The 58,800-nt window shown below is 37.8% G+C and overlaps 7 protein-coding genes and 1 long non-coding RNA gene across 11 annotated transcripts; 3 read left to right on the top strand and 5 right to left on the bottom strand.

The window, feature by feature from the left end:
* The first annotated feature begins 3,783 nt into the window (after window positions 1–3,783).
* On the top strand, window positions 3,784–14,986 carry LOC122652066 (thiosulfate/3-mercaptopyruvate sulfurtransferase 1, mitochondrial-like). Of its 2 annotated transcripts, none has more exons than XM_043845723.1 (12): window positions 3,784–3,820; window positions 5,454–5,642; window positions 6,763–6,822; window positions 7,006–7,068; window positions 8,083–8,207; window positions 8,343–8,505; window positions 9,300–9,359; window positions 11,322–11,380; window positions 11,914–11,995; window positions 13,149–13,212; window positions 14,563–14,630; window positions 14,711–14,986. In XM_043845723.1, exons 2-12 carry the CDS (start codon window positions 5,454–5,456, stop codon window positions 14,804–14,806), a joined length of 1,029 nt encoding a protein of 342 aa, XP_043701658.1. In that variant the 5' UTR covers window positions 3,784–3,820; the 3' UTR covers window positions 14,807–14,986. The 2 variants fall into 2 exon arrangements, with proteins under 2 accessions (XP_043701658.1, XP_043701657.1); XM_043845722.1 differs by lacking the exon at window positions 3,784–3,820 and adding an exon at window positions 3,888–3,992.
* A 1,620-nt stretch (window positions 14,987–16,606) lies between these two features.
* On the bottom strand, window positions 16,607–19,787 carry LOC122649520 (pentatricopeptide repeat-containing protein At4g20770). Its single transcript, XM_043842705.1, has one exon. It carries the CDS (start codon window positions 19,746–19,748, stop codon window positions 17,352–17,354), a length of 2,397 nt encoding a protein of 798 aa, XP_043698640.1. The 5' UTR covers window positions 19,749–19,787; the 3' UTR covers window positions 16,607–17,351.
* Window positions 19,788–19,895: 108 nt separating this feature from the next.
* LOC122649454 (alpha N-terminal protein methyltransferase 1) lies at window positions 19,896–27,765 on the top strand. Its single transcript, XM_043842623.1, has 8 exons — window positions 19,896–20,084; window positions 20,248–20,392; window positions 21,844–21,902; window positions 24,099–24,218; window positions 24,397–24,498; window positions 25,446–25,500; window positions 26,798–26,895; window positions 27,422–27,765. Exons 1-8 carry the CDS (start codon window positions 19,953–19,955, stop codon window positions 27,542–27,544), a joined length of 834 nt encoding a protein of 277 aa, XP_043698558.1. The 5' UTR covers window positions 19,896–19,952; the 3' UTR covers window positions 27,545–27,765.
* Window positions 27,766–30,114: 2,349 nt separating this feature from the next.
* On the bottom strand, window positions 30,115–31,992 carry LOC122650019 (putative leucine-rich repeat receptor-like serine/threonine-protein kinase At2g24130). Its single transcript, XM_043843314.1, has 2 exons — window positions 30,715–31,992; window positions 30,115–30,484 (listed from the first exon to the last, which is right to left on the bottom strand). Exons 1-2 carry the CDS (start codon window positions 31,946–31,948, stop codon window positions 30,147–30,149), a joined length of 1,572 nt encoding a protein of 523 aa, XP_043699249.1. The 5' UTR covers window positions 31,949–31,992; the 3' UTR covers window positions 30,115–30,146.
* Window positions 31,993–33,833: 1,841 nt separating this feature from the next.
* LOC122650022 (transcription factor bHLH53-like) lies at window positions 33,834–34,881 on the bottom strand. Its single transcript, XM_043843318.1, has 2 exons — window positions 34,200–34,881; window positions 33,834–34,112 (listed from the first exon to the last, which is right to left on the bottom strand). The coding sequence occupies exons 1-2, from the start codon at window positions 34,860–34,862 to the stop codon at window positions 33,918–33,920; spliced, it is 858 nt and encodes a 285-aa protein (XP_043699253.1). The 5' UTR covers window positions 34,863–34,881; the 3' UTR covers window positions 33,834–33,917.
* Window positions 34,882–39,301: 4,420 nt separating this feature from the next.
* Window positions 39,302–40,838, bottom strand: LOC122650020 (pentatricopeptide repeat-containing protein At1g55890, mitochondrial-like). Its single transcript, XM_043843315.1, has 2 exons — window positions 39,605–40,838; window positions 39,302–39,420 (listed from the first exon to the last, which is right to left on the bottom strand). Exon 1 carries the CDS (start codon window positions 40,804–40,806, stop codon window positions 39,634–39,636), a length of 1,173 nt encoding a protein of 390 aa, XP_043699250.1. The 5' UTR covers window positions 40,807–40,838; the 3' UTR covers window positions 39,302–39,420; window positions 39,605–39,633.
* A 5,289-nt stretch (window positions 40,839–46,127) lies between these two features.
* On the bottom strand, window positions 46,128–58,186 carry LOC122650024. The gene is made up of 3 exons (XR_006331363.1): window positions 58,107–58,186; window positions 53,158–53,166; window positions 46,128–46,138 (listed from the first exon to the last, which is right to left on the bottom strand). It is a non-coding gene; the product is annotated as an uncharacterized LOC122650024 (long non-coding RNA).
* Window positions 46,214–50,695, top strand: LOC122650023. 3 transcript variants are annotated; one of them, XM_043843319.1, is made up of 7 exons: window positions 46,214–46,229; window positions 46,940–47,006; window positions 47,092–47,153; window positions 47,254–47,346; window positions 47,482–47,621; window positions 49,616–49,673; window positions 50,118–50,695. In XM_043843319.1, the coding sequence occupies exons 2-7, from the start codon at window positions 46,940–46,942 to the stop codon at window positions 50,304–50,306; spliced, it is 609 nt and encodes a 202-aa protein (XP_043699254.1). In that variant the 5' UTR covers window positions 46,214–46,229; the 3' UTR covers window positions 50,307–50,695. The 3 variants fall into 3 exon arrangements, with proteins under 3 accessions (XP_043699254.1, XP_043699256.1, XP_043699255.1); XM_043843321.1 differs by lacking the exon at window positions 46,214–46,229 and having other exon boundaries at window positions 46,845–47,006; window positions 49,616–49,668; window positions 50,116–50,695; XM_043843320.1 differs by lacking the exon at window positions 46,214–46,229 and having other exon boundaries at window positions 46,847–47,006; window positions 50,121–50,695.
* Window positions 58,187–58,800: the final 614 nt, after the last annotated feature.

Genomic DNA, 58,800 nt, shown 5'->3' with positions numbered 1-58,800 from the left:
CTCTAGAATTAATTATCTAACTCTCTTGAACAACCTTACCATTAATCCATGTCCAACAACTGTAAGGACTCCTTTGGCCATGGTCCTGACTCCAAGCTGGTTTTTTTTTTTTTTTAATGATTTATGTATATTTATTAAGGTAATTTATTATTATTATAAACCTAGACGTTTAACTATACTGCCATGTGGACAGATAATATGTCCATTCCAACCATTAGATAGAGAAGCCATGGATTAGATTAGCCACATGTCAAATTTCATAGTTTGATTTCCTCAAATACCCCTTTTTTGTATTAACACGCATCTTGTGTATGTCCGTGCATGTGTACTAGTATTCTAAACATTACCATGCACTCTCTCAATTCTGAGTGGGAAGATAGTTTAGATTAAAAGAATCGTAAAAATAAATGGCTTAGATTTATGTTTAGTAGAAAATTGTGACTCACCCTAAATAGATATGACTCATCTTAATCACCAAATTTTTTAAGGGAAAGTTGAGTAAAAAAACCTAGTTTTCTAATAATGGTTTGGGCCAGCGGTTCCTGCTTGGTGGTGTAGACCCTCGACCATCGAGGGGACCAATGAGAGAATATGCAAGGGCATCAACATGGATAGGATTTTTTATTTTGATAGGGGTTGAGCGGTAATTTCATGTGCTCCTGTGTTTGGACACGAGCCATGCGACCAAACAACATTCTTTTTTCCTAATGGTTTCTATAAAAAATTGAGTAATCTAACCCAAAAAAATGAGAGGCCGACCGGCTGATTCGACCAGGATGGTGGCCTACCCAATCCAAGGAGATAAGCGTAATTGTAGAACTTCAATTTAGTAAAAATAAAAAAGTTTGTTCTCTATATATTATAAGGGAAAAGTCAAGACACATCGTCAGGGTGCCCAACATGTGTCTTCCTCTCTCCTCTCCTTTTGGAAAAAACTCATTTGCCCTCCTATGTCTAGCCCTGTGATTGATGTATACCACTCATGGTTTTAGTGCACAGTATTAGATCAGATATCAGTCACCTTAAAAACCAATATGATAATGATATAGTATCGGAATGGATCTGCCATATCAAACAAATTTACCTCTAGTTTTCCTCTAAAAAGCAGGTTATTTGAGATTTTTATACCTTGTCCATATTGTTTCATCAATATGATATCGGTCATATATCAATATCGATCACTTTCAAAACCATGTTGGACGATCTGATACCAATACCTCAAACCATGATACCGCTATCTTACCGAAAGCTGATGACATCCCCAACCCTCTCCCATAATATAAAGAAAATAAATAAATAATATATATTTAAAACCTAACCCTCCCCCATGATATAGAGAAGGGAAAATTTCACGGATAACCCCTGTAAGTATACAATATATCATAGACACTCTTTACTGTTTTATTTTATTTCAGCTTAATCCACTCCGTTAGGTCTGTGCATGTAAGTGGTTGTTAACTCTTTTATAATGATGAAATTACCCTTATCACATGGTGAACTTCCCGTTATAACCCCTTAAGGGTTAAATCCCCAAAATCCCAAACACAAACCAGATTTTCTTCATCGTTTTCGCTGGGCTGAAGGTGGAAGAAGGAAGAACAGAGTACTCCTCCACCTGCAATCGATGTCATTATTGACCGATTTCCATGCTCTGAAGGCATAAGAAGGAAGAACATCCACACCGTAAAAAAAAAATTTGTTCTAAATGTTTCCCAATCCCCGAAGTCTTCCTACTTGAAAGCTTCCCATGCCGGAGCCTGGGACGAAGATGGTGCGGCGGCGCCATCGAGTGAGGAGACAGAGAAATTCTTAAGTGCGAAACACACCGAACAAAATTCAGAAGCAAAAACAGATTGATTACTTGGGACCCCAGCAGATTAAAGTGCAGGAGAGTCTCGGTCTTCTCTTTTTCTCGTCGCTGCTATTATTAGATATTTCTTGTTGGCTCACGCCGCCAGAGAAGCGCCTAATTTGGTTGGACTTGTCGGACGCTGCCAAATTGCTTCTCTGCATTGCTTTGAAGGCTGACTCGAATTTGCAAAACCGTGAATTGCTGCCACTCATCTTTCGTTTTTATCAATTATCAGAGATTTCTTTGAAACGGGAGATTAGGGTGAAGAAGTGTGCCGAATGAATCTTTAATGGAAGGAAAGCTTACTGATAATCCAGTGTCAAGTTAGTGTTAAAGGCAAGTGATAGGGCTTAAATAGGGGGTTAAATTGTTAAAATCGATAAATTGACGATTTTATTTTTTCATTTATTAAGGAAGTTTCATGAAGAAGAGCAAGGAATAAAAAATAAAAACCATGGTAACCTGCCACAAGTTCGGAACTTGGGATTGGGTTTTCCCAATCCAAGTTTTGGCGAAACCATCAACTCCTCCAGTAATACCGCCTTTGGCTTTCTTTTCCTCGAAATCGGTTTTTTATGCAAAACCGTAAAATTCTCACAAAGTGTCATACCGCCTTCAGAATTCTTTGCCCTTTGTGCTGTGAAGCATTTAAAACAAAATTTTTTTTTCCTTGCGTAAGAATAGGGAAGAAGATGAAATGAGAGTTTTTTATTTAAATAATTAATGGGATTACAATGGACATTTCAACTTTGAGTCCTAATTATTTTGCTTAACGTCAGAGAAAGGTTGATATTTTGATAAGATTTGGGGTGTTCGTGATATATCATATACTTCAAAAGGGTGTTCATGAAATTTTTCCTATAAAAAGAAAGGATTGTCACTAAGTTAGTTTGTAGTCTTGTAGATTCATGCACATATCATCTCATATCTCACGTTTGGATCTACACACTCTCTTTTTTAAAGCCTTCTATTGAAGAAGTCAATTTTCAAAGTCGATTTTGGTTCACTAACCAGAATGCCAGCAAGCCATCAAACCATCTAGATCGAATCCAAAGGAGTGGATTCCATTTGGATGGCTTGCAGGCATATGAGAATGTGTCTCGTACCAGAACCTGAGTCAAGTTTTCAATTTTCTACCTCTTCAGTGGAGCGAAATTAAGGATTGAGCTCCTCTCTAGGGTGCCCAGTGCCCAGGGAGTGCCCAGGAGGGGCATCCTACTGTTGGGCTGTGCTGCACACATCCTGATGGCTGACACGGTGGGATATGTGTAGCATAACCCTGCTCTTGGATGCTCCCCTGGACACTGGGCTCATTGGAGAGGAGTCGGATGTGGGAAACTAAACTCTGATGTCATAGCAAACCATCATCCATAATATAATATTGAGAAAATGTTCTCTGTGGGCGAGGAGGGGTGGTGCAAGCCACACTCATACATAGTGGGGGGCAAAATAACCACCCCCACCTCCATGAAAAATGAAAATATCACCCTAAAGATGCCAACATGCACTCTCAAGTCCCACATTCACGGCCCTTGCACTCCCCCCTCGGAGAACGCTCTCCCTATAATATTATAATGGAAAAGGGTTCTCTAAGTGGTAGTTTGGAAAGCAGGTTAAGGAAGATTTACAATGTACCAGTTCAGGTAGTGCCCAAAAAATACAGACAGGTTAGTTGAGTCAAGTTTCCGGTTCATATGTAAGTTTCAACCCAACCGGAATTTTCGTGACCAACTATAGACAGGTTAGTTGTGTATGTAAAAAAATATGAGGATCCAATCCAATGGGCAGAAAACCATTATTATATCACAAATCCAAGTGGCAAATATTCAGGTTTCGCTGTTACTGTTGGCAAATATCCAAGTGCCCGCGAAAGGAACCTTTTCCCGTACTATACGTATGGCTATAGCTTCTGCTGTTACTGTTGGCTCTGATCAGCAGCCATGCTTGAATTCTTGCCTTAAAGTCTCTGTTCTTATCAGAAGAAAGAAAAAAAAAACGTTAAAAAATCTGTCAGAGGGACTCAGACGAGTCTTAAAATATGGCATCTACCCTTTTAAGGAGGACATTCGTAGGACTTCGGTTGATTCGGCCATCGATTGCTAATACGCAGAAATCCCAAATTTACAGTTCTTTCATCAATGTAAGTTAGAACTCTGGTCTTCAATCTCCCAACTGTTCTTTTTCCTAGTCTTGTTTATGGGTATGCATATGATCTGTTTCTGTTGTGGGTGTTTATTGATTGAATTTTTCTACTAAGTTCAGTGACTTTAGGTATTGTTAGTTTTTCATTGGTGGCTTAAACCTGAAAAGTGTTGATTTTTATGTGCAACACCCGCTTTCTGTGGTCAGTGCATCTGAATTTTCTGTTTTCTTCTGTGGATTGTCAATTACATGATCATGGTATCCTTATATTATTGGGCTATGGGTATCTGCCTATTATTATTGTTTTCTATATAAATCATTTGTTCTTGTGGGTTCATCGTCTCTTTGATTCTGCACAAAATTCTTTGTTTACCCTTCCTTATATTTTTAGAGAAGCAAGATTGTCTTATTACAAGAGAAAAAGGAGTAGAATACAGTGCCGGGGGTGGTGGTTGAGATAACCCAGGACAAGAATGAAGGGTAAAAACTGAAGATGATCAGTCTGTACAGGAGAAACAAGAAACCTAATTTAAGTCTAACCCACAGTGTTTTGGTTACTGTTTCAGCATGGTTACTTCTTCCTTTGGAAATTGGAGTCACCTTCAAGCTATCACATAAGGATACTACAATCATTACTGTTTTTTCTATATTGGTTTCAAAGTTTTTGATAAAGTAGATGCAATGTGCCAATTATCACCTTAATTGGCAATGAAAACTAATGTCTGCTCATCCCCCTCCCCCCCCCCCCCCCCCCCCCCCCAAACCAACAAAAAAAAAAAAGTCCCCTCCAGTGGGAGGGAATGATATGGTGCAATTTGAAAAAGTTAAGAGGAACAATAGGAAGGATTTTGATTTTTAAAAAGTTAGAAGGATAATCTGCTGTTGTTAACAGAAGACGTGGCTTTGGATGAAGTGGAAAGGAATAAGTAGATTCATTTACCCAAAATCAACTGATTGAGATTTTTTTTTTTAATTATTATTATTTTTTAAAGGGGTCTTTTGATTTTCTATTTTCTCTACTTCTCCTGCTTATTAATTCCTTAATGAATTTAGCTATTAGTTCTTATACAACTTAGCTTGTGTTTGTTAACTGTCTCATTATGCTTTCCTGGTAAACTGCCTCATGTGACAGTTTTTGAGTTTTTATTGTGATCTATCCGCCTGTTCAGATCAAGAAACCCATCAAATAGGAGGTTTAAAAAAGCCTAAAACGATCTCAATGGCCACTTTAGGCTAAGCAAAACAGGATTTTGAGGGGTTGATTAATTGAAGAATGGATATTTTAAGACCATTGCTTTTTTTTTTTAATGTTCAGTAACTTCCTCAGCATATTTGATAAAGAAATTAGATTGAGAAATTTCTGGTTCTCTGCTTTCAGGAAAATTTGTTTTCTTAAAAGTAATATTTCCCTCTCTTTCCTTGGATTAGTTCTTATGTTGCTTTATTTTCCTGTTTCCAGATGAAAGCATTTTACAGAAGGGTTGATCCTTCTTCCCTGGTATCTACAACTTGTAGCTTGGTGTGGTTTGCTGTGGCTTTTTCAACAGTTGGAGCAAAAGCAACTTTTGTCACAGAATCTGTGTCCACTAGTGATCCTGTTGTTTCTGTTGATTGGCTTCATGCTAATCTTAAGGACCCTGACATGAAGGTGCTTGATTGTTAATATCGCATTCTTTTACTTTAATTGACATGTGACTGGTATACTATTAGAAGGTTTTACTGCTTAGAAGTTCCCAAATACTGTTTGTGACTTTATGCGCTTTGGTAAGTTTATAGGTTTTCCATTCCTCTTTTAACAATTTTCAGAGCCTGTCTAGTTTCCTTTGAAAACCCTACTGAACGAACCATCCACTGTACCCACTATGTGTATCATTCCATACCTGGATTTAGAGAGAGAGAATATATCAACTGATATGTCACAAACTGACAGAGTTTCAATCAAGGGGAATGGCAGTACAAATTTTAACTTTGAGTGGACACTAGTGTGTGAAGAAAAAATCAATAAATTTTGGCTTTTACAAATGTGAGTGAATGGTGGAGTGGTTCATAAGAGAAGACATCAAGGATCTTGAAACTTGAAGTGCTATATCTTTTCTCAGAAAGATAATGGACAATCTCTATACCAGTGGAGGGACTGCTGGGGCACTATTTAAGAGTATCTTACTTTCGAACAATCATAGTTGTCGTGGTGACCCAAGGTGCTAGCCAGGTGGCTAGGCAACACCTAAGTGACCTAGGCACGCATAATATATACAGCTTTTAGGGCCCTAAGCTCCTAAGCTTCTGGTAAAAGAATATTATGAGCATTAACTTGACCTTCAACTTCCAAAAATTGCTCCACAGAAAGATTAAAGGATCTACAGAAAAGTAACGCAAGCTTGATGGTATGGCATCGAAAAGATTAGTAAAAACTGTCCTAATCGATGGTTAATGGTAAAGGGACTTGCAGGACTAAGAATTACAGGATAGGGCTTATGAGCACACAACAGTAACGGTGTAGTTCAGATCCACCTCATGACCTAGGGAATCCACCCATTCGGCCAAAGAGATTCCACTCCTTACACTATGAATCCACACAAATTGGATGACCATATCTGGAGTTTGAATAAGTTGTGGCATGATTAGATGGAGATAACTGTCTGTATATGTTTAATGGTCTTGGTTTTGTTGGAATATTTGTATGGTCTGAAGTAATTTTATTGTTTTAGTCGTCTCTTGATGCATTTGTGTAAATTCTTCAGCTTATGACTATTGAATTGTTTCTTCAGGTCTTGGATGCCTCCTGGTACATGCCAGATGAGCAAAGGAATCCAATTCAAGAGTATCAGGTGTAGACTATGTTTCTATTTGAACTTTTCTTGATATAACCAATAGTTTACCATTGCATTGAAACTCTTCCATATCACCTGTATGTTTGCCCCGCATATCCTAGGTTACAATTTCAGCTGCAATCCCGTTACAACTTGTAGAGATGCTGATGTCTGAATCTTATTTCATTTTTTCTTATACAGGTTGCACACATTCCTGGTGCCCTTTTCTTTGATGTGGATGGGATATCAGATCAATCAACAAAAGTGAGATGCATTCTGTGACATCCTAAAACCTTCTTTCTTTGTTGGGGAAAAATTAAGCTACCAGGTCAAGTAGGCAACATGAGCCCTTGGCCATCTAGGAAGTTGATATAGTCATTCCACCATCAGATCGATAGGGGATCCTCTAGATTGGCCACTTAAGTTTCTTGGTCTACTGTACCTCAATGATCAATTGTATGGTACATTGTATAATGGGCATGTTCCCTTAAATCATCAGCTGCTAAACCGTTTTTTCACATTGTTTGCATCTCAACCATTTTCTAAAGCTTTGTCATGTCATTGTCATCTCTCTTGCTTCTAAAACTTACAACTTGTGTCAGTAGGGGGATGTGAGCTGAAACTTCTCCACGGTTTGTGCATGCCTCTTTCTTTATCTTGCTCATTTAGTTTGCAATAGTAGATAAAATTATCTAGTCTCCTAGTGATCCTTTTCTCGCCATCCATTAGTGGAAAATCTCTCTCTTATTGACACCTGTGTGCATTATTTAAAGGCATCTTGAGGACATTGAGAGCTGATCCAGTGCTTGTTGTAACAATCTGATTTATGCTGCAATTGGCATAAATCAATTTGCTTGGTTCTGTGTACTGCATTTTTTGTTATGAGGTTTTTATTTTAAATGTTGGGACAGATTGATTAGTATTAGTAGAGAAAACAGAAGATGATACTTTTACATGCTAATTAAACCAGATGGCAAGAAGTTTATTTGGATGTTTGCCACGCCTTTTATGACCAACAAAAATGATATGATTAACTAGTAGTCTGCAACCATCTAGAGGGGCTGTCTATTGGGTTGAGACATCTTGTAGTGGGCGATCGTGCACCCCTTTCCGCACTGTCCTCTATCCTCTATCAGTATGCCTCAGGCTAAGCAGTTTCGGTCAATCTGGCTTGGGGGGGGGTCTTGTGTTTCTTTGTTGTTGTTTTTGTTCTTATTAGGAGAAATCATCATCATCTGATGGATGCTCTATTCCCTTAATTTTTATAATTTGGATCAGTTGCCACACATGTTGCCATCGGAGGAAGCTTTTAGTGCTGCCGTTTCTGCTCTTGGCATCGAGAACAAAGATGGAGTGGTTATTTATGATGGAAAGGGAATATTTAGTGCAGCTCGTGTTTGGTGGTGAGTTGCATGATTGATACTTAAAATCCAATGTCATTGAATAGCATGCAATCATATACCACCTTCCTTGCTTAAGTAGCTATGCCTAATTTATTTTTTTCTTTCCTTTTTCATTTTCTTTTTCTGAATGGAAAGGATGTTCAGAGTATTTGGGCATGACAGAGTATGTGTGTTGGACGGAGGCTTGCCACAATGGCGTGCTTCGGGTTTTGATGTTGAATCCAGTGCTTCTGGAGATGCAATTTTGAAAGTTAAGGCCGCCAGTGAAGCGATAGAGAAAATTTATCAGGGACAGGCAGTAAGTTATTCACCCGTCTAGACATAATATTGTATTCTTGCATTGTGTGTGATATATTTTATCCCATGCAATTTTATTATTTGCTTTTGCATCCCCTACACTATTTTATCATTCCTTGGTCTCTTGCGGTGTACTTATCACTTATCAGTCGATAGGGAATGCTTTATTTGTTCCAGGTGACAAATTATATATCTCAATTATTAAAAGCATTTGAATCAAGAAGTCCTTTTTGAGTTGCTTCCCCACCCCCTCCCGAAATTTCCTTCTCTCTTTTTTTGTTGCTCTCTCTTTGGGGGGGGGGGGGGGAGAAGTAGGTAATAAGATGACATAAAGTGATAAGGAGCTAAAATTGGCTTTTCTTGCAGGAAGATTTCATATCAAGATGTGTCCATTTTTGTGCTTATATTGGAACATTTGATTGTTTATGTGATGTCGAATATGTTCAATAGATTTAGTTAGTCTCCATGCTCACATGGAATTATTGAAAGACTAAAATGTGCATTTTTAGGAACTGCCTTCTACTGTTGTTGAACTTGACCGTGGTCAACTGGGAAACAAAAAAAAGGTTGCTGGTTACTGGTTCAACCACTTGGTTGACCCAACCCAACTTAGTTTTTATTTCTAGTAATATTTTATCTCGAACTGACTTCAATTCTTGGAATTCAAACACTTGGTTTTTTAGCTTACTAATTTCATAACTGCAAGATATAAATTCTTTTGACAACTTAGAACTTCTCTGTTTTTCCTATCTGCTTTTGGCTTATTGTTGACTTATAGCACTCTCGTTTCTACAGGTTGCCCCAATTACATTTCAGACAAAGTTTCAGCCACATCTTGTCTGGACACTTGAACAGGTTTGATTCTTCATTAGCCTCTCTCTCTCTCTCTCTCTAACTAAACCTATTGTTTCCCCAATCATAAGCAGTTAGTCTAAAATATAAATATATAAACTGCAGTTACAGTGGAGAGATTGATTAAGATTCAGAATCATATGCATCATTTATTCTTTTAAAGCCTTTGATTCTTCTTGATGTCTAATTTGTAATCCTGAAGTGGTTGATCCTCTTGAGATATCTGTTTAACTTCATTTTCTATTTAGAAGATGCATGTAAAATCTGGACACTGATGCATTGGTGATTCACCAGGGTACTCATTGATGACCTGTGTTACTAGGAGTTGCTTTTTCGAACCTTTGGAATATTCTACATCTCATATCCTAGGCATGATTACCCAATGGAAAGGGAACTTAATTCAAATGCATCTGTATTCCTTGCAGATTCTCCTTGATGGTCATATCTTGGCACATTTGGGAGGGGAGAAATAAAAGAATTCTCTGATAAGAAGTCCCCTTGCACTTTGGGTATTGCTGATAAAATGGAGATGATGGCCTACCACTGACTAAGTTTAGGCATTGATGATAGTCTAGGGTTTGGCAAAGGGGTGTTTAAGGTGCAAATTTTGAGCAATATTTTGAGAGAGCAGGGAAATTTGACTTGGATTTCCCCCCAAAATTCATTATAGACCTCAAAGGAGGTGAAATCTTTCAATGGTTGTTCACATGTCAACTGGAGTCTTTGTGACGAAGGGGTGAGAGTTGCTCGTCTCTCTCATGTCATTGGAGAGTGTGACAAACCGAAGTTTTGGCTCTCCTTTAAGGCCTAAACATATTTGAGGATATTGATTATTTACTTAATTTTTTTAAAATCTTTTTGGGTGGGTGGGGGTTGCAAGGATGGGAGTTTTCAGCATCTCGTTTTAGTGGGAGATTCTTGCAGCATTATCAAGTGGTGTCTGGGGAGAAGAACAGTGAATCCATTACTTTGACAGTGTCTCATTTGTCATTATCTCAGATTGACTAATGTTTTGGCAGATCCCTTGGCCAGGGATGGTGTGGCAAGTGCCTATTTCATTGTGGAGTTGAGTCATGAATGGAGTTTCCAGGGTGTTCTTTGATCTTCTTCCTTTGCTCTTATATCCTCTTTGGAGTATGTTTAATGATTTTATGTGGTTCAGAGTGCTTTTTAGGTCATTCTTTTGAAGCACGCTTTGTGTCATTTGATTTTGGTTCTTGTAGGCTGTAGCATTATTTAAATTTAAATTTTATTTTGGTTCTTGTATCATTATTTAAATTCAATATGGTTCTGTATTTTTTCTAGATAAAAATTCCAAATTACAAGTCTTGCTGCATTCCTTTTTTTCCTTTTTGTGGTGGTAAGCCTTTTCGTTTCCCTCCCTTTTGTCCAGACTTCCCACATGGTATTAGCCAGGGCTTTTTGTTTATGGTAGTAAGCTTCCTGTGGAAAAAGAGGTAGAATTATTTGGTTCATTCTCCTATTCACTTCTTGCTAAGCATCTGAAGTAGTGAATTCTTTTATGGGGTGGAGTTGGGGATTGAGGTCTCACGGAAATACTTCTGCACCCTACTGAAAGTTTATACAAATATTTTCTGCCTGATGACTGAATGGTCTTGTTTCTGAAATTACTGGAAGGAATCAAGCAGGAGGATGAAAGAATAGATATGAATCCTTCATGTAGATTCAGAGTGATCACACCTTTGATGCTTTGATTTTGGGATTTCTTCCTATACCTCCTACTTTATACTTTTATTTCAATTCTATTGCTTGTAGCAAAGGTAGGATGGAGATTTTCTTTTGTTCAAACACAGAATCAGGATGATAATTTTATTTCAACTAAATCTTAAAACATTGAGTTACATAAAACTTGTTGAGGTCCAATCGTACAAAGGGAGAAGCATGACTGAATATTATTTGGCGCACTGTTTGCATGTCATTTATTCCTCATTCCATTTGTTTCAGGTCAGAAAAAATATTGAGGACAAAGAATACCAGCATATAGATGCTCGATCAAACGCCAGGTATTCAATATTCTTTTTATATCCTTGCCAAACTCGGTTTTTATTTTTTTGTTCAAGTTTCTCCCTTGGCTAGTGTTGGTTGTGTCACTTTATGTCATTGTTTGGCTTCTTTTCATTATTTAGCATGAAATAGAACAGTTACAATCAATTGAGACTGGACTATCAACGACAAGAGATCTGACCAGGGGAGGATTGGGTGTCTGACTCTGTGAAATTTTATGCTCTATGTTGCAAATTCTGTAGTAATATTCATTGCTTCACTTGATCCTAAAAATTTGTTGTCCTAGTATTGTTAATTGTTAAAATAAATGTCCACTTTACGCATGGATTCCTCTTCCATTTGCCAATGTATATTCATGTCTAGACTTTTGCTTATTCTTAAGAGAACACTACCTGGGTGCTGGGTGTGTGCAGTGTAGAGAAATTGACGGTTAGTGCAGTTCTGCCCAGTGCATATAACTGTCCGTGTGTAGGTCAGCACATATGGAATCTGGTACTTGGATTTGACGGAGATGTTGTTGATCTTTTTGCAGGTTTGATGGAGTTGCACCAGAGCCTCGAAAGGGAATAAAAAGTGGTCATGTACCAGGAAGCAAATGTATTCCTTTTGTTCAGGTGAAAAGCTTACCCTTGGTATCCTTTCATCATTTGGGATCTGTTACAACCTCTTAACCCAAAAGCTCAAGCTGTTAAGGGTTACAACAACATTTATTAATGCTCCCCCCTCCACACATGCAGCCCCCCCCCCCCCCCCACACACATGGTTTTGCACGTGACTCCATCACGTAACACCAAGGGTACAAGGTGTAGGGGCACAACACACAACACAAATCCCTTGTGCATACTAGGAATCGAACACCTGACCTCCTGGCTCTGATACCATGTTTCGACCTATTTTCTCAAAAGCTATTAAGGGCCACAACAATGCATATCAACAAGATCTACATTATTCTAGAAAATGTTAGTGTCCATATTTTCCAAGTTCTTGATCCTCCTGTTTTTTGAGTTGAATCCAAAGTTCTAATCTAACCTGTTTGTTAGGTCTTCTGTTATCGTATTCTGCTGTTTTATCGGAAAATTCCCTTTTTGGCCCATCTTCTTTGCTTCTTCATGCATCTCCCAGACTCCCACTTGACCTCAATGCAATGATGGGTTCCATCCAGATTTTCTTTCTACAATCATTGGGATTCATCCTTTTGAGGAGATTTTGCAAATTTTAATGTCAATTGCGCCTTAAGTGGGTGAAGGATAGAAAGGGGATAGAATTGTAAATGATATGAAATCTTTTTGTATTCTTTTTTTTTGGTAAAAAAATCTTTTATTATTCAATTCAACCAGGCCTTAGCTTAACCAAATGGAATTGGTTACATGAATTCTATTTGACCATTCAACTCAATTCAGTTATTTCATTTTTTAGTATAACCAAAAGTTAACCATGATTGAAAGGGTAGATCGAGATATGATTTTACTGAGGAAAGATTTTAAAATTTTGAGAAAGGGCTAGATGGTTTCCTCATGTTGTGCCTCTCAGAGTGTTGACCTCTCTCCATTGTTAAGCAAATATCAGGACTGCGGAAATTAATCTACCAGGAATATTTCACTGACTTGTATTATTTTACTTGCTTGAGGTGTAATATCCATCTTGGATGCTTTCCTTAAATTTCTTGACAAACATATCTCTGTCACGGGAAATCTTAATTTGTTCATCCGTCAAGTTTTTACCTAATCCATGAACTTGTTCTGTAACTTGTGTGCTGGTCCCTTGCAGATGTTGGATGGTTCACAGACCCTCTTACCTCCGGATGAGCTTAAGAAACGATTTGAACAAGAAGGTCTGACTCTGATCCAAATGAGTTTTATTTTTTTCCTTTTTGACAAGTTATGAAATCTTCCAACCAATAAGGAAAAAGGCGTAGACTATACAAATGAGATTTCTGCTATAAAAAAAGAGTCAGTTTCCTCTAAAATCAGGGAGGTGCTAATGCAATGCCAAACTCGACTCAGGGTAAATCCAGTGGGAGATTAGCTTACAACAAGATCACAGTTATTGGGAAAGAACCAGGTTTGAGAGAAAACCAAATAACTCAATTTGAACAATTTTGATCGGCCTGAAATTCCAGTTGAATGAACTATACAAGCAGTAGATTGATGTAAAATATGATCTGAATCTGATAGATTTTCGGTGATGAGACGATCCTTATAAAACCTGAGAATTTGATAGCAGAAATTTTTGACCTCTTAGACAAGAACTGAAGCTTATATACAATTTGGGGGGGGGGGGGATATAAAGGAAAAAATAGAAAAGCTATTATGATCAAGAATTGCCACCTGATCTACAGGATAGAGGTTGACCACAGCCTTCAAGAACTTCAAATTGAGAAATTTCAGTGAACTTGCCTTGGCTGTTTATATTCTCTGCTATTTTTCTTAAGGTTCCCCCCTCCCCCCCTTAACATTTTATTGTTATTAATATATTTTAGTACATGTATATTGTATTTCCCGCGTATCTTCACAATCACATTCCAGCCTACTTAGGCATGCATTTTTTTGGAAATTAAGGGTGGATGGCCAAGAATAATGAGATCTCATGCCAATTGGATGATACACACACACAACACAGAGACACACATATATAGAACGGGCCTCAGCACAACAGTAAGGTTGCTCCACTGCGACCTGGTCGTCATGGGTGCATATCGGGAAACAGCCTCTCCATGAAGTGGGGGTAAGGCTGTTTCCCGATTTGCACCCTTGACGACCAGGTCGCAATGGAGCAACCTTACTGTTGTGCTGAGGCCGGCCCTATATATGTGTGTATTTGTGTTGTGTGTGTATCGGCCAATTGGGGTGAAGTGGGGGTAAGGCTGCAGACATCTGCCCCTCAGAGAGAGAGAGAGAGAGAGAATATCATTCAACAGGTGTTTTGGTTGATGTGACGCTTACAGTTGACTCAATCCAGTATGGATTCATTCTTCTATGTAGTTGGGATATTATAAAGTATTATTTATCCTTTTGTATATTGTGAACTTGCTATACATATTTTATATGCTTAGCAATGTAGTCCCAGAGTTCTACATTTATATGGTCATAATTATGTTGCAATATTTTTTTTTCCTGATGACATTTCAGTATATGTTAGGTCCCTGTTCCACTTTTATTCTTTTCACCATATTTTGTTGCAGACATCTCTCTGGATAAACCTGTGGTTGCATCTTGCGGCACTGGTGTGACAGCTTGCATTCTTGCGCTGGTGAGATTTTCTTTGTTAAAGCATATTCTGTAATCTGGATTATGGCATTTGGTTAAAGAGTTCTTACACTTGCATTCTAGGGTCTCCATCGACTTGGGAAACCTGATGTTGCTGTTTATGATGGATCTTGGACTGAATGGGGAGCACAAGCTGACACACCTGTCTCCACTTCATAAGTCATGTAGTACTACAAAGGGTTATTCATTTAAGTATGCCCTATTATGCAGATTTTCTTCAAACCCGAAGATTCATGATGAAGCTGATTGTACTTAAAATGGATCAAATACATCTGAGTTGCTTTTATTTCGAATGTGTTATTAGAACATGAATATTTTTGTATTGTCAAATTTTAGAACAAAATTAACTGACAAGTCAGATGTACTTAAAAGAATGTAATTGATTGAAGTATTGGATTCAACTCTAACTTTGTTAGTATTTCACCCAAAAAAAAACTTGAACTTTGGTAGTAGAGTGATTTTGAGATTGAAGGAAACCTGAGTCTGAGTTGTCAGTTACCATATTTTACTCAAATCTTTCAATAGTTGCTGGTATGTGTTCTACCACACAATGGATCTATGTGGGTAACCTAGTAAAGAGATCCCAGCAGGGCCAGTAAGTTTACACATAGCAACTCCGAAGTACTCATTTGTGGACCAGATATACTCACTGTCAAATTTCAATGCAATGGTATTTTAAGGGCAGCAGAAGAAAACCATTTTTTACTATGTTATCGCTGGAGTTAAAGCCGGATATGATTAAGTGATACTAACAGAGAAATCACAAAGCTTGTCTAAGAGAGCTTCCCCATCAAGTCAAATGGTGTCATTTAGTCACATCATTCACTTGATTATAACTAAATGGAGCCTAAAGGACTTTCAACACAAGAAGTAGGCATAGGACTTGAATGTCTAATTTTTCATGTTAAATTTATATTAGAACATATAAAGACAGTTTCTAAAATATCTACTTAGAAATTTTATTTGTAAGAACAACTAAAAGACAGACCTCTCCCCATGTGTTGAAATACATTGTTTGATACTTTGGTGGGCTTTACAATGCGACTCCCCTTCGCATGCATGGATGTTTAGAACTAGAGAAGTAATTAATTGTAATAAGATAAGATCCAAGAAAGTTCCTAACGCAGGCATGGTGTGGCCACAGCAGACCACTTGAGCTTGAGATCCCTTAAGATCTCTCCCTTTGCATTTGATCGGGACAGTTGAACCGAAAAAAAAGAAGAAAAAAAAGGGAGAGAGATTTAGGATAACCACAAGCAGAATCACTAAAACATTTTGTAAATTTCATCCAGTTTGATGGTTGCTGGAATAATTTATTTCACAACGCAAAAAATTGGAGCAAGTTTTTCTTACAAGTCATTAGCTCACTGAAGTAATCAAGAGTAAAGTTTCCAACATCCTAGGTAGTTTGTTTCTTTGTAATCAATTTCATTATTAAAAGAATAAAGAGAACATCTGCGTTAACAATGTTCAGAGTCCAAGATATTGCAACTGATTATTTCATATTTTCATTAGTTTCTTGCTATTTCAAGCACCTTAGAACTTAACAAGGATGAGAGCTGCATGAGAAAAAACCATTGTTTTAAAGGCTTAGGTTGGGGCAACTCCAATAGAATGCTGTAGCTGCGGCAGAAGAAGCAGCTCAACAGGCTTAAAAAAAGGGCATACACAGTGCACAAGGCTCCCCCTACTGCAGGGTCTGGGGAGGGGCATACGTATGCAGCCTTAACCCCACTTTTTGTGGAGAGGCTGTTACCTTGTTCGAACCCACGACCACCAGGTTGCAATAGAGCAACCTTACTGTATCTTTAAACTGTTTCAAATCCTAACAGCTTTAGGTGTTCTCTTTCCTGCATCTGAGCCTTAGCAGCAAGAATGGTTGTTGTTCGCCCAAATGTCTGTTCCTGGTAAACAATCTGCTCCACGTGAAAAGTAATTTTAAGCAGATACAGCTCCAGCTTCCAGTCTTCTGGTTTATTTTGACTGGGCATTCAGAGGTAGTCAACCCACTTTCAATTTCTCCAAAATGGAATGTTGCAGGATAATCATTTGTCTAGCAGGTCTGCACCATTCCTTCAGGCCCATTTAATACAAGAGAGCCAATTCCTAATCATAACAACTGGGTTCCTTATAATAGAGCTCTAATTTGTAATTTCCACCTCACTTGAAACCTCATAACCAAGAGGGCTTCAACTCCTTTCTCATCTATAGATTTTCCATTCTTATACCACCAACAATGAGTTTTGTAGTAGACCCATCCTGTTCATCCAATCTCTTGTAAAGCTTCCAGTCTCCCTCAGGCTCAATGTCTCATATTTATCTTTATATCAAAGTTGATGGTGCCAAAATGAATTCATTACTTTCAAAAACCTTCCTCGGGAAACTAAACCCAATATTCTCAATTGTTTGCAGGGTCCTCTTTATGAATCTCCAATTTGACTCACCAAGGAAGCCTCCACAGTACAAATTCTGCAAATTTTCAAACTTGCTCGTATCCAAACGTCGTGTTCTGGTGACAAAGATCACTGGTTTGACCAAGTTGGATCTCACAGACTCTGCCATGATTGCTGATGAATGCCTCCTTGACAGACAAAGTATTCTTCCTTGGATGGTGAGAGAAAAGACAAGCCATCATGTAGGCATCAAACCCAGCTCAAGACAGGTTAGATCAGGTGTCCAGACTGCTGTTCCACACTAAATAATATCATGTAGAACAAGTTCCACCTCTTGAGGCAGTTTGTATCATCCCTACAGAAAGGGGGTTCCCATCATCGACCTTACTGAGATCATCATCAACCATAAAAGCTTGCACCTCATTCTTAAATTCAATCCAGCTATAACCTGGATATTTTACAACGTATCTGTCACCCATCAGCGCCCTAACAGCTGATGCATCATCCCATCTTCCTAAAGCAGCATAGATGTTGGAAAGAAGCACATAAGGAGCTGGATTTTGTGGGTCCAACCGGAAAAGTTGCTCTGCTGCCTGTTTCCCTAAGTTGACATTAGCATGAACTCTGCAAGAGCTCAGCAAAACCTCCCATATAATTGGATCATCTTTATATGGCATCTTATTTACAATCACTTCAGCTTCACCAAATCGAGCAGCGCGACCTAAAGAGTCAATGATGCATGTGTAATGTTCTGCCAATGGCTCCACCCCATGATCTTGTTCCATGGATTTGAAAATTTTGATCCCTTCGTCAACCAACCCAGAATGGCTACAGGCAGTAAGAACAGCAATGAAAGTTATACTATCAGGTTTCTCACCTGATCGAATCATGTCTTTGAAGAGGTCAACAGCTTTCTCCCCACACCCATTCTGTGCATACCCATGTATCATCTCATTCCAAGAAACAGTATTCTTATTGGTCATCTCATTGAAAAACTGGCGAGCACCATCCACATCACCACATCGTGAATACATATCAATCAGAGCACTCCCCACGAAAACATCATTTACATGCCCATCTTTTGCTATCTGAGCATGTATTTGTCTCCCTTGGGACAGAGAAGCCAGTCTAGCACATGAACTGAGTACACTAGAATAAGAGAACTGAGAAGGTCTCATGCCTTTCTCTTGCAACTGCTGAAACAAAGTAAAAGCTTCCCTGTGTAAAGAATGGAGAGCAAAACCCGAAATCATTGAATTCCAACAGACAATATCCCTTTCAGGCATTCTGTCAAAAAAGCACCTTGCCAGCTCAATGCTTTCACACTTGGAATACATGTCAATAAGTCCACTGGCAACAAAAATGTCAGTTTGAAAAGATGCCTTAGTCAAGACTGCATGCACCTGCTTTCCACCCTTCAGAAATCCCATTCCCGCACATGAGCTAAGAACAAGAGCCAAAGTAGTGTGATCAGGTTGTACACTCAGAAACTGCATCTTCCGGAAGAACTCCAAGGCTTCCTTATGATTTCCTTTCTGAGAGTACCCAGAGAGTAGAGCATTCCATGAACTTACCCTTGGGATTGACATCCTCTCAAACATCTGACGGCCAGTCTCCATATCCCCAGACTTGACGCAAGCACCAAGCATACAGATATATGTGACCTCATCTGGTTCAAAACCATGTCTTTGCATCCTTCCCAACAACTCTATGGCTTTATCACTTCTCCCCATCTGACCATATCCAGCAATCAAAATGTTCCAAGAAACATTGTTAACCTCCGGCAAACTTGCAAATAGCATCTCTGCGCTCTCCATGTTCTCATTCTTAGCATACATGTCAATCAACGAGTTACCCACATGAAGATCCAATTCCAACCCAAGCTTGATAGTGAGACAGTGTACTTGCAGTCCATGGACATAACATGGGACCCCATGCTCACTTTCTCCTCTGGCACAAACACTCAGTATGCCAGATAAGGACACAGGGTCAATTTTAATCCCAATCTTATGCATCTTAGTAAACATTCTCAAAGCATCCTCAACATGATCAGTTTGCGCTAACCCACCCATCATAGCCGTGAACGAAACCTCATTTGGTTCATACATTTCATCAAATATTCGAATTGCACCATCAATAATCCCACATTTAGCATACATACCCACCAAGGCATTTTCCACATACTTGTTATGATCCAGGCCAACTTTGATAATAGTAGTATGGCATCTCCTACCATGACGTACATCAATCAGACTACCACAGGCCCTCAGAACACTAGCAAAAGTGAAATGGGTAGGCACAACTCCTTCCCTATGCATCATACAATAGTAATCCAAGGCCTCACTTTCCAACCCATTTTGAACGAGCGAACTAATCATAGTATTCCATGAGACAGTATTCCTCTCTGGCATTGCCATAAACAATTGAATTGCATCCTGCAAGTTACCAGCTTTACAGAAAGCAGTGACAATGGCATTCCATGTATAAACATTTCTTCCAGGCATTGTATCAAACACATGACGAGCAGAAAAAATATTGCCACATTTATAGTAAAACTCAATGAGCCTGTTGGACAGAAAGATATCTGAGAACAGTCCATTAACGAAGATCTGAGCATGAAGGCGCTTACCAATAAGGTGGGCTTTCTTGTCTATGCAAGTCTGCAAGAGATTTGCGAAGTGGGTCACCTTACTTTCCATTTTGAACATTACCCACCATCCAAATTTCTAAATTTTAGGTCTTTGTGCTATATATCTTCACTAAACGTTGAGGGCAATCTTGTCAATAAAGAGGTCATCTTGGGCATTTCAAACGACGTAGAACCCTATACACAAAAATTTCCCCCCCAATCTCTCTGTCTTTGGCATTTCCTCCTATTGGGTCTCACAGTGCCTGCAACTCAGGTGGCTGTGATGGAGGTCGCAGGGTCAGATTCCGATGGGAGAGAATTCAGGAACGCAGAGGAGATGTGGAGAGAAGAAATCGGAGAAGGAGATCAACAGAAGAAGACTGAGTGGTATCAGAAAGGCGTCGGGTACTGGGAAGTAAGATTTCTTCTCTAAAACCCTAAACCCCAAACCCAATACCTTAAAAAGAAGTTTTTTTTTTTTTTTTCTATTTTCTGCTTTTGGGTTTTTTCTAGTTAGAAGTTAGGAGCTGTTTTTGGTTGGTTCTGAAGCTCTATATTCCTTGTCTGTTTTTATATAGGGTGTTGAGGCATCTGTAGATGGAGTATTGGGGGGATATGGACATGTTAATGATTCAGATATTAAGGGTAGTGAAGCCTTTCTCAAGACTCTATTGTTTGATTTCTTTGGTGCTGATCTAAGGAATCGTCATCTCGTCGCTCTTGGTACTCTCTCTCTCTCTCTCTCTCAAACACACTCATTTGGTAAGGTGTAGGGCTCAGAGAGTTGGATGCAGTATTTGATCGGTTATGTAGATAGTAACTTCACGTATTATACCCTGTATGGATGAATTTTCTTTGAAAAACTTGAGTTTTCTGTCTTCCTTCTTGAACTCAAAGATGCGAGAACATGAGGGATTCTAGTCTTCTGGACGTGTATTTATATATTCATTTATTTGGTATTATCAATGTATGTTTTGGATGCCAAGAAAAGAAAACTAAAAATTCTAAAAAAAAGTTTGAGTTGAGGAGAGAGAGATACATAAATCAATGATTGTGTCATCATGATTTTTGTGAAGGCCACCCAAATAAGAACCAAAAGAGAAAACAGAAAAAAGTGCTGCTATCCTACTACAAGCTAAAACTTATAATCAATTATAAAGGGCATGAAAATAGCCAAATCATATGAAATGTGCAGTTCACTTGAGAAGCCAAGAACTTTATTTGTCTAATGCTATTGGAAGATCATCAATATCTACCTTCAGAGGATGTGACCTAAGCAGTGACTGTTGCTGAAGGAAAGGGAATGCAGCCAGCCAATCCTGAACCTAGATTAGGAATCGGCGAATCTATTGGCTTCAACACAGGCCTAGGTCTAGGCTATTTTCCTGACCAACCAGAGGCTGAGAAGCTTGCTGGTTTGTATGTTCCAGAAGCTTCTGATGGAGAAAAGAAGGGGCTGCTGCCTAAGGGTGGAAAAGCAAATTGATAGCATGGAGAACAGATGTGCCATCTGCAGAGAAGAGGGAGAGTGAACAGTATTGTGACGCGTGAGCGGTAACTGAATAAAGAAGGGGGATAGGGGGAAGAGACAGAGAAGAGGGAAATCAGATATTTTTGGCAAAGGAACAGCAGATAAAAAACGACAGTTTCCCCATTCTCCTTAAACATAAGACGTTTGAAGGGAGAAAAGAGACATCCCAACCTCTTCTTGTGTCCTTTCATTCTTCAGTTGTACACTTTAGCCTATAGCTCCTGTTGGGCATAATACCTGCAGGTTCTTTAATCTGCCTGCTTCACTTTGTATTTGTTTATTTCATGTCAACCAAAAGAGAAGAAGGTGACTTCCATATCACACTGTGGTTTGAAACACTTCCTCTTTCATAATCAGTGGTGTTTTGTAGGTCTAGCAGCAGATTATGCATCTCCACTTGGAAGTGGTTGTATTAATGTATTAATGGCAATTGTTTTTAATTTTTGTGGGTTTCTTTTTTCCTTGTGTTATTTAATTATCATCATCATTATCACTGCATTTTTTTTTGGGTGGGGGGGGAGGCGTGGGGAGAGTTTGGAGGTTTCGATTTAAGCTGGAAGAATGTGTCTAGTGATTTTTGAAGAAAGCTACTTTGACTGAAATGTACTGCATCTTGAATTCTTACATATCAAAGTTGTTGCAGATTGTGGTTCTGGAATAGGAAGAGTCACTAAGAATCTTCTTCTAAGATATTTTAATGAGGTACAAAAATATTTTCACTTCTGATTGGTTATCTGTTGCCATGTTATATCTACTAAAGTTACCTACGAAGCAATTTCATGAGACTTCCATAGCAATAATGAATCTGCATTCTGTTGTCAAGTTTTTGTATCTTAAGGAATTAGATCCTCCAAAACAGTTTAATCATTCAATATAGATTTTCTTAAACAACCACTTGATATAGATTAATTATACACAAATTTTCAAAATGCTCTCCTATATAGCACATAAATATAAAATACTTAATAGCTGTCCAATCTGAATATGTTTTGCCCTCTTCTAATCAATCTATACATTTCTGGTTATAAACTCCACCCTAGGTTTTAACAACCACTCTCAGATATTTCTAAATTTTCTCTTTTTTTCGATGATTGTCTAATTCAATTTTTAAACTGCAGTCTGACGGACTATAACTGGGTCCAACTTGTCGAATTGGAACCAATCTCCTCACTGTTCATAATAGCATATAGTTGTCAAGGTGACGCCTTGACGCCCAGGCCCCTCCAACACCTTGGGTTGCCTAGACACCGTGACAACTTTGGTTCATAGGATGGTCGGGTTTCAAAATTTTGGGACAAAATACCAATAACGTGTGGAAGCATTTCAGCTTTTTCAACACTACAAGGGATATTACTACTTTAACTCGAAACTCAACTGAAATTGATAGGACCTTAGGACCTTACCTCACATGACTGCACTACTGAAATGAATAAGTTACAAAAATACCAGAAATAACTTATTTTTATGTCAAGGTGATCATGGACTCCTCATGTTTAATGCTTCGATGGTCCTCTCCCTGAATTCAGTCTCTTTGTTTAATGCTATGCATAGTTGTCAAGGCGCCTAGGCGACTCAAGGCGTTGGAGAGCCACCTAAGCGCTTAGGAGACAAGGCACCCACCTAGACAACCTAAGCACCCTAGTAGTATTTTTTATGTATCCATTATATCTAGTATATCAATAATATTGTTAATTATATGTACAGTGGGGTACATTGTGTTGTAACACGATAGGGGGAGTCTTCCCTCTTCGTAGGTTGATGTTTAGGTTCCTAATATGTTTAGGAGTAATTAGGGTTAGTCTTTGGGTTATTTACTTATTGTATTTCTGATTCCTATTACAAAATAGGTGTTTACTATTGTACTCTCTTAATTATAAATAAAGGCTTGGGGAGGTGGGGGAGGACTGCTAAATCATCGACTTTACTTCTCTAGACAGTCTCCCTTTCTCTCCGATCTGTTATTATCTTCTTCTTCTTCAGATTCTGGTTAGTATTAATATTTTTTTACAAATATAATTCTGTTTAGAGCATTACAGAAACAACAAAATTGAATCTACCTAAGGCGGTCGGAGGGGGGGAACCAAGGCGACAGCAACAAGGGGCCTAGGCGACACCTTGACAACTATGGAATCTGTGCACAAATTTGCCATTATATCTAGCAACAGCATTACAACATTATGTTAGAAACAACAATTTTTAGAGGGGGAAAAACACAAGTAAACAAGAGAAGGAGAAGAAGAGAAGTGAACTAGTGAAGTTTGATTTCTTTATTTATTTATTTTGGGTACTAAATGATTCCATGCTTCTCACCCATACAAAAATGTGCACACAAGCCATTAAAAATGTTAGAAACAGCATTATTTAGAGAGGAAACAAAAAAGAACTTACGTAAAAAAAATCGGCTGCCTAGGGACCTAGGCATCCCCAGGCGACCGCCCAGCCCTTGGAAACCCGCCCAGATACCTAGGCAGCGCCTAGGCAATGCCTTGACAACTATGACGCCATGAGATCTCTACTAGATTTAATTACAGTGATTTGGGGATCTGCTGTGCTGTTCCCGACCTTATGTGGAGGGATTAGGCTCATGACCTGTTCTGGGAACTTCTCAAACTGTAGAAGTATCACATATCTGAGCAATATGACTTGGAATCTGAAAAATTGTCATCGCTTGTGAACAACTTCGTTCGCTTCTATCTCACAGTGAAAACTTGTTTCTTTGGTAGGATTTTTGCTTGATGCTCGAATCAAAATGGTTACACCATAATATCCAAATAGACTTTCTGCGAAGGAGTAGTTTTGTCATGTTGTAATTTCTTGTCCTACACAACTTCGAAGTGCTTTGTATCTTTGTAGTTTCATTTTATGTGCTTCATTCTGGTTCGCTATGTTTCGATATAGGTTGATCTTGTTGAGCCTGTATCACATTTTCTGGAAGCTGCTCGTGAAAGTTTGACTCCTGAGAATGGTACAGTCTCGGATATGCACAAGGTTTCCAACTTCTATTGCCTCCCACTTCAGGTATTTTATGAGAAGGGTACAACATAAGGTGATATACCTGCAGTTTATGTATATTTTGTTGAGTATTTTCATTTACATATAAGTCTTTAGTTTTTAAATAAGTGATAAGTAGACTTTATACCCTTTGATAGGAATTTCTGTTGCAACTTTGTGTATAATCTGCTTTGTTTTCTTGTAGGAATTCACTCCAGAAGCAGGAAGATATGATGTTATATGGGTCCAGTGGTGTATTGGGCAGCTTGCAGATGATGATTTTGTATCATTCTTTAAAAAAGCAATGGTAAATTACATACAATTTGATTTCTAGGATGATTTTATTTTCTGTGGAAGCCAAGATTTTAAAAAAAAATTTTGAAGTACTTAGTTTAAGGTTCCAACTGAAAGAGAGGAATTTATGACACAAAAACATTCAAGTTTCTGAAGCTTTTGATCACCATAAACATCCATTTGACCGTACTCATATTTTCTTTCAAACACCTAGTTGAAGTTCCCTTCATGTTTCCCCCTGGTTTTTGTCGGAGCTTTCTTCAAGGAATTTATAAGACCAAATGCCACAAGGATGTTTCGAACCTTGAAAATTATGAAGGAAATTCCTTGAGGATGTCTCATTTGTCTAGATCAATACTAGCATTGTGGTTAAAATGACTTGATCTTTTGGGTTCACAGGGAAACACCCCCATATGAGTAAAATAGTTGCACAACTGATTCCGATTCATTGGGAAGCACTCAATGATTTGACTAAAACACAACCCAAACATCTGTGAGAACCAAATCTTTAGAAAAAGGTTTTTTTGATTTGTATGAAACACAGTTTTGACACTGCAATAGAAGCAAGATTGATTAATTCAGAAGATTTATCAATCCCAACAGTTCTAATAATTCATGAGTACTTCATATTTTAAACTTAGTTTTCTTTATTTAAAATTCTATCCTCCTATTTATAGGATTTTCCAAGCTATAAGTTATCCTATTATCTTCTGGCTGATTCGAATCGGCCAATCCATGTATAGAATCTATGGTTAGTGCAGATTATGGCTATTTCCAGAAAATTCCTAACCGATTCTGTGACATGGATTCGAATTCGAGTTCTTGAACCCTAGTATAAAATCATGTCTATAGCCCATAACAGTAATATGATGCTTAATAGGAAGAAGATTTTGTTTGCTAATCCAAATTGTTACTTCATTTGATCTTCAATTTGGTCCTGATAAACATGGCACCTCTCAGGCTGGTCTGAAACCTGGTGGTTTTTTGGTCCTGAAGGAGAACATTGCAAAATCTGGTACATCTCTCTCTCTCTCTAGATGAAATATGTTTCAGTTCTTGCATCTTTCCCCTCTTAGTTGTTGCTTGTAAAAGATGTCAAAATAAACTAAGAAAAAACATCTCATCTAAAAATTAGTTGCACCTTTATAAAGCAGTAAACATGCATCCCAAATCTTTCTTTAGATGTGTTCACACCTTCTAAGAATGTTGCATTGACTAGCCCACTTACTAGGTGTAAATAATGGCCTATGTCCCTTGTTCTCTTTTTTTTCCCCCCTGAACTGCTATTCTTTCTTCCGTGATAAAATTTAGTTCTTTACAGTTTTTCCTTCATGGACTGACATAAAGATCGCCCATTTTAGATGAAAACCCCTTATTAGAGCATCCCTTGCTCTATGGGCTTAATCCTTTTTTCCAGACTTTGACTACTTTCAAACATTAAGAATATAGTTTCTACTCTATCTCTGTCCATGTAAAGTGCTTTTTTTTTCTTTTGGCGGCGGGGGGTGGGGGTGTGAAAGGGGTGAATAAAACCTATTACAAATCACTTCCCTTTTTTTTTTCTTCAGTTGGCCATCTCTGTTAGAGTTGCTAGAAGTTATGTATCAAGGGTAGTTTAGGAACTAGCCTTTTGTCTAGTTGCCTTATTATGTATTTTCTGTTTTTATCTTATTTTACCTTTTACCTCCCTAGGAAGGTGGGTGTAATATTTCTTTTAGTATCGTTGAAGCAATATAGTAGTGTGGAGAAGTCTCTCCAACACTAAGCTTTACAACCGAAACTTCTCTTTCTCCATTCTCTTGTTCTCTTCTTCCTCTCTTCCTCTCTTCCTCATCTTCTTCTCCTTCTCCTACTTGCATCCCTAACCTAAAATCCAACTATCTCCTCTGTGCATATATTCTTGAATTAAAAATTTTTTTAAACAGGGAAAAGAAGAACAGAAGAAAATAGCTAAAACACACTATACTGCCTTAGTGCAGCTAATGAATTTGTGGTGCCATCTTTTGAGATAATCCCCCTATAAATAATACGTTCTTACGATTAATTGCAGCATGACTTTAGCAATAGGTATTTCTCTTTGTTTTTATCAGCTAGAAACGTAGTTGATTCAATGTTCAGCCCTTTGAAGATTAGGGTTTGACAATTTAATGATATTTCTTCAACACTTGTAAAGATTTATTGAGTTCTAGTTGCGTCGGCTCAGTTTTGTGCGGACTGATTCACAGAACGTTCTAGGAAATGAAAATAAAAAGAAAAGAGAGCCAGTCTAAGCACAAAGGTAATTAATTTGACTAATCGATGCATATTTACAGGATTTGTGCTGGACAAGGATGACAGAAGCATTACAAGGTCTGATTTATACTTCAAGGAGCTCTTCAATCGATGTGGTCTGCATCTCTACAAGTCAAAGGTTCGCACAAAGTATTACATATCTAGGGACAGTCCATTAGGTCATCACATGGAGATTCATAAATCCGAAGTGACAATTAATTGATTGATAAGTTGAATGAAGAATGACATATCCCAGGAAAAAAAAGAATTAAACTAAGAAAGCATGCAGAAACTATACAAGTTCAAAAAATTCGTTGTGGACCATTATTGCCTCATTCTAGCAATGCTTAAAAGCACCTAAATTTCATAACATGTCCTAATTTCCTTGATCTCATCTATGTGGTATGTACATCTCCATGGACAAAGCCATTGTTGCCAATTTATTGCAATTAAGTATAATCATTTTTTCACAATTAGATGCTTTAGTTGTATGTTCCATAATTATCCAATAAAACCCCAGCCTTATGATTGGGTGTCATTATTACGACTTCACAAACCATTCTGTTGTCTTTCGCCACCCCACCCCAATGATCAACTTTATTTCATTTTGAGATATTATATGCTTTCTTCTTCCTGCTTTGAATTATACTTTTATTTTGTTTCAGGATCAAAAGGGATTCCCGGAGGAATTATTTGCGGTGAAGATGTATGCACTAACCACTGACATGCCAAAGAAACATAGCAGACCCAGAATGCATTCACATAAACCTGCCATCATCAAGGGATGAAGTTGTTCTCCAAGAATCCAAGAGATAGAGATGAACTATCATTGGGTAGTCAATGAAGGGCAGAACAAGGTTCATGTGTGTACTGCAATAGTTCAGATAAGGCTTAGTTGACTTTACTCCTGTCTTCTGTACCATCTCAAATTGGTGGTTTAACCAACTTGTAAAATTAGTGTACATACATTGATTTAGTTTCCCTAAAAAGCTTCATTTATCTAATTTATTTAACTGAAGCTACTGTGACATATTGACCTTGAATGAACCATTGGCCATTTCATGAAGAGTGTTCAAAATTATGTTATAGATCAAATGGTATTACATTGTGTGAGTTGAATTATCTATTATTGTAGCTGATGGAGAAAAAAATTTCGCTCTCTTTAGGTCAGATACACTTCCCCAACCTACTATTGTAGATGATGGCTACTCACTTGAGCAGACAAATACAAGGAATAGAAACAGTATATAAAAAAGACTTATCTGCAGTGTATCCCTGGACCCTGGTTTTAGGGATTCTGTCTAACCTGAAAATAGGGTTGCACAGGGCAAGGTAATGCAGTGCTAATCTCAAACTAATAACATCCAGCTGGAGATCAACTTACAATGGAATCACAGTTAAGGAATGAAACCACATTTCAAGAGAATTTAAATAATAGAAAATCAGATTCAGCCAAATTTCTGATCTAAAGCTCTAATTTGATGAGAATATAATATTAGAAATCAGGCTTGATCCAATGGTAAGATTTTTAGAATCTGAAGATTTATACTTAAAGAATGAATTCCTAAATCTGAGAATCGATGGAAGGTTTAGACAAACCAAATTAGAAATTGATTTCAGTGCCAATTAACAAGCCTAATGATAGTCAGAAATCTTAGATCATAATTAGAAAATAAAACTTGAAGATCGATTAAATTGAAATCAGACTTTAGTAGGAAAATAGGAAATCAGTTTCAAGTCTGAATTTTGAAACCGTAAGAAGGTTCAGAACAGAAACCAATTGTTAAGTGTGGAAGAAAATTTTAAATTCAAATGTTGGATTTGAAGTTTCAGAAAATTCTTGGTTGGAGTTGGAGTTCAAGAAATTTGACAAAGAAAGGATTTTTATGCTAAGAACAAAGTCAGAATTAGAAGTTGATATGAAGACAGAAGAAAAATACAAAAACTAACCTAGTAATGAATGGAGAAGGAGAACAGAAGTGAAATCCAGTGTTAAATTTGAAGTTTCAGAGAACTCCTAGTTGGAGTAGGAATTCAATAAATCAGGGGGGAAAAAAAAGAAGAAGAGAGGATTTTATGCTAAGAATAGAAACAAAACTGAAAATTGATATGAAGAGATGAGAGATTGCAGAAAATAACCATCTAATCAATGGAGAAGAAGAAGAAAGGAAAAGAAATCAGATTTGGGATGCCAAGCTCAACAGTTCTAAAACTCTTTAAAAATAAGCTCATATTCTTTACTCAAATCATCTCCAATTGATGGGGGTACTACATATAGAACTGAGTTTCCCTCAACCCATGGTGAATGAGATCCTCCACTGTGAGTCATTATGATAGTGGGAGAGGCATCATTATGGTGGGGAGGGGTAGTTTTGACCTTCGTCTAGTAGGGGATAATAATGACGGTGGGATTGTGGGTGAAACCTTCTCCACAGTAGAAGGAAAATTTTCTCCTTACATGTATAAAGAACTTCTAAGACTCCTAAACTGAGTCATTAAGTGACTCCTAATCACTATAACACATTGAATAGAGTAAATAGACTGAAAATAGAACTCCAATTATTGAGTATTCCTATCTAACCCACATACTTAAATGGATTTTCTTATTTACACCCCTTAAGGCGTTGCATGATATGTAACCTCATTTTTTTGCCATCTAAGCACAACACATTTTTTCTTCCAATTTATGTGCGAGGCAATGATAGCTCTTAAGAATGATATGATGGGAAGTCACTTCTAAATTATTCTAAAAACTTTTTTTTACCCTTGACTTAATTACCTTTTAGGAATAAGAAAAAGGGAAATCAAAAGAAGGTTACATGTTCTAAATACACCTATAACGTCTCATTGGAATAGTCTCATACTTGATTACTAATCCTGTGTACTAACTTTACCCTCACTTTATGGGCCCATAAAAGAGACCTTTTACATTAAAAGGAAAAAAACAAAACAAAAACAACAAATCTAAAGCCTGTAGAACCCAACCATGGGTCAAAATAAATTATTCGGATGCCCAATTGGCCTGATTGGACACCCTTAACCCCATCGCAAGGCTAGAGGAAGAGCGAGTTTGACCGTAGAAGGAGCGACCGGGATAAATTTAACGAGAATAGTAATGAAGCATAAGGAAACTATTCGATATGTGGGCGATAGATGCATATAGACCAGCCCATCATGGTTCACTGGATGAAACCTACTAAACCTCATCAAACTTTCCCCATTGTCATACCTCCAAGGGGAATAAGTCATCTTAATTCTTAAAGATAATGTTGATTACTGGATAAGCAGTAAAGAAAAATAAATCCAAATCTTTTGGCATTAATTAAGTGAACTGCAGAGTACAGAATATGCATCTATTCAAGGAGTGTGATCTTCATACATCCAAGCAATTCATTGTCTGTGATTTTCACCTCTTTCTCTGTGGGATTTCTTATTATTGGAAGAAACCAGAGGGGACTCAAAGGCTTTCAACATGTTAGAGATCTGAGTCAAGCTTGGCTGATGACCCATTGAGAGATCTGTGCACATCAAAGCTACCCCAATTCCCTCTTTAGCTTGCTCATACATAGTTCCTGTCTTCTTCATTCGCTCATCGATCACCTTCTGCATGTTGTCAGGGTAGTGCATACTTACCCACTCAATAAAACCTGTCTCACCCTTCTCAAACTCTTCCTGGGGCCGCCTGTTCGTTATCATCTCTAAGAGAAATAGTCCAAACCTGTAAATCTCTGAAACCACATCACACACACATGTATCAGTGCACAAGTTTTTTATGATTTGACCATGGAACTTCAGTTCTGTTAACAAATAGAACCCAAAAATGACTGACAGCTTCAAGCAATTCAATCTTCCAGGTCTTCATGGAAGAACTAAGCGGATTGAAAACATAAAACAGATAAAATAAATAAATAAAAAAAAAAAAAATTAAGGTCATTGAGAAACATAAATAAAGCCTTACTCTTTGTGTTTCCATTTTGCTCTCCAACCTTAAACCTTGAAATCAATGGCCCACGTTCCTGTGATAACATAACACCACTTGTCCTGAGATCATACCCAATTTCAGGCCATTGTTCTTGCATATAACTCATTCCATCCACAACCCCCATCAAGACCTTCAACCTGTGTTTCCATGGTGGAGACCCAGATAGCCACATCTCAATGTTCTCCCCATCTATCCACTCTGTTATAATAACTCTCAGTCTACCCTGATTGCACCAACCCATCACTCTAACCAAGTTTCTGTGACTCAATTGAACAAAAACCTTACATTCCTTCACAAATTTACTGCACTGTTCTCTTGAAATCTTCTCTTTATAGATCTCAATCCGGACTTCTGTTTTATCTCTAAGAACTCCTTTATAAATTTCAACTCCTCTGCTCCTCCCCACCAAGTTTCTCTCTGAGAACCCTGCTGTTGCTGCTTTTAGCATTGACGGCGTGAATTTGTGCCGTTGCCTGAAGACTGATGGCAAGATATCCGGCCGGCAGAAGCAGAGCCAACTCCAGCAACCGACTAACAGAATAACAAAGATTGGGAAACCGATGAGAAAGATCACGGCCTTGATTCTGAATCCGCTATGGTCCGGAAGCAAACCCGAGTGAAGAAAGCTAGAGGAATTGAACCTTGCGAAGAAGTGAGAATCTGAGAGTTTACTTTCAAAGAAGTGGTTGTAAGAGAGATTGAGAAGACTGAGATTAGTTAGAGGACTAAACCTTTCTATAGGGAGGTCTCCTGTGAGTTGATTATGGCTCAGATCAAGGGCTTGGATTTGAGTGCAGTTGAGAATTTCCAAAGGGACAGGACCATGGATGGAGTTATTGGAGAGATCAATGGAGAGAATGGTTAGGGGGCAGTACTTCCAGAAGAAGCTGAAGGATAAGTACAGTGGCGCAATCTTTGGGCTACTTCGAAGATCAATTTTTGGGAAGGATTCAACACAATTAGGGTTCTTTGATTCGTTGCATAGATGGGCTGCAACGATTGTGGATTTGAAAATTTCTTCAAGGTCTATGGAGATATACTTGCAGTATCTTAAAGCTGGGTCTCTGACACAGTTGTTTGAGATTGTTGTATTGAAATCTGGAGGTGGTTGTAGGTTATTTAAGTCTTCTACGACTGATGCAGAGAGCGATGGAGAAATAGCGATTGAAATAAGGTTGAAGAGAAGCAAAGTTGCAGAGATGGAAGCCATGGAGTAACTTCTGTGAGAGAGGGAGGGGAGAAACAGGGGAAGAGGAAATTCAAATTCTGAAAATTAAAAACGGTTGGGAACTGGGAATATTTTAAGAGGACAAAGTAGAGTGAACATATATGTGTAGATCATAGCCCCTTTATGTAATCCGTTGATTTGGAATCTCACCCCTTTAATTATCATCAGAGGTGGTCAACCCATGTACCACATTGTAAGTGATCACTTAAAAAAGAGGACTTATTCAACGTCAGATTGGAATCTACTGCCAATATTGTATTCACGAATCTCTCCCCCTCACAAACAAGGAGGCCGAAGGAGCTTGTCTCAGGCATATCTGTCTAATCCTGACCTAAATTGATTCAAGAAACACGATTCTTATAAACCATCAGATTGGAATTTGGAATCAACATAAGAACATATGGAGCCGATTGATACCAATGCAATGGTCTACAATTATGTGCCATGAGATTGGTATCTACGTATCAACTTTGATACATGCTCTACTCTCCTTCTTGTTTACCAAACAGCACTTAATCGTGCCCAAATTCCTCTCCCTCTCTCCTAAAATCACTTAACTGCCCACCCATTATCCCCCATCTCTCGTAAGTGGTGGGTCCCACAAAATCTCCTTTGTTCCATCCTCTATGGCATAACGTCTCTCTCTCTCCGTCTGGTGATGAACCGGAAAGGTCTCTGGTCTATTTTCTGGTTTAAACCTTGTTTTATCATTATGTCTCAATATAAGATGATAAACACAAAAGAAATATTATTATCCAAAACAATAAAAATACAATACATAAAATAACATTTTCATGTAAAAGATCATTTGCAGGGAAAATTGATAATGAAACAAAAAAATTTTAAAAAAAATATAGAAAACTTCTCATATAAAATATCATTTATAAGAAAAAACTTTAAAATGAAACAAAGAAAGCCTTATGAGTTTTGTATCAATAGAAACTCTGATAATTAAAGCATAAATCCCAATAGTAGTAATCAATCGCATGGTTGATTATCTAATAAGATTTTCGTGCGAGAAAATTACATAATCTCTGTTTGGTTGCAAGGGAAGTGGGGAAAGGGAAGTGAACAGAAATATTTGCATTTGCTCTAAAATATTTTTCACTTCCTAGAGAAATATCTAACAAATCTATATTTCTTTTACAACCAAACACCAAAAATGATTCTTTACCCCAACAAAACACCAAAAATGATTTTTCATGTAAAATATTTTCACTTGTGGTCATAGGTTCGAGTCTGGAAACACTCTCCCATAGTGGTGGTGGCATAAGCCTTGTGGAATTTAACTCATCTTCAGGGAGTCCAGCATGCCTAGGGTGCTATCAATTGTTGGACTATACCGTACACATCCAACAATTGAATTTTTCTTCATCCAATCTCAAGATATTTTCTGTCTTTATTGCGGTTGATAGGACTATAAGGACATTATTGTACTTCATACCACATTACCACGTAAGGAGAGAATTGGCGAAACACAATTTGGAAAAACTAGAGCTCGCTTGGGAAGAATAGTGTTCGAAAATGGTGACAAAAGATATTAACAATCTCAATTTAAAAAATAATGAAATTGAGTGAATGTCCTTCCACTTCTACCCCCAAAAAAAGGTGTCACAATGACCTTATCACTGTTTAATAACCAAAAATAATAACTAATCAAACAGAAATTGAGATTAACAGAAAGGATATCAAACATTCCATTGAATAATTTTGACCAATTTCCAACCTCTTCTCATTACATTTGCCCAATAACAAACACCTTAAACAACCTCTAACAAAGACACAACACTAATCTATTTCTTGTACAATATTTACAAGAAAAAGATTGACTAACTAACTAAACAAAAGAACGAAATTAGCATCTAAATTAAAATATATATACAACCAAAAAAAAAAAAAAATGTAAGAGAACACCATTAGTGGTTAATTAAGGTTGGTATCTAATATCTGATTACGGATACTCCGATTGGATCAACTTAGTGAGACCTTTCGCAATCATTGGATTTGACTTGATCCCCTGATCCTTTGTTAGAGTTTCAATAAGCCCTTTTGAAACCAAACACTTCTCTTCCAAGTAGAGCTTTTCTTGAATTCTTGGAGATGCAAGAACTCCTAATCCTTCCACATTGCTCTCATCTTTACCTTCCTGCACAAAAATAAAACATTCTTTATTACATTAAACCCAAATTAAATCATTTTTTAATTACCCATGATTCTAGAAGTGCAATTTTACCTGAATTGACCCCATGAATTGAAGAATTCCGACTTGGGCCTGCAAAAACTTCACGTATTTGAAAGCAGCTTGGAACATCTCAGCAGTGTTAAGCTTATTCCCACCAGGAATAAGCTTTGCAAGCTCTTGAGTCTTCTCAGTGATCTTCCTTCGCCTCTGCCTGGCAGCAACACTCTGCGCTGACGATCCAACACCATTGGGCTTCATGTTATCAACACTGCCATTCGAATAAACCGGTGGATTTGGAATTTCGGTAGTCGGAAAAGCAATTTCCGGCAAGAAATCAGGGACAGGATAAGAATTCAGTCCATACCCATCAAAGCAATTGGGTGTGAAATCAGTGTAATAGAGGTCTTCAAAGCTTTTCTGACGTTTTGAGTAATCACAGTAATCAAAATCATAACTTGGATAAAATTCAGGTGAGAGGGAGACGAATGGGCTAGGGGAAGGAGAGAAATATGGAAGGGAAGCATAATTGTCTGTGTAGAGGAAATCGTCAGGATCGAATAATGGATCAACCAAAGTGTTTGGAGGTGCAGCAACAATGTTGTCGTACATGCCTAAAACCTGTCTTGCTAGCTCTCCTTGCCTTTGTTGGAAGCTACTCATTTCTGGAGTTAGTTGCTGAAGTGTTGCCCAGTTGGAACAGAAACTCAATGCCATCGAAATTTGAACCTGCAGAGGAAGAGATAATTAAAGTGAGACAGTGAAAGAAAACGAAATCCATAAACTTAAAACAGAATTATCTACACAGAGACACAGAGAGGGAGCGAGGGATTCTCTACATTCATGTAGACAAGCAGACAAAAGTAAATCCAACCAACCATAAACAGAGAGAGAGAGAGAGAGAGAGAAAGAAATTACCTGGTGAGGAGATTTCGCCAATCTCTGTGTGAGAGAGAACACAGGAGGAGAGAGACAGAGACAGAGTGAGAGTACAGGTAAGGGTGAACGGTTAAGTAGAGCGATTTATTAAGTAATACGTGGCACTCACTGGTTAAATTTAGGGTTTTCTCCATCCTCTTTACCAACTTGCCCTTGCTAATTATAAGAGATTCATCCAAAAAAAACTGACTATAGGAGAAATAAATGATTGGGTGGGTACATCTCAGTTCCACGGTAACCCATACTGTCTCACCTATCTTTAATCGCATCACAGGTGGGTCTCACCAATATTGAGGATCATTATATGGGAACGGTGGGACCCATGCAACGGAGGGATCTAATCCCTATAATGATCCACGTGGCTCCATATGGAGAAATAACTCATATCACTTGCAATGAGGACACTCTCATGACAACTATGATTTAGTGTATTAATAAAGCAATAATTGGAAGTTTAAAAGTTTTAAAGAGGACAGATACCCCAGTAATAAATTAGTGTGAGGGTAATTTTGTCATTTTATCCTAATAAATTTTGGAACCTTTAAGTCTTAACGAGCACAAGGAGTTACAAAACGGTTAAAAAAATAATGGGGAAATGGAAAGAAAAGGAAAGCCGTCTTTCCAGCGGTCGCTTTTATGTACATTCGGCTCTCATGTGGCGGCTAATTAACTGCCAAATCCACGTGTTAATATGTGCATCTTTCGCGCTAAATTTTCAAGGGCATGTCTCCTGTTAACGGTTTCTCCCGGGAAGTACCAGGAAGCTGTACCACAAATAAAACGGAAAAACAGTTATAATGCTTGGGACCCACGCGTTGGAGTGATCGTATCCAAGATGAGAACTTATGCGTGATCAAAACCGTCCATCATCTAATATGTAAAGATTCCTTTTGGACAGCTGAAATGTTTTTGAAAGCTTACCTTATAAAAAAGAGAAAATCTATTGATTGGGTGGTTCCAATGTGCGGTTATGCAATAGTTAAGGGTGCCAATCAGTTTGGTTCGATCCATTCGCTTTGGTTCCAATTCAGTTCAAGATGGTCAACATAGAAACCAAAACCAACCCGTATTGCATTCGATTCACATTTATTGTAAATCATAACTAAAGTAGTAAACCACTTTTATTTTGGTTCGACGCCATTCAATTTGGTTTGAGGTTGCATGCATTTTACAATCTTGAAATCATAATCAAATTGGCTTGTTTTGACTGTAAACGACCAGTTGCAGTTCCATTTTGACACCCTTGCCCGTAATATTTTTATTCTAATCCGGTGGTCGACAAGTTGCAACAACATCCATTGGGTCCCATTGTCAAAATCACGGTTTTCTTATGAAGCTTAATAAATATCATAGTTTGGATTTCGCTCATCAAAATGCATAAATGGGACACGTGCCTTATGTATAAAAGATCAGGACTCATAACTAACTAATGGGACCCACATGAGGGTTTTTTTTATTATTATTATTATTTTTTTAAATCAGTTGGAGTTATTTGCGGTATTTCAGTTATGCTGGAGTAGCAATGGATAATGGGTGCAGAAAATTAAGGGTGACACCTAAAAACCGTCGTTCAGGAATCCTATGTTCTCTATACTGTTCTTTGCATCGGTCGTATAGGATGGATTTACTGTACGGTCTACCTAGTGATGATGAGGCAATTGCAGCCATTGGATGGAAAGGACATATGTGGTTTGTAAATTTTTTTTTTTTTTTTTTTTTAAATGGAAGAAATACGATATGAAGCAGGTGGACAATAAATGTGAAGTATTTAATCTGACCCCAACGGTTGTTAAGAGTTTTTTTTTTTTTTAGGTTATTGGGAGCTTTACATATATAGTTGATAGAAGGGGGGATCGAACCGGGGAGGAGATAAGATACCAGCCAAGAGACTCGAACTTGAGACCAACCGTTGATATGAGTTAAATGTAATGATGTGCTACGATTATTTGATGGAGGATTGTGATTATTTTGATTATTCTAATCCAACAGTTGATAGATTTAGATGGATTTACGGGCTCATATATATTTGATAATTATATCAAAGACTCATATACGAATATAAGTTCAACTCTCCATTACTACTGCTTTAAGCTTCCCCTCCCTTTTTTATTTTTTTTCTCGAGGGAGGAAGGGGATCAAAACAATATGGAAAAAAAAATATCTTACTTGGTGGTATTTTCTACGCCCTCTCACTGGGTACCGTGAAAAGATACCTTTACCCCTGGGTAGATACCCGAACGTACTCAGCTATTGACCTAGACGTTTGTATAGAAACCATGCGACCAAGTACAGATCTCTGACCAAATAATATGGATCAAATAAAAGGAAAGAGTTGGCCACAAATGCAGTAACGGTTTCAAGAGTCTGGGATCAAATCCGACTAATCCAATTCATATGGTCCATCTCAACCATATGACCTACCGTATATTACTCTACCATGATTTATAAACAGTATTTAATTTTTAAACAATTTTCAACACACTATATTGTTACATGGTTGTCTGCAAATTGTAAAACTAAGGCATGACTAGAAAATGACAAAACAATATCTCCATATACCAATGGCACGTTTGATCACATTTCTCTTTTAGTGATTAACACTTCAAATTGTTTCCGTTCTTCAGGAGTATTTTTGGCAAAAAAAAAACATGATTTTTTATACTATTTCAACCCTCAATTTGATGGAAATACCCTCCCAACCACCTTTTGAGTGACTCGCATTGATGACTGAAACACATTTTTCTTTGTTGAGTACCTTGTTTTTTTCTGTTCCGCCATTACCATTCTCAGCACCCAACTCGTTTCATTCTGCTAAGACACAAAAAAAAACAAACTGGCGCTACCAAACATGATTTTGTTGTTCTTTTGTTCCTCCCACAAACTATTACGGTATTACCCCAGCACACCCCAAATTGCACATGTGACAAATATAGCTGATACCAACATGGCTTACATGCTAAACAACTGCCTAGCACAGTTGGTGAGCTGTGGTGCGCTTCATACCCATGCTTACCAAGAGTTTCAAGTTCGAGCTTCCTGGCTGTTATCTCCTCCCCCAACCCCCCCCCCCCCACCACCTTAATAGTAATAATGATATTATATAAGCTCGCTTCACACCCCCCCCCCCCCCCACAAAAAAAAAAAAAAACATGGCTTATATGCATTGTCCATGTCAAAGCCCTTTGGTTTTTTTTTTTGGTAAGACATGTCAAAGCCCTTCACCCTCACTATTATAGTAGTTAGTAGTACATTCGTACTTAAAATAAACTATATAGTTTACTTGATGTACATTATCTTGTTTTTTTGGAAAAATTATAGTGTGAAGTAGTGTGTCAAAACTCCCTCTCTTTCTCTCTCTCATAAGATGAGACAACTGGTAAGAATGAATGTACAACTACATTTATGAACCACGAACAAAAGATTCATTTGCCTTTTGCATCAAATTAGAGGAACTTGCAATACCTCAAGGGCGTAGCTCAGTTGGCTAGAATCAACACCTCACAATTAAGAGGTCCCAAGTTCAACTCTGCTTGGAACTATCTATCCGAAAAAAAAGGAACCTGCAACAGCCCTGCATCAAGCAAACAACAGTAGCTCATACAGTTTATATGCCGCTCAATTGTCAATCAAATCACAATGCAATATTCGTTGTCCAAATCGTTACAAATCAAGTTTTCACTGTTTCATGTTTGTAATTGGATCCCATTTTGCAAACCAGCAGTGGATGCAAGTCAAGTAAGAGTTATCTCAATAGCTCGTATAAAATTACCCAGAATGCAAGCAGACCTGGCCTGCTGCCATCTCACTTTGATAGTTCCCAGTAACAAGTAGCAACAGCAAACTGCCACCCCCAATGATGCTTACTTTGCTTACAACTACAAACATTGGTTCCATTTGATGTTGAATGGTCTTATTCGTAAAGATGAAATTGCAAAAACTACTGAACAAATTTTTGTGAAGGATTGATATATAATCCCCGAAAGCTGGAAAGTTGTCTAGGTATAAGTGATATCTGATGATGTACCTTTTTGCCAAATATGTGCAAAGTTGAGATAAAAGATTTGTTTCTGCAGATTCTTATATGATTGCTTACATGGCTTTACATATGTATATTAATATCAGACAGTTGCTTACATGGTTGATGGTTGCATGTTTGAGTAGGTTTATGTTTGCAGAAGAGAGCTAAAAATGTTGGAATGATAGCAGAGAAGCCATCAAACACAAAATAGTTGATGGGTCTAGTAATCAAAATTTACAATGACAGTGGAGTTGATCGCACCCTCGGGTAAGAGACCTATGCAAGTTGCAGCATTGCCATCAATGCCACATTTAGTCACTGTTACAAGCAAAAAGATTATGGTTTCTCTTTGGTTGTTACCATAGATGGAATGCTTATGATCAGATAGGTCATCAAACTGTTATATTTTTTGTCTATCATTACTAGAATTAGATGCACAAACCAAGTCATATCATCAAGCATAAAAGATATTCATAACACATAAGGACGAATTTAAGCTTACAAAATCAGACATAAACCAATGAGAAGTTATCATTTTGCATCTTCTGCAGCATCTTCTGCACCAGTAGGTAGTTTCAAGAAAGAGCGGCTGTATCTTTTTTCCCTCCCAAGATTCACAAGCTCTTTCGCTTCATCAAGCTTTGACTCCTTCACCAATCCATCCACTACAGCTTGCAAGACCCCTGCATCCAGCAAGCAATGACGGCTGAGACTATCCTTGCAAAGGCTAAAAGCCAGATCGAAGTCCCCCTTCTTGCAAAGGAAAGGTACGATCGTCTGAATAGTCGTTCGATTTGGGGTGCAGTCATTATTGGCTAAATCATCATAAATTCTCATAGCTTCCTCTAAATCCCCCTCGTTGCAAAACCCTTTAATCAAAGAATTAAAACTATACATATCAGGTTTCAATCCCCTGGACCTTAATTCCTTAACTAGCTCAACCGCCTCCAACGTCTTTCCCCCGCGAATCAGTCCCTCCAACTTCGCATTAAAACTTTTATTATCCGGAACGCAAGTGGTGTTCTCCATTTTCGCCCAGATCTTTTCCCCGTCAGAGAACCTATCACCTTCATATAACGCTTTCAAAAGCGTATTAAAAGTAATCATATTCGGCTCCACCCCATTCTTCTCCATCTCATCTAGCATTCTAAGTGCAGAATCGAACCGACCCATCTCACAGAAAGCACGGATCATGATATTGTAAGTGAAATTATTTGGGCTAATAGATAAGCTCGGCTGGAGCTCACGAAAAATCCGATCGGCCTCATCGAAGTTCTTGCAATCGATGGAAGCAGTGAGAAGGGCATTGAAAGCCATCACTGTTCGTGGGCATTTTAGTTCAGGCAATTGGTCGAACGTCTTGGAGGCATGATCAAACATACCCGATTTCCCATACAGAGAGATGATACGAACAGCGAAGCCTTCTTTAGAAATGTCACTGTACTTCTTCTGTTCTTCGAGGATCTCTTCGATATACTGGAACTTTTTCGCATCGGCGAGTCGACGAACAGTGATCTCGTAGACGCGGGGCCTGCAGCGGAATCGGTAGGTTTCGGAGGATTTTTTGAACTTCTCGACGAGTTTTTTGAAGCTCCGTTCCTTGACGACGCCTTGAAGGAGGGTGTTGAGAGAAGTTGAAGATGGGCTAGTGGTGGCAGGTGAAGTACAGAAACTCCGGTAGAGAAGGCGAGTGAAAGAAGACATTTTGCCTCGTTTGGAAGACAGGTGAGGGGGTTTTAGGGTTCAACTTCAGCCTCAGGGTTTTAGGCTTTTTGGCCTTTTTCTTGTAGGGTAAAGTACACGGTCCCCCCTATAATGCACCCAATATTCCTCGTACCCCTTAAGTGACTCAATATAAAGACCAAAATGCCTTCATCTTCCCCAAACCATCATCTTCTTTTACAGACCTACCACCACCGGCCACCACCGTCAGCCACCAAAATTAAAATCGTCCGAAGAATCTGCTCTCAAATCAACAATCGCCGCCAAACTCCAGAAACTGCTCATGCTCGCTACCCACCACCGCCTCCTCTTGAGAGCGGTTTCTTCGCCTAATCCGTCGTCGGATTCCACGGCTCCGGCAACGTCTCTTATAGATCCGCTTTAGCGGCAGTCTTCATCGAAGAGCTAAGTTTTCTCCTTATTTCTGCAATCGGGTTAAGAACCAAACTCGCTAAACTCGTCCCCAAATCCTGCTTCGCCGACTATAAATAGGGGAAATTGAAGGTCTCGTGCTTTCTACGGAATCCCAAGGCCCAGACATCACCTTCTGTCGTTGTGTGTTTCTCTTTCTCTTCCACAATTAAAAGGGTTTTCGTATATCAGATAGGTAATTCGAATTTTTTGGATCATTCATTCATCGATGATCTATGGGGTTATTTTGAGTTTCTTGCTTAGGGCTGCCGGCCGACCTTTGCTCTCTGATTCCTCTGTGCAGGTGCGTGTTTGATCCCCTCTTTTTCATTCTCAATAGATACATCTTCTATTAACGATCACTTTAACATCTGCAGTATGCTTTCTGTTTCTGGTTTACATGTTTTTTTTTTTCCTGTTTCGAATTCTGTTTTGTTTTTAAAAGATTCTTGGAACCTAAATTCGTTTCTTAGCTGATTTATTTGTGGTTTTAAAATTTTATTGCGAATCTGATTAAAGTTGCAATTCTCTTTATTCCTCTTTTTGCTAATTTGTTTCATTTTTTAATACCCGTTTCTTTTCCGATTCTATTCGATCTTTTGTGTAGAATGTAGATAGATTAGTTTTGGATTTTCAGTATCTGATACATGTCTTCCTTGTACTTTTAAGAGTAGGCTTGGCCTCTCACTATTTGTTTCTTGGTGGTTTCTTTCAATTTTCAGTTTGTTAAATTCTCATAGTTTGTTCAAGGGGGCGGAAGTAGGGCGTGCTGAGTGCTCACTGGTAATTGGAGGATAGATGTATAAAGAGTCTCTGATCTTGCCCTTGAGACTGTTTTCCGATTGATCATGGGTGGTCCTTTGCTCACACCACAGAATGACACCCTTGGCAGAATTTGGGAGAATGACAGGAAGTACCTCCATGTGAACAGCTCTGCTGTGAACGTATCAGTTAACCCATCAACCATAACATATCCAATGTCTGTCACACCTGAAATCGCGCCAAATTGGGTTTATGCCAGTGCAGAGACCATGGGACATGCAAATGTTCCCATTGTGAACTTCAATGTAACTTGGGTCTTACGGTGGTTGGTGGTATTAATGGTGGTGGGTGGCGGTGGTGCTGGAGGTGGGGCTTCACGGTGGGATGATGATGGTGTTAATGGTTGGAGGTATGTAAAAGAAAATAATGATTTGGGGAAGATGAGGGTATTTTAGTTTTTTCAAATTTTAGCAAATAGATCAGGGCAATTAGGTCTTTTCAAATTTTAGAGAAGATAGAAAAAAGGGTAGTTTGGTCATTTTATAGCATTTAATACCTGGTGTGGACTTAAATGGCATTTGGGGTGTAAAGCAGGGGTGGTACGTGGAATATTGAGGAGTGGTACGTGGAATATTGAGCCGCTTAGAGGGGTACGAGGAATATTGGGTGCATTCTAGGGGGTACATGTACTTTACCCTTTTTTTTATAATGAGAATTAGAACTCTGTCCGGGCAGCGGACAGGAGTGGAAAAAAATTCGTATGGCCTATGTTAGGACTCACATGAGTCTATCTATCCTTTTTAAATGAAAAGACATCTATGCCCCTCACCCCTTGTTTTGAGGAGGAGAGAGATAGACAAGTGGGAGTGTTGGTAAGAAAAAACTACTTCTTTGCTTGTTCGAGCAGGGGTGAGACGATCTTTTCACGCCTCACCAAGTTTGGTGTGCAGCCTGGGCAGGGTGCTGGACAAGTGCCAAGTCCCCTTGTAGATGGGTTCCATCACTTTCATGGGCCGCAAACGGCATACCTTTGCCATGACAAGGTGAATAACCCTTGGATGAATTGATAAATTTGATCATATAAGCAGCCCATGTATTAACATTTTCCCTTATACTTTTACCATGCGGCAAATTATAGCGCTACCTAAGAAGGCCAGCATCTCCCTTTAGTATATACACCTGAAGTTTTAATCAAAAAGAATTGACCACGTGTCAAAAAAAAAAGGCAAAATTATTAGAATGATCCTTCGTAATAAGCTTATCTGGGCTGACTGTTCAAATGATTTTTATTTTTTTTCTAAAAATACAATTGGAAACATGAAACTTTTGAAAAGTGACAATCAAAATTGGAAGAGCAAAATCGAGGTGGCCAATGAAGCTTTTGCAACTCTACATCATGGTTTTAAATTTCGATTGTATTGGTGTTGGGCAGTTGGCCAATGAAGTTTTTGCTAGTGTCTATACTCTATATCATGATTCTAAATTTTGTATCGTATTGGTGTATAAGTATTGACCGGATCACCATCGATTTAGCACGATGAACTAACTAATATGACCTCAAAAAAAAATAATAATAATAACAAAAACAAAATAAAAAGGATAAATTACACGTCATCCCCTGATTTTCAAACGAAACTCTGATCACCCCTGGTTTAGACCCCAATATGACAAATTAGTTTCTACCGTTAGTTTTATGTTATTAAGTGATGATGTCAGCTAGTTAAATAAATTTAACCCTTGACCAATGTTGAAGATGAAATAAGGGTAGTGTTATAAATTTAATTCTAATGTTTTAGTACAAGGGTAAAATAGTTATTTCATACTAATAACTAACAGCAGACTAACACCATTACTATAGAGGGGGTGATTTGAATTTTTTCAAAAACCAGAGGGTGATCTGAGTTTCATTTGAAAACCAGGGGATAACGTGTAATTTACCCTTGAAATTGACAACCTGATCTAGAATCGAATTGATGCTTATCAATATGGGGTATAAATGCATTATATAGTATAATCTAATACAGTAGATCTGTTTACCAAAAAAAAATACAATAGATCTTAAACATTTTATAGTTTATTCAAATCATTACTAGTTTATGGACCATTTTTATTGTTATCAATTACATCACTCATTTTCGTACCCAAAAATAAATAAATTTTACATCACTCATTTTTTTCCAAATTAATCAAGAGAATAAAATAAAAAATAATGAACGAATATAAAACCAAGATACAACTGCCTATTAAAGAAATGGAAAGGAGATCTGTCTGGGCTGCACACATGCTTTGGGCAATGAGAGTGTACGCGCAAACATTGCCCTGGGCGGGATTCCACCTTCCATGGAGGCAACGCAATATTGGATAGGGTAAAGCTAGGTTTCAGAGTGGCAATTGCTTTGATTAGGACATCATTTACAGAGTGAGAGAGCAATTTTACCCCTCTCTCTCTCTCTCTCTCTCAATAAAAACTAGAGAAAAATTTCAGCTTCATTATTTTGAAGCTTGCCTTCATTCCCTCCTTTAGGACTCTAAAGAGTCCAATTTTACATTCCCCACACATGATGTAGTTTCAAAATTATTTATCTCAATCGTCTTTGGCCATCAATCTTCAAATTTTTGGATGAGAAAGTAAATTTGATCATATACCATCAACGTATATATTAGGTTTTTGTCTTGTATGTCGTAGTAATTCACATAATTATTATTGGATTTGTATATGTTCGGTCAGGTATTGGTTCCATTATATGTACAAGAAGAAAATCATAATTCTTTGAAGATTAGGTTTTTAGGGTTTTCTATATATTGTCTTCATAAGGAAGAACATAGAAAAAAATATCTTGCATTCTTCCTTTGGACAAGTAAGGGATATCACATTTTGTTTTTTTGGTTTAGTAATTATTTGCTGAGATCACATTCTAGGTGAAGAGTTGTGTCGAGTGATTTTTTGGTTTAGTAATTGTTTGGTTTTTTCTTCATGGTTGTGCATTCGTTCCCAGTAGTATGCTCATGCAATCCTTGGCAGTCTACACATTTATTCGTACTTTGAGATTTTCCAGTACTTTGTTTTGTCACATGGTCAACCTTGTATAGGCTAAACTAGACATGTGAGCATGAGACCTTCAAGTCTACATGTCAAAAAGTATAAAGCCCCATGAACATGCCATGTGGCAAAAGTAGATCTGTAGTCAAGGAAACCTCTAATGAAAAACCAAAACTTTGAGAGAATACTAATAGGAGACAATTTTCCTCACCCATGATTTTCCTTCACTGATGGATGTGGGTGTCTTGGGATGGGCGCATCAGGAACAATGTAGGTATCATCATCTTCGGCCAATATGATTAACAATGACTTTAGATGGATGTACTTTTCCTTCATCCACATCTCCTTATTAATAAAGAAAGTTATTGGTGTTACAATTGTTTGTGGTGTTTCAGAAAACCACAATATAGATCTGAACCATCCATGTTTCGAGTTTTTCTTATCTAAACTTTTGTTCATGCTCAAAGCTGGGAAAGTGCACACTAGTGGCTAGAGTACATATGCATGGACATATGCCGGATGCATGTTAATAAACAACGGTATTTGATTGAATTAGATTTTAAAATTTTACACATGACCTATCTAACCAACAATTATTATGAACATATAAGTTGTCTATGTGATAGAATAGGTGTATCGTAATGTTTTAAAAAAAATGATAAACCCTTGTGGCAATAATATTTTATGAGAAAGTGTTTGTGACTCGATCGTGTAGCCCCTCCATGCACAGGGGCATCCAACAAAAGGGGTGGAACGATCATTTTGCATATGGATGCAGTGTAACACGACAAGGCAATGTTTTTTTTCCATATTTTATCTATTAACAAACAAAAAAATAAAAGAAATAAAAAGTACAGTTACGGGAATTTTCAATAACCGGGGAGGGGAAAAACCGATTAAAACCAACCGGTCTGTTTCAGTTTTAGGCCGAAGACCAAACCTAAAAGGCTTCGGTTCTGTTCCGGTTCTAAAACCTTGCGACAATCGGCCTAGCTTTCACGCGCATTAGATATCCCTAACGCTAAACGCGTTACTATAAGTAGCGAGGGTAGCGACCTCGAACGCTGAGTTCGTTGATTCTTCGTCGCACCTTATCTCTTCCTTTGTTTTCGCTTCTCAAACCCTAGCTCAGCACTTATTTCAGAGAAAATTTTCTGGTTCTTTGAGATTGTCAAATTATTTTCGCAGAGATGTAAGTGTTCTTCTTATTGCTTTTAATTTATTCAATCTTTACTGGATCATTCTTCTTTTAGATGCTTTTGAACTTTCCCCTTTTTATGGTCTCTGTTTTGTTGAGAAAACCCTAGGTTTATATTTCATTTTTTTTTTGTGTCTTGGAGTTGGGGTGGGGGATTCTGTTAACTCTCGTGAATGTCCTATTAGGGTTTCACTGTGAGCTCTATATTAAAGTTTGCAACTTTGTATTTTAATGCCCAAATTGGTTGATTAGAAGATTTGAGTCGTTGAATCTTTGTGGGTTTCTTAAATCTTTTTATGTTGATTCTGTTCCTGAATTGTGCAACCCTTTCTGAAGGCCCGAGAGGGTTTTGCTAGCTGCTCTGCGTGCTGTATTTTGACGTTCTTATTTATTTATTTTTGTGGAAAAAAAATCTCTTGGTCCTTTATTTCTCTTGGTTGAGTACGTTTACGGCTGGGTAGCTTAATTTATATTAAAGCGTTTTGTTTCCTTTTAATTTCTACGGCTATACAACTTGTTGGTTGTTAGAGTTGGAACAACTCGTCCGTCGGCTATAGTATTTCTTTGCTTTTTCTTCCTGAATTGTACATATTTATCTTGTTCCATTACCTCGACAGATAGTCATCTGTATTGTCTCTGTGCGGATTGTTATACATATACTTTTATATAGTAAATTTGTGACTTACCTTTGCCAATTTTTTTAGATGGCTACAAAACCATTGACCAGTGAGGCAATTGCTCTCACAGAGAAGAAAATGGACATGGCCTTAGGTATGTTGGCTGCTGTATGAGCTTTTTTTGAGTTCTGATCATAATTATGTGGTTCAATGACCTTTTGTGTCTGTGACTAATGTAGATGATATAATTAAGATGTCCAAGCAAACAAACCCCAGAGTTAAACAGCAGCAGAGGGTTTCTGTGAGTGGTTTTTCCCTTGAGAATCACCGTCTGATATTTTATATTACTACAGATAATTTTATTTTCTTATTATCTTACTAAAGGGTAATATGCTCTGCAGAATAAAAACCAAAAATTCTTGAATGCTGGATCTAACCAAGGGAATGCATCAAAGATGCGCCGTTTTATGGATTCCAGATCCTCCATTAGACAGGTACTGCATTTGTATGGACATTTGGTTTCAAATCTCCTTACTTCTAATTTAATTTTGTACCTTATTTTTATGGGTAACATTTACTAATCTAGGTAACTGTTTGTTGTTGTTGTGTGATACATATTCTGCTTGCAGGGGGTTCTTGCTCAGAGAAGGTCAAATTTCCAAGGTAATCAGTTCCCTATGGCAGCTGAGGCTGCCAAGAAGGCTGCAGCTGCTCCTATTCGTCCCAGAGCTCTTGGCCGTAATAGGATGGTTAACTGGAATAAACCAAGGTACTCCCAGAGTCCTCAATTTGTTACTGTGTTAGAAATTTTAAATATTTTGGTATCGAGGAAAATATACATTTGATATATTAATGTTGAGGAATATATTTCACACCTATTTGCAGGTAAATTGTGGTCCCTTCTTATCATTGATCAGATATCTGCCATTTTCATCGGGTCATAAAAATGGCTTGTTCTAATGGAGCCGTTGAGTCATTACATGGTCCTCTGATGTATTGTTGGATTGGGAATAGACTTTGAGTGGGCATATTATCACAAGAAATGTAGTTTCAAGTATTTGCCCATTCCAGTTCTTGTGGTGTCTGAATACTTGCATCTCTTCCCTTGTTCTGATCTTGCGAATGGTGAATCATTAGGTTGAAAAGTGCATGTTGCATGTAGTACTGGTTAACTTTTACTCTCCAAATGATTGGAGAATGCTGCTTGGGCTGGATTCTTAAGTGATGGATTATTATTATGTTGGTCAGAGATACTCTAAAACACGGAAAAGTGATGCATCACAAAACTGGTTTGGAGGCTTGAGTAAATTGTAGTAGACACTAATGTTGCAAAATTCATAAATTCTAGGCTGCTGTGTGCAACCTAAGAAGATCAATCCACTTTTTGTTCTGCCAGTGTTCAACTCGGTGGTGATCTTGTTTCAGTTCTTCATGGTTGACCTGATGAGGAACTATATTGGTTCATATTTTGAACATTTGTTCTTTGAAGGGTTATTCTCATGGATCTATGGATCGTATGATGTTTGTGTAGAACGGCCATAGGAGAAAACTGCCTTTTTCTTATTTAAATAGTCAGGTTTGATGCACCTCCAAATCCGCCATTCTTCTTGGGGCAGTTAAATTTTTTCAATCGTCTTCCTCAGTGCAGCCATTCTAGCTTCCACATGTCTTGTATTGATAGATTCCTGACTCTTCCTATGCATCTGGGAGAGATTTTGCTCAGGATTCTCGTCCAACATTGTGTCGTGCATTTGTTAGTCTGATTGTGCAGGAATCTTGTTGATGCAGGAAGGTGGCACAATTTTTTCTTAATCCCCTTGGACTGATCTTAGTCTATTGGGGTTTTTGAGGTTTAGCACACTAAGCAACAACTGGGAGTTAGTATATCATAAATGAAATGTTGGATGCTTTTTTTTAATGGTGTGATTTGAACCTGGGATTTTTTGAGTTTGGCAGTCCCCATGGAAAGGCAGCATTTTGGCAATTGGAATAGCCATATGGGTAATAATTTGGAGAAAAGCTTGAATTCCTTGTAGTCCCATGGAAAGGAAGCATTTTGACACTTGGAATAGCCATATGGGTAATAATTTTGAGAAAAGCTTGAATTCCTGGCAGGAGAATATGACCTGTAGAATATTAATTCCCTCGTCTTTCATCGTGACGTGTTAGTGAGCAGCAACTATTTGATAGAAATGAACCCAAGGTACTTTGCTCGGTTGATGGAAGACCTTTTTTCCAGCTATTATGTCTTGCTGAAGCTTTATATTTTCTTGGATTTCCTTTATGATAATTCACGGTGTAAATCTGAATGTGGGGATTGCTTAGAAGAGAAATCTACTTTTCTTGGACTGTCGTGAAAGTATGGCTTGGTTGTTGGTGCTTGTGGGCCACGGAGCTTATGTGTCTGAAGTTTCTTGAAGTTGGATATTTCCATGTTTCTTCGCCGGAGTGAGATGGCATATTCTGTGACATCTATGACTACAGATCATATTTATAGTAAATGGGAGCTCCTTTATGCCATTGTGGGAATTCCATTGGGGGAAGCGAATCTCCAAATTTCCATCATTGACATCACTTCTAAAAACTGGTTTGTCTAGACTTTTTGTTAGTATTAAAAGCATTAGGGTGCCCGAGGTAAGCCCTCTCCATTCCCTGATGCAATTGGGATTTATAATAGCAGCAGTTGTGTCCTAACTTATGCAACAAAATATTTAAATATTTTTCTTTTGACCCTTTTTTCAAGTGGGCTACTTTTTGTTGCAGGATTGGAGCAGCCCCAGCTCAGAGGAGGGTTGCTGAAGGAGGTTTTGCTGGGAGGAAGGTATGTCTGCACTAATCTGGCATTAAATACCGAGTTACGGGTTAATGCCTTCTTAGCTTTTAGCTGTTTGATCTATGGTACTGAACAGTGAACAAATTGCCACTTTTTTTCTTTAAAATGTATATAATAGGCATGCATTTTGGGTAGTTCTGGAGAAGCATTTGAGTCTTTAAATAATGTGTATACATGCAGATGCTAGGAGTTTCAGAAACATACTTCATAATAGGATTATTTGTTATGAAAGCAAAAATTCTATCTATGATATGGTAGAAACCCAATAAAAAGTGAAAATAGAATTGTAAATTTTGAAATGCTTTACTTAATCATCATGTAGACCTCTATCCTGTTATCTTTCTTCCCCTCCCCCCCCCCCCCCCTGTTTTGATGTTGATGATGGGATGGGAAGCTTAAGATTGATATTAATAAATGATTATTAATGTGCAGCAACAACAACAGCAGCAGTTGCAGGCCAAGGTAGTGCCTAAGCAGAGGCCTCAGACTTTGGACTCTTTGTTTGCAAACATGAAAGAACAGAGGATGAAGACATTGTCTCAACAGATGAATGCACGACATATTGGTGGATCCCAGCAACACCAGCGGCGAAGGGGTCAATTTAACAATTATTCCAAATAAGCAGACCTATGTTCTTCATGCGAGGAGAAATGTGGTGTATCTTGGTTATTAAAATCTCTACGCATGCCATGTGGTACTAATAGGTGGATTTCTCTAGCAACCCTCAAGTCTGTGATCACCAGCAAACAGCCCTTTTTTTATTATATTTTTAGCCTTAAAACACTTTTCTTCTGTATCCTGACCATCTCGAATAGAGGAACTTGTAGATATTTTCAGTTCTTTTTTCGATCTGAGATATGGAATAGTGTCACATCTGGTGTACATTGGGATGGTGGCTAAATTTTGGTGGTGCCCATTAGAGCAGCTGATACACTTAACTATGTTTTGCTATTTCAATTTCTTCCTGTATCTTAGCTGGCTTCAGTACCTATTAGTGGTATCTTAGCTCATTTTTTGTTGGCACTTTGGTTGGTAATTATGTTCTCTGATTTTATGCTGCATTACTTATGGTTTCAGACCTCAGGACTGAAAATAGCAGGCACAAGGAGGTTTCTAGTTTGTGGGTCTTTTTGGAGTGTATCTTTCTTATCTATAAGCAACTTTTGGATCTGTTTGGATCGGACCTGTATGTGGGTCTTTTTGGGATGTATCTCCCTTATCTATATGCAACTTTTGGATCTGCTTGGATCGTTCGAGTCCAAATAGCTCTGAATTGATTTCTTTGTATAATCGATTGCTAATTACTAGTAGATCTACTGGTAGATAAATTTTTTTTTTAACCAAGCTGATCTCAGTTGAAGATTTGAATATCATTATTTAAGGTGCATGATTTGGTACTATGTTTGTGTGCAAATAAAGATTTAATTATGGGCCTTGTCTTTCCTCTTATGATCGATGTCTGCGGGACTACAATATGAACTAATAAGCGGTTGTGAGAGAGTGTAGGACCTCCTACATCCTCACTATAGTTAACAACTATACTGAGCATGAGGTATAAGGCCCTTGAAGTAGATGTTTCAATAACTGTCTTTGACAAATATAATTGCAAGGTAATAATAATTAGGTGGTGATATTGGGGTAATATTCTCATAACCACAAACCCTTCTATCAATAAGATTACAATAATCTTAATTACTAAATGAATTATATTATCAAGTTACAAACTTGGTTCTATAACTTCATAATTCATTACCACTATATGCCAGAGAATAACTAAACAATAAAATGATTTAATCTCATGAACACTTCAGATTAGTAATGATAAAGGCAACAAACCCTTAATAAGGTTTCATCATGTTCACCTTCTCATAGAATTATCTTTCTTCGTTAGGGAAGTTATTATTTATTTTCTTTAATAAGGACATAATTAATATTAATATTAGACTACCATTACGAGTATCTTTCGTTCTTTTTCAACGGAAGGACCGTCGATGCGCACGGAAACACATGGATATGCCAAATTTTGAGATATGCATGACACTGTTAAGTTAGGTAACACATAAATCATGCAAAATATCTAAAACAATATGCTTGTTTTAGTGCCTAACTAGACTAACTAATGTAAACACCCATGCAACTACTTTAACAACATATTAATTAGGTATAATACATTGACTGAAATTTGCTTGTATAAAATGAGTTTTGGAAAACTCAAAGGAGAGTCTGACAGTCCTCTCCTTTGAAACTAGGAGGGCTGTAGGTTAAGTATGCATCAAATGATGTCTTCTTCAATTTGAGTCCATGAATTGTATTAAGCTCCTTGAATCTTATAAATGCTACCACTGGACAGCAGCACAGATTTTGGCGAAGCACTTCCTCCATAGTACAGGGCAGAACATGGCTGCTTTCGTTAGTCAGTTCATATAAGTTAGTAGTTGAGATCCCTCTTTGTCATGCTGCAGTGGCCATGCAACATTCTCTATTAGCTCAAACAATTAAGACCTGTCCTGATGTGATTTCTTAGAAGCCTAGTAGCCTGTAGATTCCTGTCTTTTCAATGGTTTATATACTTTCGAGTTTTCTAGACTTTACTAGGCTTCAGATTCCTGTATTTTTAGTAGTTTATATGAGTTTTTTAGAGCTTACTTCAATGGAGACAGTTTTCCATGGTGGGTGAAGGAAAACTTAGACTTTTTTTTTTTTTGTTTGAAAATAGTTCTATTCAGAAAAGCGAGTTACACAAGTGTGGTGTGGTGCACTGTGCACCGCACTTTAGACTCCTTCAGTAGTCCCTTATACCTATACTACAAAAACACTCAGTCAATCTTCACAGATTGGTATAGGTCCCCCTTTTATTATTTGAATCTTCATGACAGAAGGAGAAAAATATAGAAATTTGGTGAAAAAAAAATTCATAATTTAAATATAACAGAAAATAATTAGCCTGATTAACACAACTATAATAAAAGAAACATGCCACAAACTTAAACAATTATGGGAGTGTTGGTGCGTAAGTCCCAATCTCTAGGTGGTTCTTCATTATCTCACAAGCAAAAGATCTTAATTTGGTTCCTGGAGGAATTAGACGGTGACTGTGACTGTGACCTAAGGTTTGTGTCCAGGAATACTTCTCCAAATCCAAACCATTGCCCTTGTTTGGGTCTGCTCATTGTTCACAAGAACAAAAATATGAGACACAATTTTAATCATTTTGTTCCTAGAGGAATAGCTCTTTTAGAAGTGGGGATGAATTGCAAAGAACTCAGATTCAACAACAACAACTCGGCCTTTCCCCAACTGAAGTGGAGTTGAATTGTAAAGAACTCATAAACAACAACAACTCAGCTTTACTCCAACTAAATGGGGTCGACTACATGGATCCTTTGAAGGCAAAGTAAGAAAAATGAAAGAACTCAGAAAGATGAGCTTTATTATAATAATCAGTATTGACCTTATTAGCAAAAAAAGGAACAGCCCTCTTCTTCAACCTCTCCATAGAATCAAAGTCAGCAATAAATACAGGACTTTCGGCTGAGAGAACAACCCAAGTCCGAACCCAATCGTAATGGAACTTTAGAACTAGGATTCCAATCCACTGTTCTCTTAACACCACACAAGGATTTGCTCGAAACAGCAATAAGAACTGTAAAGAACCTCTGAAATCAGACCAATCGCTAACCATAACAGAAAAAGATAGAAGAATGGACCAGGAAGAAGCGGGAGAAAAAAGAAGAAAGTTTAAACCTGAGAGAAGAAGAGGTCGGATAAGTCGAGAAGAAACCAGAAACCAGGCCATGCACACGACACTAACGAGAGCAATTTCAAAATTCCATTTAATTCAAACTGCTAATCGTGTTGGATTGGGTTACATGCATATTTATAACTTGTAAAACTAAAAAGTCAAACTCAAACTCAAACTGAAACTGAAAGTAACTCCACACAAAAAACTAGAAACTCCTACGTATCTTAAGATCGGTTTGTCTTGGTTTGAATTTCCAAATCAGATCATGTCAGTCCAGCCGCATGCAAGTGAAACTGCATCAGTTGCACTCCTGGTCTTCTGAGTCAAAATACAGTTTGAAGTCATATTGTTCAGTTAGATTTTCAATCTCTGCTTCCTATTCCTCTTCTTCTTTCGATTCTCCATTGCTTAGCGAAGATAATAGTTTCGGTTTCTACAATGGATAGTGTTGGAGTGAATCAGTCAATAGCAACCTCAATTTGTCTACCCGTCTCTATAAGATCCTCAACGGTAGTCAATGGCTGGAACAAAAGATATTGAGCATATTCCGGTTGGAGATTCTTTTTCAGCAATCTGACTTGCCCCTTTTCAGGAGGAGGGTACCACATTTGTTGTACCTTTTTTATGAATCTTAAGTGGAAGGCTGTAAATCCTTCGTATGGCTCTTGCCTGGTGGTTTCCAGTTTGCATCCAGTGAACCCATCCTCAATATGCTGGCCCGCCTCTACAAGATCCTCAAAGGTAGTCAATGACTGACCAAAAAGATATCGAGCATATTTCGATACAAGATTCTTTATCAGCAATCCGACTAGCTCCTTTTCAGGAGGAACATACCACAACTGTTTGACCTCATTAAAGAATCTTAATAGAAAGGCTGTAAATCCTTCATCCGACTCTTGCTTGGTGGCTTCCAGATTGCGTAGTTGTCGAGTGAACTCATCCTCCAAATGATGGCCTGCCTCTATAAGATCCTCAAAGGTAGTCAATGGCTGGGCAGAAAGATATCGAAAATATCCTGGTTGGAGATTCTTTATCAGCAATCTAACTTGTTCCTTTTCAGGACAGTCCCACATCTGTTCTACCTTTTTTATGAATCTTAAGTGGAAGGCTGTAAATCCTTCGTTTGGCTCTTGCCTGGTGGTTTCTAGGTCACATCGAGTTACTGTTTGTCAGAAAACAGAAAATAAACAAACCGTAAGATACAAACATGTAATATTACACTAATGCTATTAGATCAAAAATAATACTCAACAAAGAAATAAGAAAACAAATCTAAATGAGAGGAGTATCATACACTGTCATCAGAATATCAGAAACAGTAAACAATCATGAAAATAAAAATTGAAGTTTGCAAAATAAATAAAATGTCTAAAATACCCCTTTGAATGCATAAACCCTAAAAATTTATAATAAATTAGAGAACACTCTCAGGTCCAATTGGGCGATCAACTCCGGAGATCTTCCCATGGGAAAACCGGGCTGGACATACCAACCCTATGGATTACTTCCTTTTGGAGAGGGGGGGGGCTTTCAAGAAAAAATGACAAAAATACCCCCTTTAAATGCATAAACCCTAAAAATTTAAAAAATATTCTAAAACGATAAAAACTTGAAATCAGTTGGAGAACACCTAGCCAAAGCCTACAAAAATTACTCAAACAAATTTTGAAAATCGTGCTAAGGTTCCATGCTTGTATTACCAAAATACCCTTCCTACATGCATACTCTACGAAAAAGCAAATAAATGCACAAGAAATATTGAAATTTTGAAAACTCTAAAAACTATTACAAAATTCGTTTCTGAAAGAATGCCCTATTTACAAAAATGTCACTAATGCAAGAAATAATTTTAAAAAATGCAAAAATGATGCTAATTAATCCTAAAAAACATAACATTAATTCAAGGTATGCAAAAATGGAGAAATAAACTCAAATACATTCCAATAACAATTAAAAAAAAAGCATGCAGAACAAAGACATGAAAAAACATGAACATATGGGATACTATTCCAAAGTTCAAAATGAAAAATAAATGCATAAACTGTAGATGAAGAAAAAAAATCAATTAGTATAGGGCATGATATGAACTAAAAGGGAAGGCAACAAAATACAATAAAAATGTAATAATTAAAACCAAACATTAATCCGGATTAGTGCACATTGCCACTGCCTAGTTGAGGCAGAGGTAGTAGACACCTGCTCTTAATGAAATATCAAACAAAACAATCTGAAGTTAATATAGAATGAAGAACAATGTACGAAAGAAGCAAAAAATAACTCGAAATCATGGGTGGAGATCGTAAACAGTTCAGAGGATTAGAGATCCAAACCGAAATAGCAACTGTACTCAAACAGTTTCAGAACTCACTTGCACTCTCCAAATGTGGTTCATAACATGGGGTTGGGGAGACATATTTATAGCTGAAGAGGTCATCCTTCCTCTCACCGCGATGAGGTAAAATCCTCACAAACTAGGGTTCTGGAACGGTCCAAACATTGTAACGATAATACCCACCTGCTGGTAGGTGAATGAATCAATGGTCCATTTATCTGAAAAAGGTTGAGCTGTTGTTGACATTCTAACTCTATTTGTATCTAAGTTTAGTACAATGTCTATTATAGTGTAAAACAGAACAGAACTATTTCTAAAGTGACAACACTCCCTACTGGTAAGAGAATGAGTCAATGGTACACTGGTCAGAAAAAGGCTGGGCTGTTGTCAACTTTCCAACCCTATTTGTGTCTAATATTAGTACAATAGCTCTCTTAGGATAAACCACAGCAGAAATTCTAATTTCAAGTGACTTTAAAGATTGGATTTTACTTGAACTATAATAGTTGCAAGAAATAGATAACTCCAGAAAATTTAGAAAAAGGGGAAAAAAAAAAAAAATCTAAACTAAGTTTGATGCAATTCTAAGCTAATGGCTTCTTTCAACCTAGAACCAAGGTTTTAAAACCAGAATCAAGCACGAGGTCGGCTTCCATCAATTCCGATTCGAATAGGATAGGAATCAATCAGAATCAGCCGGAGTCGGCTGAATCTCTAGAATAAGAAATCGGGAAGATAAAGCAAAGATTTCCAAATATCTTTGATTCTTCTGGAGTTTTTTTTTTCAAAAGTATTGTAAAACTAACTACAAGACGTAAGTTTAATTAATTTTCTGCTATTTCACTGACTAAAAGGAGAAGTAAAAATGGCCAAAACGAAAATCTATGTGCATTCACAGCTGATTCCAAAAGGGTTTTGAGAATAGGGCATTATTGGAATCCGGGTCGGCTGATTCCAATTCAACTCGGCAATTCCAATCCAATTTTTAACCTTGGTAAACAGTTTAGTTTAAGGCATATCAAATCAATCATAAAAACTAGCATCAGACAGGAAGTCTATCATGTGGATCAACATTGCCTACAGATTGGTGTATTTATTCCAGGGTAGAGCACAATAAAGTTGTTATTCCTTTATCTCAACACTCTTGCTTGCTACACCTATCCACTCACACTCATAGGGACTTTACTCGTCAGTTTGACAATAACATGATATTTTTCAGGCCTCGTTGAGCCTTCAGAGATTTAACACAAAAAAAAATCATAGTGGTTTACCAGTTTTGCATTTGAGAGGAACGTTGATTGTCTAACTTACCCTAGTTCATGTAACATTTGATTTCAACCAAGAAATCGTTTCCAGGCACTGAATGGATTGTGAACCATCAATCTTCTGTCAGTTTACTCTTGGCAATCCAGTAGAGTTCAAAATTCCATTGTCCTGTAATCCTTGTAGAACTTTCCATGTGTATTTGAACCCAATGAGTAATAAACAAAGAGTTATCCTAGAATCCCCATCATGATTCCCCTTAGTTATCCTATAATCCTCATCATAATTCTCCTTTGCTGAGCATGCCCTGGATATTCAACAAAGACTGCTAGGAAAATGTATACAGTCCCCCCCCCCACACACACACATACACAAAAAAAAAAAAAAAAAGAGCGCTTACTGCTTAGTATGTTTGCTGGGCAGGGAAAGGCAATTAATTTACATCTTGAGAGTGAAAACAATAGGGTAGAGACAGCAGTCTTATGCTATCTAACTACAACATGTACAATACTGTTTTTTCCAAGTAGCTCTATTGAATAACTAGATCCATAATCAACTGTAATCTTATACCTAGATCCATAATCACCTGTATTCTTATACCACAGAAATAGCATTTAAATAGATACTCAACAAAGAGAATTTACCCGTACCACACATAGACACAGAGATAGTACACTTATATACCTACACTTGCAAAACAGAGCAGAAAAATATAGATAAAAGCTGTAATTCAGTTCTTTCACTGAGGTGAAATCCTTCATCTACGTAATAAATGCAACTAAGTTCCCTCCTTTAACAGTACAGTCATTATTTCCAAAATTATACAAAAATAAAACAAAAAAAAAAATACAGAAAATTATGCAAAAGCTAGCAAATAAACTTCCTAAACAACATGCACAATGAAAAGCAGAGAAAAAAGTGATCTAAGTTGCAGAAGTCAATCCCTATGCCACTATATCCAAGCTTAAGAATTACTCAGAACGGGAATTACAAGGCATGCCATTAAAGCTGACGTGCAGGTTAGGGTTTTAACTGCCACTTATTCATTATATAGGAAAGAGAGATACAAGAAATTACCTCGCACTTTTCCACTCTCCTCTGCATCCTTCTCTTTCAAAGAAGAAACAATGGCTGAATTCCTCTTCTCTACCGAATCGTCCTTGAATAGATTCAATTTCCGACGAACGAAGTCCAATACTGTATCCATTAGACCCAGATGGCCTTGTTGATCGAAGATCGATTTCAGTACTTCGTCGTAGGGACCTTCAGAGGATTCTGCAAACAAAACAGAAAAAAAAAAATACAAAAAATTATGCAAAAGCTAGCAAATAAATTTCCTAATCAACATGCACAATTGAAAGCAGAGAAAAAAAGTGAACTAAGTTGCAGAAAGTCAATCCCTGTGCCACTATATCCAAGCTTATGAATTACTAAAAACGGGAATTACAAGGCAAGCCATTAATGCTTACGTGCAGGTTACGATTTTAACTGTCACTTATTCATTATATAGGAAAGAGAGATACAAGAAATTACCTTGCACTTTTCCACTGTCCTCTGCATCCTTCTCTTCTAAAGAAGAAACAATGGCTGAAATCTTCTTTTCTACAGAATCGTCCTCAAAAAGATTCAATTTCCGACGATCGAAGTCCATTAGTGTCTCCATTAGACCCAGAGGGCCTTGTTGATCGAAGATCGATTTCAGTACTTCATCGTAGGGACCTTCAGAGGGTTCTGAAGAGGAAGTACGGGTTGAAGAATTTTGCAGTTCAGTCGCCATG

The sequence above is a fragment of the Telopea speciosissima genome, chromosome 2 (assembly GCF_018873765.1).
Source record: "Telopea speciosissima isolate NSW1024214 ecotype Mountain lineage chromosome 2, Tspe_v1, whole genome shotgun sequence".
Taxonomy (NCBI): domain Eukaryota; kingdom Viridiplantae; phylum Streptophyta; class Magnoliopsida; order Proteales; family Proteaceae; genus Telopea; species Telopea speciosissima.
This window is presented reverse-complemented; position numbering and strand designations above follow the sequence as displayed.

What these genes read in the sequence shown, in the direction of transcription:
- LOC122650023 (XM_043843319.1), top strand. Translation starts at nt 46,940, where the DNA reads ATGGCTACAAAACCATTGACCAGTGAGGCAATTGCTCTCACAGAGAAG. An exon ending in CCAGATCCTCCATTAGACAG is followed by an intron (nt 47,347 to 47,481) that starts GTACTGCATTTG and finishes TTCTGCTTGCAG; the next exon opens with GGGGTTCTTGCTCAGAGAAG. An exon ending in GAGGTTTTGCTGGGAGGAAG is followed by an intron (nt 49,674 to 50,117) that starts GTATGTCTGCAC and finishes ATTAATGTGCAG; the next exon opens with CAACAACAACAGCAGCAGTT.
- LOC122650019 (XM_043843314.1), bottom strand. Translation starts at nt 31,948, where the DNA reads ATGGCTTCCATCTCTGCAACTTTGCTTCTCTTCAACCTTATTTCAATC. An exon ending in GCAAAATGGAAACACAAAGA is followed by an intron (nt 30,485 to 30,714) that starts GTAAGGCTTTAT and finishes ATGTGGTTTCAG; the next exon opens with AGATTTACAGGTTTGGACTA.
- LOC122650022 (XM_043843318.1), bottom strand. Translation starts at nt 34,862, where the DNA reads ATGGCATTGAGTTTCTGTTCCAACTGGGCAACACTTCAGCAACTAACT. An exon ending in AATTCATGGGGTCAATTCAG is followed by an intron (nt 34,113 to 34,199) that starts GTAAAATTGCAC and finishes ATTTTTGTGCAG; the next exon opens with GAAGGTAAAGATGAGAGCAA.
- LOC122650020 (XM_043843315.1), bottom strand. Translation starts at nt 40,806, where the DNA reads ATGTCTTCTTTCACTCGCCTTCTCTACCGGAGTTTCTGTACTTCACCT.
- LOC122649520 (XM_043842705.1), bottom strand. Translation starts at nt 19,748, where the DNA reads ATGTTCAAAATGGAAAGTAAGGTGACCCACTTCGCAAATCTCTTGCAG.
- LOC122652066 (XM_043845722.1), top strand. Translation starts at nt 3,891, where the DNA reads ATGGCATCTACCCTTTTAAGGAGGACATTCGTAGGACTTCGGTTGATT. An exon ending in AGTGCAGCTCGTGTTTGGTG is followed by an intron (nt 8,208 to 8,342) that starts GTGAGTTGCATG and finishes CTGAATGGAAAG; the next exon opens with GATGTTCAGAGTATTTGGGC. An exon ending in CAGCTTGCATTCTTGCGCTG is followed by an intron (nt 14,631 to 14,710) that starts GTGAGATTTTCT and finishes CTTGCATTCTAG; the next exon opens with GGTCTCCATCGACTTGGGAA.
- LOC122649454 (XM_043842623.1), top strand. Translation starts at nt 19,953, where the DNA reads ATGGAGGTCGCAGGGTCAGATTCCGATGGGAGAGAATTCAGGAACGCA. An exon ending in CATTCTTTAAAAAAGCAATG is followed by an intron (nt 24,499 to 25,445) that starts GTAAATTACATA and finishes GGCACCTCTCAG; the next exon opens with GCTGGTCTGAAACCTGGTGG. An exon ending in GGAGAACATTGCAAAATCTG is followed by an intron (nt 25,501 to 26,797) that starts GTACATCTCTCT and finishes GCATATTTACAG; the next exon opens with GATTTGTGCTGGACAAGGAT.